The sequence below is a fragment of the Vigna unguiculata genome, chromosome 5 (assembly GCF_037176805.1).
Source record: "Vigna unguiculata cultivar grain cowpea cultivar isolate G323 ecotype 2 chromosome 5, ASM3717680v1, whole genome shotgun sequence".
Lineage (NCBI taxonomy): Eukaryota > Viridiplantae > Streptophyta > Magnoliopsida > Fabales > Fabaceae > Vigna > Vigna unguiculata.
This window is the reverse complement of record NC_140796.1, coordinates 23,347,069-23,419,157: the sequence shown is the minus strand read 5'-3', so window position 1 is coordinate 23,419,157 and position 72,089 is coordinate 23,347,069. Positions and strand designations below refer to the sequence as shown.

Here is a 72,089-nt window from a genome sequence, read left to right as displayed (position 1 = left end):
ACGAAAGACAGCGGACACTTATCACCATTTACCGACATAACTATATCGACAAAGGCTGGGGGACTGGTGTACTGCACCTAGTCGGCCTAGACGAAAGACAGCAAACACTTATCACCCTTTACCGACATAACTATATCGACAAAGGTTGGGGGACTGGTGTACCGCACCTAGTCGGCCTAAACCGAATAATAGCAAGCACCATGTACATGCTAAGGTACCCGGACTAAACCACTAAGAAGCAACAATGATAAAACAAGCCAAAAACAACAATAGTGGCCTAAGCCGTTAAAGGGTAACCGGCTTAGGCCGACAACTCTATAAAAACAACCAAGGACTTAGCAAGAAACAGAATGCTCCAATAAAAGTCACCGGTCCCTAATAATCGAACTAAGGGCCTGGGCTAAGGCCCAGGCCCACCTACGGCCCAAGTAAGGGCCCAACCCATGATGTGGCCAGACATAATTAATGATCTATAAATATGCATGGACCCCACAAATTAAAGGTACACATTCATTACTTCCCTAATCACCTGATTTGACTTTCTGAGAGATTTCGCTGACTTGAGCTTCAGAGTCCCTTTTGCAGGTAACCCCTCCCGGGTCCAAGCAGACATATGCCAACCAAGAAGAGGCCTATTGAGGAGATGGCGGACTATATGGGTAAGGTGATACTTGTGCGTAACTTATCTTATTTGTTCTCTGTAGGAACAAAAAGGATTGAGGTTTCATCTCTGGCCATAAGGTTCTTTTCACAACAATCCATCAAGAACGTGTGAGAAGAGAAAAGAAATGCAAAATGATAAATTGGAAAACGGTGGTTGAAGAGAACACAAATTACAAATTGAAGAATGCATACTCATAGGATCTCTTATGAATCAAGGTTAGTGCTCTATTATGTTCTATTGTGTGAGAATTTTAAATCTTAAAGATCCTTAATTATTTTACATGTGGTATTAAGTGTTGTAGGATCTATGATTCTCTAGTTATGTGATAATATTTCCCTAATTAGATAAACCCTAATTATGAATTTAGGAAATTTCTAAAATTATAACCCGTAATTAAAAGTTTTAAGGGGGTTTTATGTTTTCAGCTTCTTTAAAGATTGAATGTGAATGCCATAATTTTAATTGCATCCGTGAAATTGCATTGAGAAAATTGCATCTGCTGTGTGAAGATTGAATGAGAATCGAATTCCACTGCCATTGAATAATTGCATCATGTTGTGATTTAATCTTAATTGGTATTATATGTTTGTTATGAATTAAAAAACATCTTGTGTTGCGTGAATGTATAATCAAGGATGTATCTTTGAAAATTGAATGCTTCTGTAATTGGAGAGTTTATTTTTCTCTTTACGTGAATTGCCTGCACCTTGCGATTATTGGTGTCAATTCCAATTTGAATTGAATGGATTGCAATTTTCACTAATACGTAAGGTTTCAAATAAACAAAAGCACTTATGTATGTTTATAATGTAGTGCATTGGTGCATTAATGAAGTGTATTTAATTAAATGGATGCATAAGTTTGCTGATTTATTTTAATTGGCCTAATCAATTGACGAATTTGAATTTTATTAAATTACGTTTTTAAGGCATCCATTTTATTTGAATTAAAATTATGAAAATGTTATGTATGGTTAATAGCAATTAAAGGTATATATATTTATTTATTTGAAATCAATTATGTTAAATTTTGTTAGTCACCAAAGTGACCAAAATTTTAAGGTTTTATTTTTTTGGTTTCAAATTATTAATATTTTTATTTCAATTAACTATAATATGGATGCTAAATTATGAATAATTGATTTATGGGTTAATTGAAGTTCATTATTATAAGGCATTTCAGGATCACCCAAAGGTTGATTAATTGTTCTCATAATTAATGAACATGATTGTAAATAATTTTGTATGCGTCACTAGTTTTATTTATATACCCAAAGGTAGTAGGTGATTCTAGTTTATGCATATTTTAGTTATCAATAATGTTATAATATGATTAGCATCATTATGTTTATGTTTGTGTATTAGTTGATCTTCCAAAGGAGAACATTACTATGCATAAAATGATTGTTTATGTCTGAATTTGTATTTATGTTTAGTTTTATGACGCAAAGTGTTAATGTTAGGCATGTGTTAATTGCAGTCTCTGCTCAATTATCTTCACACTTGCACACTATGTCTGTCCCAGTTTTTAATGGATTGAATTTCCCTGATTGGAGTGAACAAGTCCAATTTCACTTAGGTGTATTGAATCTTGATCTAGCTTTTCAAGTTGAAAAATTGGCTGTTATCACAAAAGCTAGTAGCAATGAAGAGAAAGGCCATTACAAAGGTTGGGAAATGTCAAATAGACTTAGCTTAATGTTTATGAGAATGAGCATAACAAGCAATATTAAGTCATCTCTTCCCAAAACCGATATCGCAAAAGAATTTATGAAATTTGTGGAAGAGTCCTCTCAAATTGCTGATAAATCTCTCGCTGAGACACTGATGAGTACGTTGACCACCATGAAGTTTGACGGTTCGCGTACTATGCACGAGCATGTGATAGAGATGACAAATATCACAACAAGACTTAAGTCTCTAGGAATGGAAATGGATGAAGGTTTTCTTGTGTAGTTCATTCTAAACTCATTACCGTCTGAGTATGGTTCGTTCCAGATGAACTACAACACCATGAAAGACAAGTGAAATATGCATGAATTGTATACTAGTTCAGGAGGAGACTCGACTGAAGAACTTAGGAAATCACTCTATTTAGCATGTGAAGAATCAAGGAGCTGTTGGAAAGAAAGTTATTAAGAAACATGGAAAGGGTAAAGGACCACTAAAGATTGACAAGTCCTCAGCCAAAATCCAGAAGAAAAATGACAAATGTCATTTCTTCGGGAAATTTGGACATTTCTAGAGGGACTGCATAAAGCGTAGAGCTTGGTTCGAAAAGAAAGGTGGGCATAATGCTTACATATGTTTCAAATCAAACTTAACTGAAGTTCCCCATAATATATGGTGGATTGATTCTGGATGTACGACTCATGTTTCTAATGTGATGCAAGGATTTCTTTCAACCCGAACCATAAATCCAAGTGAGAAGTTCGTCTTCATGGGCAACAAAGAGAAATTTCCAATGGAAGTGATCGAGACTTATCGTCTAATCCTCGACACTGGATATCACTAGGAATTTAATTTCTTTGTCTAAGCTTGATGTTGTTGGATACTACTGATCTAAATGTGTGTGTGGATTGTATTAAAGGCAAACAAACAAAACACACAAAGAAAGGAGCCACGAGAAGCACTCAGATTCTTGAAATCATACACACTGATATATGTGGTTCGTTTGATGTAAATTATTTCAATAAAGAGAAGTACTTCATCACCTTTGTTGATGATTTTTCATGTTTTAGACATGTCTATCTACTGCATGAGAAATCACAATCAGTGAATGCCTTGGAAGTTTATATAAATGAAGTGGAAAGAAAATTAGACAAAAAGGTGAAAATCGTAAGGTTTGAAAGAGGTGGTGAGTATTATGAAAGATATGATGAAAGTGGACAACATCCTAGTTCATTCGCTAAGTTCCTTAAGAAACATGGTATTTGTGCTCAATACACAATGCCAGGCACACCACAACAAAATGGTGTACTAGAAAGGCGTAATCGAACCTTACTGGAAATGGTTAGGAGTATGTTAAGTAATTCATGTGTACATGTATCATTGTGGATGTATGCTTTAAACACTACCATGTATTTTTTGAACATGGTTTCTAGTAAAGTTGTTCAAAAGACTCCTTTTGAGTTGTGGACGAGTAGGAAACCCAGTTTAAGACACCTGCATGTTTAGGGTTGTCAAGCATAAGAAAGAATATACAATCCACAAGAAAAGAAATTGGATGAAGGAATAATTAGTGGATATTTCATTGGTTACCAGAAAATCAAAAGGGTATATGTTTTACTGTCCTACCTATAGTACAAGAATCGTTGAAACTGGAAACTCAGTTTATTGAGAATGGTGAAACTAGTGGGAGTGAAGCTTCACGAAATGTGGAGATTAAGGAAGTTGGAGTACAAGTTCCTGTACCTAGTACTTCTTTATCAAGAGTTTTTATTCCACATGTTGTAGAAGCTCAAAACAATTAAGAAGAACAACAAGAAATAATATTAAGAGTCTGGTATTTTGAATGACTTTATGTGTTTTATCTACAAGAGTCAGAAAATGACTTAAGTATTGATAATGATCCATATTCATTTTCAGAAGCCATTAATGGTGATAATTCTGATAAGTGGTTAGATTCCATGAAAGATGAGCTTAAATCAATGGCACATAATGATGCACGGGACCATGTGGAATTGCTAGAAGGATACAAGAGAGTTGGATCTAAATGGGACTTTAAGACTAAGCGTGACTTTCAAGGCAATATCGAACGTTACAAGTCCCGACTTGTTGCCAAAGCTTTTACATAGAAAGATGACATTGATTATAATGAAACATTTTCGCTTATTTCTAAGCACTACAAGAAAAACGCTTATTACCAACAGTTAGAATCTGTTGGTAATGGCCCTAATCCGTTAATAATGATGTTTTACCGACAGACTTTCGATGATAAAAAAATTGTTAGTAAACGCATCGTTGGTAATACTTTACCGGCGGATTATAAAAGTCTGCCGGTAATTACCAACAGACACATCCGTTGTTCAAGCCATCGATAATTACCAACAGAGCTGTCTACCGGTAATCACCGATGACCAGGTTTGTCAAAAAATATATTTGCCCAAGCATTGCCATTACCGATGGATCTATCCATCGGTAATTATCGACAGACAGATCTTTCGGTAAATATCGACGGACAAATCCGTTGGTAATGACATTGCTTGCACGAATGGATTTTCTAACGGATCTGGCTGTCAGTAATCCATCAGTAAGTGTATAAATTTTGTTTGGGTTTATTTGCTTATTTAACATTCCACAATATTTGCTTATTTAACATTCCAACATAGACAAATCAAGCATTCCAACATTCCAGCATTTCGTTATATCAAATATTGTATCATTATTAAACTCCATCACAATATATATCACATGACAGACTAAACTGTTTATAAAACATACAAAATAATATGTAGTATAGGAATGTTTGTCAAATATTACATAAGAATGATCAATAGCAAGTAAGAATAATAGTACACAAGTTTATTACGTACATGCTGAAGAAAGTTTTTCTTAAGGACATGAAGAGCTAATAATCTTCACAATCAGGGGAAGATTCTTCATTTAGATTATCGTCCTCTTCATTATTTTGTTTCTGAGAATGGGGTTAAGGGATATTAGAGTTTTGTTGAGTAGGGTTTGGTTGTTGTGGCTGTGGCTGCTGAAGATGAGCTTGAGCATCAAGAGGGAGATATTACAGGACTAGTGATTGAAAGGATCGAACCTCGAACCTCAATTGCTCATTTTCCTCCAAGTTGTGTGAAAGTTGCTGCCTAATATTATTAAGGTCCTCAATATTAGAAGAGGAAGAAGCTGGTAGTTGGTTCAAGATTTCATTTGAACCATATAATTTTGAACAAGTTGACCTACCCCATAAAATCTTCCTTTCTTTTTTCCTCCTACTTTCTCAATCCAACACGTAGTCCTGATATTCTTATCTTGTGTAGGATCAGCAAAGGACTACTCTTGTGTTCCATCAGCAGATGAGGAAACATCAGATCTAACTTGAGAAATCCTAGTCTGAAATTCTTCCTGTAAGTAAAAAATGAACAATTATTATTATGTGGTGGGATACATATATAAGTTTAAGAGTAAATAATATTGAACAGTAAAAGAGACTTACATTTATCTTCCTAGACCTCTCATCCACATACTCGCCAGTACCCTTCCAAATACGTGTTTGCTAAAAGACTTCACCAAGAAACACATGTCGTCCCAACTCACGTGCCTGCAACAAAATATGTTATAATGTTAGATTTGATATGATTTCAAACTTTAAAAATGTAGTTCAAACGTGACAAATACAAATAGTTAATGTGTACACCATACGAAAAACATGCTTGTGAGTGGTAATGGATCCACCTGTGTGTAGGGCCCCACCCGTTTTAGAAGCCCTATTATTTTTTGTTGCAATACATTTTCTCTAATAACTTGGAGAATTCCAATGTTCTAGCAGCATTGTCCACATATCATTAGGAATCCATTCTGGCCTTTCGCTAGCCATTCTAGCATCTCTAAATAGCTCAGATAGACGATGAGAAGCTCTGCTGTTGAAATTTCTCTTAATTTTAATTTCATGCTCAAGTGCTCACTGAACTCTCCTCTATAACAACACAATTTAAACACATAAACATTATAAGTATATTAAGAATGGAATAGTAGTTAACAACTTAATTTACCTATAAAATAAGTTAGAATGCATTACCTTGAAATGTTGCCAGAAAATATCCTTGTCTTTTTCAAGTATTGCTCCCCATGATGGTCAAGGATTAAGAAATTGTTTCTTGATTGTCTTTGTGATAGCCTGTGAAGCAACTTTAGATGGAATAAACCTAGAATGCATGGAAAATTGTTAGAAGATGAAAGAAGTTACATAATATAAACAATGAGAATAATTGAATTGAATTATTACCCTCGACTGACAGGTTCAATCATTGGGTGGTCCTGTAGTGGGGGGTCATGTTCTACATCTAAATAAGGATCAACTATAGGCTCTGGGGTAACTATATCACCAATGGCAGAAGATGGGCCACCAATCGAGGCTGGGGATGGTACAATATGAGGTGAAGGGGATGCTTCAATGTTTGTAGAAAGGGGTATGTAACCTTGTGTGTGGAGTTGAGAAAGATGAGGATGGTATATGTGAGGGTGGTACAAAATGGGGCTTGGGAGCAACAATAGGGGTATGCAACCCTATGGGTGGAGGTTGAGAAGATGAGGACGACATATGAATCGTTAGGATAGAAGTAGGGTTATGTAACCCTATGGGTGGAGTTAGGGAAGATAAGGATGGCATATGTAAGCTTGGGGTAGGGGTGATGGGTCTAAGTGGAATTTGAAGCACATAATTATTACGTCTCTTTCTTGGTTTTGCAATACCTTTCCCCATGTCAACTAGGGGTGGTCGAGGTGGATCTCCTGATGACATGGCGTATGAAGTTTACGATCTAAGTGTCAAACAAATTAAGATGGTGTATGATAATAAACAAATATACCAACAACTTATTAAGTATTCATTAGACATATTAAAAAAGTTGAAGTACAACAACAAAAAGTTCTAATGAAATGAAAAAATAACAAACATATTAAAAAGTTGAAGTACAAAAACAAAAAAGACAACTTTAATCCTCCTCCTCCTCCTCCTCTTCTTCTTCTTTTTCTCCTTGTAACCTTTCATCTATGGTTACAGAATGAAACCTTTCATCTTGGTTGTTGCAACTTGTTGTGATGGTGCATGTTGTTGCTCTTGAGAACCAAATGGAACATATGATGGCTAGAGTTAATACCCAAAATATGGTTGTTGCTCATAATCCAAAAAAGATGATCTAGGATATAAATCATTTAGTTAACATATAGTTAACCTACTTAAATCAGGTGCAGTAGTAGGTGTGACAATTTGTTGTTTATAACCATATGAATCATGTGGTTGTTATGGATAGTAATCATAGTTCATTTGAAAATACATTGTTGATTATTTTCATATGAAAAATTATTTTACATTTTTGAAAGAGGTTTTGTGAAAAGAAATAATAGTTAAAAGTTTGTTGAGTAGACTTCTAGGAAAGATAGGTGTGTCTCAATTGACAACTTAAGTACCTTCTCTTTCCTTAGCCAAAGTATTCTCCAACTAGTTTCAAGACTTCGCAACAAAATTCCTCAACCAAACTTTATGTTTAGAAACAAAATTAAAATAACTAAAGAAAATAAAATAAATGTTAAGAAATTTTTTTTCACATAAATAAATATTGGAATTAATTACAATGAAATAAAATTGATTGGAACAATTCATGCTTTTCCCTAATTTGAATGATCCATGGAATATATTGTATTTAATTCTTCAAATAATATCTCGGAATTAATAAAATTTATCGGAGCAATTAAGCTTTTTCCTAATTTGAATGATGCACGAGATATATTGCATTTAATTCTTGAAATTTAGTTGGCCTTTAATTTAGTTAAATTGACTTCTATTAATTAATTTGATTGATTCACAATGTTCATATGCTAGCTCCTTGAATTGCTCACCTTTAATTTAGCTAAATTGGTTTCGAGTAACTAATTTGATTGATTCACAATCTTCATGAGTTGGCTCCTTGAATTGTTGGTTGTCCACATCGCCAATGGGTGACACAAGATTGGGCCTTGAATTTTCATCGATTTGACCTATGTTAAATAATCTCGGATTACCTTTCTCCTAAAGATATTATACAATGTGGATGGATGTATATCTTAATGCTAAAATTACACAAAATGTAACAAATTTAGTAAAATTGAATTATCCTTTGTTTTTTTATTAAAAGACTCTAAATGTATGATTTATAAAGATAATAATTAATTTAGAAAATATCTAAGATAAAAAATAAAGAGTAGAATTACATCAATCCACATAATTTATCAATCCACATAATTTATGGGTTCGAATTAAAATTAAGTATTATTAAATTTATGTATTCATTCTTTTAAATATTTATTATTTATAAAAAATATTAACTTAGCGATAAACGATACATACAAGTATGTTCATGGAAAATAATTAATGTGTGTTAGAAGTGACATAAATAATATTCATGGAAAATAGTTGACTTATACTTTTTCTATTTGTTTTTGTCAACATTTAAAATGCACTCTTTTTTCAAAAAAAATTTACGAAAATGTAGATCACGTTTATACTGATTTGAGGTTGCAGAAAATTTAATGTCATTACATGATTACTGAAAAAATAATCATTAGAGAAAAATTGAAAATAACTCAGAGTAGACATAAAAATTGTATTTATATATATATATATATATATATATATATATATATATATATATATATATATATTAATTCAATGCATAATTGAAGGAAGTAAATTTAATTTTAAGTAATAATTTAGAAAAAAGATAATTAATAATATGTGTATTTAAATTTAAAAAAATATGTAGTTGGAGGTCTCTTCTTCCGGAGTTAAAGGAGAAGGAAACTTTTAGACAAGACAAAACAATTTTATATGGACATGATAGCATTATTTATCGAGACTAGTCAGTATTGTAACATCCCATTTAAATAATAATCTTAATTAAATGAAATGTCACACAAATTAATATAAGAAGTACAATATCCAAGGTACTAAAAATAAAATACTGAAGTACACCACGATGTCGACTAAACCAGATCGAAGTTGAATAGTACTTAAAATAAATGGCCAAAGAACATGGCAGTACATGGGCTACAGCTCTAAAGAAAACTCAGACAAGCAGGATCTGATCCAAGATGAACTAGGTACAGAATCTCCATTGCCCTGTTGACCACGAGGAGTTCTCGCATCTGCTCACATCAATAAATTGATGATCATTGCAAAAAGAGAAAACCACGAACACAGAACATACAATAAGCAGAAAGGGTAAGCTAGAGTAGAAAAATGATTTTATCATACAATTGCATACATTTTCATAGTCCAAGATACATACATCAACCAATCATGTTTTTAACTCAACCAATACACGAAGACTCAAGACACGACTTATCCAGATACATATAATTAGTCGAATTCACCGGATGCTTGCACTTGTGGTGGCCTCTACTGCTCTACCGAGCTAATTGTTAAAGGGTCCCATCCTACCACTCACAAGGTTAGCTTTAAAGTGTTCCAGACCTCTCACCACTTGAGTCAGTACGCTCACGTGAGACTAACTAACTCTTTAGAGTGTTAGGATGCAATCCTTACCTAGAATCCTTACTAAATTATATAATGAGGCACCACCACGAAACTCCCACTAACAGGGGTCATGGAATAACGTCATGACCAATGAGGCACCACCACGCAACCAAAGTGGAATTACGCCCTGACCAATGAGGCACCACCATGAGATCTCACCTAGAGTTCCATGGAATTACAGCCTGACCAATGAGGCACCACCAGTAACCAACGTGGAATTACGTCCTGACCAATGAGCCACCACCATGAGATCTCACCTAGAGATTCATGGAATTACGTCCTGACCAATGAAGACACTACTAATTAAATCACATAGGATCTCCCCCATGGAATCTCCTATATTCTCACACAAGCATTTGGAGGCACATATTAAAATCATACAACATATTTCTCTCTTGGAAAATAACTAATTCTTATAATTTTTATCCAATCCAACTTAACAATACATTAAGCAAACAATTTTAGGATTTTAGAAATCAAACTGTAGCTTGTGTAAAGCTCCAAATATTTTGTATTTATATTCAAATTAAATATGATTGAGTCAAGAACCAAATGAAATGAGAACCAACTTAATTGAATAACTATAAAGAAAGTTATGCATCACACAAGCAACAAAGGTCAATGCTATCAACAACCAAACTACAGTGATCTTGAGATAGAAATGACTCTCACTACAGAGATTTGATTCAAGATCTGACCAGTCAAAGTCAAGAACTATGTCTTAAGGATCAACTGTTATAATATCAGCTCGATCCACAGTTAACGATGTAGAAACCTTCATTTTACGAAAAGTGTGCAGTGTTGCCAACAACCAAACTATAGTGACCTTGCGATAAAAACTTCTCTCACTACAAAGCTCTGATTCAAGATCTGATTGGTCAAAGTCAAGAATTATGTGTTAAGGGTCAATTGTTAATATTTCAGCTCAATCCAATAGTTAACTAAGTAGGAATCTTCATTTTACGAAAAGTGTGTAGTTTACATAAAAAAGTAGTGCCATATCAATCAAACATACTTATTCTAGAACGAAAATAAGTACACTGCATTTCAAAGAAAAAGTAGTTTTAGCTTCCCTTACCTGGAGTGAGCTAACAAAAGACTTCGGCACCAAACAATGGAGTACAACAACTCTAGGTACAGATTCAAGAGGTGGGCAGAAAAATGGTTGAGCTAATGTGAAGAGAGCCAAAGTCCAAACCATAGCAGAAGGTGGTTGCAGCTCTAAGAGAGGGGGAAAAAGTTGTTTCTCTGAAAAATGAGTGGAATGAGATGTTTAGCGCAATTTAGGGTCTTGGACACCCTGTGGGCCAGCCTTTAGGCCCAACAGATGGGAATAGGCCCTAAAACATTAGAGTTGATAAATAAGTGGACCTTACATTCTGCCCTACAACAAAAATTATTGTCCTCAAAAATTCACTGATGGGATAGGAAGAAACTATGTTTCCCTCACGTCCTCCGACAACCACCACCCAAACATGACAGATTTGATGAATCCAACATCTATAGCCACTAGAAACTTTACCTCTATGCTAAGCGATATGTGTTCAACTGTTTAGATTAATTTAGTCACTACTCCTCCAACCTCCAACCTTAAAACTGGAATGCTCCTTCATACTTGACCAACCAACTTGTACTGATATACTGACTCGCCTTCCATCTACTCTCCATCCCTCTGGTAGGTTTCTAATAACATTTCAGTTAACCTCAGGTCTCAAACTAAGACATGTTAGTTCTCACTTCACATCACCTTGTTCTCTCCTTTGAGCATCACTCCTCTGACTTAATCGCCTTTGACTTCTAGCCTATTGCCCCACCATCAACACTCTTGATCACTTTTATGTGTAAGACTCGTGAAATTTAATTAATTAAATAAATAATTAATTAATAAATGTTGGTAGTAGAAGCCTTTATGGCATTAAATTCTAAATTGTATGACGTGGAAAAGTACTAGATCAAATGGTTGAGAATACTTAGTTGTGTGAGAGGACTTAGGTTTAACTCCTATGTATGCTAATTGTGTATTATTTATTTATTATTATTTTAATACATGTTAATCATGTTGTGGGATAATATAATAATTGAATTACATTAGTTAGCATAAAACATGAATTAGTTTGATGGTTATGCACTGATTTGGCATTGGCATGGTTGTGGGTTCAAGCCTTGGAGAACTCGAATTAAACTTTATTTTTGCTTAATTTAATTTTGGCTTGAATATGCAAAGTTGAAGGAAACCCTATTTGAATGGCAGCCTAGAGGTGGCTGAAAGCAGTCCATAATGCAACCATGAATGGCAATAAACACCCACATTAAACCATTTTCGTTTTTATGTCATTAACCCACATTAAGGCACCATTAAAAGGTAAAATTTAGGTTAAAGAAAGGTTTTGCAAGGATGCCATTGAGGTGAGAGAACAGAGAACGAAATTGAGTGTATATTGCGAGAATTGAGGAGAGAAAGACAAGGTAGGCCATTGGTGATCAAGGGAGAGCTTTCAAGCGTCAATGTTAAGCTAAGGAAAACCAGGTTAGGGGAGCTTGACTCCGATTTCCTTATTCGCATTAATAATTACGTGATAAGCATGATAATTGGAATGTATGATCTTTGTGTTATCTGTGATTTTATCTAATTTCTGGAAATTTTCCAAAAATCGCTTGGCTGGCTATACATAGCCACTAGGCGGCTCATGCCAAATTTGGGTGTCTCTGGGTTCCTACGAGGAACCGCCTAGCGGTGAAGCCTTGTACCACCAAGCGACGCAAAATCTGTAGCTCATTTATAGGTTCTCTTATGAAGGGTTTGACGGTGGTGATTGAACCGCCAGGCGACACGAGCCATATTGGCTCGATTTTAGTGTTTTCTGGGTTCTGAGTTGATTCTGATAGGAGGGAAGGTTAACTGTAGTTATTAAAGGATGGTTTTCATGTCAAATTGTTGGTATAGTCACGTAATCAAAGTCGTAATCGAATGGAACAATGAATAAATGCTTTAGGGTTGGAAATTGGAATTCTAGTATCCTAAAGAAAAATGGGTAGTGGAGCTGCACTAAAAAGAGTGAATAAATGCGGTTGGAATGGGCATCGTGTGCTATGGAACTGTGAAATTCATAGAAGCAAGGTTGTGTGCATAAGCCAGGGTTCGCATGACATGAAGGAAATTAGGGGTTCTTGGAAAATTTGCAGGAACCGCTTGGTGGCACCCTGGTTGCCGCCAGGCTTCATATCAGGATTTGCAGGGCGTGTGTGTGTGTGTGACGCACTGGTGAGATTTGGAAGCTGAAGTATAGGTCCTGTGAGTTGATAATGAGATATTTAATTTGTCTTAGGGGAACTAAGCATATAGGGAAGGATGGATGGGGTATTATGCATGACCACTAAACTATGATGGTGTTGGCTAGTTTTGGTTACTTTAATAAACAAAAGTCAAGTTAATAAATCCAGAGATTTGTTGTTAGGAAGATAAATTGAATTGATAGTGAGTAAGATTATGTGAATGAGTTCTAATTGGAATGGTAGAATACGCATTGTTAAAATATGATAGTCATACTAATGGAAGGTGCAAGGAAATTAAGGTAACATATAGAGTAAGTAATATAGCAAATGAGGTATGAAGCGTAACAGTGGGATGTTTGGATATAACAAGGTTGAACTAGAGCAACATCACTTATTAATAACCTTGGGTAAGTTACTTAAATGACAGTGGAGGAAGTGATGATAAGATTAAGTCACCTGGAAGCTGGTTTGACCCGGCTTGCGGGGGGAAGGTTCGCTACGAGTGTTTGGTACTTATAGAGAGCGGGCCATCAGTTTGGAAGAGTCAAAGCCAGTGCAACTCGAGATACTGGTATAGCACTTAGCAGTAGGGACTAGACCGCCAGGCGACTATGAGGGATTATTGGTCCAGAGGCGCTACGCATCTTGCGGTACGCATTCCCCTACCAAGCGGTTTAGAAGTAGTAGCGCCTGGTGGTACGTGTCCCCTGCCAGGCGATTTGTGTTGTAGTAGCTTTTGGTTGCGGGTTCTGTATGCGTGATCTACAAGGCTTCTAGGATATCTTAAAGGTCGGCTTGCTGGTGTTCCTTGGGTTGAGCTCGGAACGTATCCCTTGAGTTGAGCTCGGGATAGGGGTTAAGCACGTGGCATTCCTCGAGTTGAGTTCGGAATAACATCCCTCGAGTTGAGCTTGGGATGGCGGATGAACACGAGGAACCCTTGAGTTGAGCTCGGGTTGGCGAGTGTTACCGGTGTGAGTGTGCTAGTTGTGGCCAGTACAGATGGGTCTAGAGAGATTGCCCTCCTCAGTAGTTAACTGACGAGTTTGGTAGTCTTGGGACGTTGCGAACTATGTTCGTATTTGGAAACTTCACCTGGCATTACGGTGTATGATCTGTAGCAATGGTTTCCCGCATGTGTTCTATCGGTTGTGGTCAATAGGTATGGCAGCAAGTCATCTTGAAGTAATCACTAGAAGATGTAAAACATGAATAACATTGTTGTGGCCATGTGATATGGAATCAAATGAGAAAATTCATTTGGGGTGATTGTATGATATATATATATATATATATATATATATATATATATATATATATGAAAATAAGTGTGTTTTGTATATATATAAAAATATTTATTTGTTTATTATGTTAAGCTCACCCTATCTGCTTGTGTTTGGCGATGATCGTATACGCGGTACACGTGAGCAGATGATGTTGTTGCAGGTGGTTCTGGTGAGACTTAGCTACGGAGCGGGGAAAGCTTGGGAGTTTTACATATTTTTTGTTTTGTGATTTTGGAATAAATTGTAAACTCTTATGAGATGTTTTTAGACTATTTCCATTTTTTTTACAATTATGGATTTTGTTTTTATTATTGGAATTAATAAAAGTATTTAAATTTCTCGCGTTTTGGAAAATGAGGTATTATTAAATGAAGTTGTTATATTATTTCTTTATTTTATTATTTAATCCGTAATATCCTGACGGGATGTTACATTATGTATAACGACACCCATAACATCTTGCCTCCTTTACTGACTTCAACCAAAGGTAACCAAGTCCATAACCAAGTCATTCCATTTCCAAATTAAACCCTCGTCTGTTACAACCACCAGATTCATTTCGGCCTCTCATCTTCATTTATGATCTACTAACCTGTAACCATCCTTCCACAAAAGCCTTAGAATCATATCTTTCCTTGACTTGAAATTTCTGGTTTGATTTATACCTAGCAACTCTAAGGTACATCTCAAATTAAGATTTTCTGATTTGCCTTTTCTCAACCTTGTTGAGAGACTCACTAGTTATAGTCAGGTGACTAAATTAATCCTTACACCTTATCTTCCCAATTCAAACATTTATACTCATCTACCCCTTCTTACTCTTACCTTTGCAAACCAAGATTTCGAAGCTCCTACTCTTACTTTCTCATTTCTAGATTGGCACCTTAACTTGAAATCACAACTCAAACCATCTCTTACTTCACTTGCTTAACTTCCTCTAAGTAACCTCACAATTCCGCCCTTGAAAGATCATTGAACTCCCTTAACTGATTCTTATAAGAAAAACAACTTTGTTGTTTTTGAAAGGACTGGTTATCATATTAACCTCTAGATCGTGAGTGAGATAGTTCTTCGCATGCACTTCTTACTATTCATAAGTGTCACTTCTCACCATTCCACTATGCTACTCTGATCCACACACAAAGTCACTTATTTGTTTACTCAAGATGATGCTCCTTTCATGTCTGCCGTGACAAGGAAGTAACTATCGTTGAGAAACCTTCCTCCAAAACTTCTATGAAATCTGCAAAACCCTTTAAACTCTCCTCTTTATAGTCTTAGCATCCCATTTTCTCAACATCGTATCCACCCCTTGTAAAACCATGCGTCCTAAAAGTCACTCCAACCTTAGTCAATACTTTTCTTGAACATTCTGAAGGCCCTCTTCGCACTTGTGAAACTTGCTGCTAAACCTTGATGATACTGCTAACCTGTTTGAAATTCCTTACCTTCATCATGTTTCCACTCTTTAAACCATAGGTCTAAAAAGCCAATCCTCCCTTATCCAACATTCACCTGGAATAATTTATCCTACCACTACCTCTTCTCTAAGTTTCACGAAACTAGCAGTCATGCTGGTGATTATACTTAGTATAAGCCACTACTTCTCAAACATCTCCTCCACTTCCGCATTTACTTCAAACTCACAGTAGAAACCATCCAATTAGGATCTATTGACACAAGTTCTTTAGATACCAATGCAAAAGTGAACTCCACCACACCCACGTCAAAATTCTAGTACTTGCTTTAGACCACGTCTATAACTCTTCTACCACTGAGATCCTCTTCGTCTATTACTCACTTTCCTTTGTTAGATTACTTTGATTCACGTGAAACATTGCCCCCACTATTTAGCTTGACCCATACTTCATACACAACCATTGACTTATCTCTTTTTAATCCAAGAACACCACCTCATTGGTTGTCCAACTCATCAAAATGAGATTGAGAAAACAATCAATTCACCCTTGAGACTATGTCCCAATCTTGTAAAGGAAACAATTCAAATTGGGTTTGAATTTAAATACTCTGATCACCACGAAAGAATCACACACCCGAGCAGATCTTCACTTGGCCGCAATTATAGCAAAAACCACCATCTCAACCTCAGCTCCTCCTCGTAGATAACCATGACTCATTTACCACACTAGCGACATCAGGGAGTATACGACCCTAAGCGAGACCAAAACCCATAATCTAATCACCATCTTCGTAACATATATCTTTTGAATTAGATCATTGGTGCTAACCATTTTAGTACCAACCATCGCAAACCCTCTCGTAGCTACTCAAAACTTTTGTTTTCCTTTCCTCCTTCCATGTGTTGTGACATTACTGACTGTCCTTCCCCACAAGAACAAACTTAACTATGTGTTTCTTCTTCTGATACTTGATTTCATCCATCTCATATTCATGGTCAAACCTTTCTCTTTTGTGAGCCATTTTACTTAGAACATCCCTTCTACTCTTAACTTAGGTAACTACTATTGTTGAGAAGATCCAACTACTTGTTAATGATATTAATCTGGTATATAACCCCTAATCTACTTCCTCCTCCTATAACACCATCATACTTAACTATCTTCAAAGTTTTGCCTCCTATAAGCTTTCAACTACATATCTGCTTTTCCCATACACTTTATGGTCTCTACCCCTAACCTCAACCCTTCCACAATGTTCCACTTCAAACCTCAGACATTGTCATGATGTAAAGCCAAGTTGATTCCTCAAACCTTGCTACACAAGCACGCACCGATATCTCTTTTATACCAATCTCTGAACTCAACTCTTCATTTAAAACTTGTGGTATACGATCTTAGAACTTGATCTTGTAGCTCCCTCGGCCCCAAGCGTTGCTTCCTAACTTTCAACATTATTTCTCAGTCCTCTAAACCAAGACTCAACTTTTCATCATCTGTCGATATACAACCTTTTACACTTTCACATCTTTGAGACAAGAGATTGTCTCATAGGGCCTACCAATCCTTGTAAGGGTAAGTAAATCAAGTGGAGTTTGAACCTGCATTCCATCATCGCTACAGACACCAAACATAAAACACAGAGGCATAACAAGACAAACTAGAACATACAAGGCAACACTCCATCATCTACAGACAACCAAACCTTTTGTTTGTCACCCTTCCTTGTCCAAACCACTAGAATTAAGAAAGGAAAAACAACATTTGATCTAGTCATGAGTGTGCACCCTTGTCACTTTATCAAGATGTTTTTTGTTCTTCAAACTTTTGGTTTCATTGACAAACTCGACTAGACCTGACAACTTATGCCCGTGAGCCATGACAAACCCACAACCTCAGGTCATCCTAAGAACGAACTGCTCTGATACCATTAATGTAACACCCAATTTAAATAATAATCTTAATTACATGATATGTCACACAGATTAATATAAGAAGCAAAGTCGTGGAGTAATAACACTACTTCTTACAATATCCAAGGTAATAAAAAAAATACTCAGGCATACCACGATGCCATAGACTAAACTGGATCGAAGTTGAACAGTACTTAAAATAAATGGCCAAAGAACATGGCAGTACACGGGCTACAACCCTAAAGAAAACTCAGACAAGCAGGATCTGATCCAAGATGAACTAGGCAGCAGAATCTTCATTACCCTGTTGACCACGAGGAGTTCTCGCATCTGCTCACATCAATAAATTGATGATCATTGCAAAAAGAGAAAACCACGAACACAGAACATACAATAAGCAGAAAGGGTAAGCTAGAGTAGAAAAATGATTTTATCATACAATTGCATACATTTTCATAGTCCAAGATACATACATCAACCAATCATGTTTTTGACTTACAACCAATACACTAAGACTCAAGACATGTCTTATCCGGATACAAATAATTAGTCGGATTCACCGGATTCTTGAACTTATGGTGGCCTCTACTGCTCTACCTAGCTAATTGTCAAAGGGTCACATCCTACCACTCAAAAGGTTACCCTTAAAGTGTTCCAAGCCTCCTGCTACTCTCACAACTTGAGTCAGTACGCTCTACGTGAGACTAACTAACTCTTTAGAGTGTCTGGATGCAATCCTTAGCTTGATCCTTACTAAATTATATAATGAGGCACCAACATGAAACTCCCACTAACAGTGGTCATGGAATTACGTCCTGACCAATGAGGCACCACCATGAGATCTCACCTAGAGTTCCATAGAATTACGCCCTGACCAATGAAGCACCACCATGCAACCAACGTGGAATTAAGTCTTGACCAATTAGGCACCACCATGAGATCTCACCTAGAGATTCATGGAATTACGTCCTGACCAATGAAGACACTACTAATTAAATCAAATAGGATGATGAAAGATTGACCCCAACCAAGGATGGAGGCACATGCTTAAGAAGACTAAGCATGTTTAGAAAGGAAGTTCACTAATCATTCATCCCTTTCATTTTTTGTTTGTTATTTTTGATTCCCAAAGTTGACTTAGTTGAATCAACTTTAGTTGACTTGTTGACCTTTGACTAGGTTTGACTTGTTGACTATAGTTGACCTGACTTAAGCCAACATGCTAATCTATGTTTATTTGCTTTGTAGGTTAATTAGGAGTAAGAAAGCAATGCTAGGTGGCGCATGGTGATTGAGGAGCATAAATGATGTGGAGGAGAGAGTAAAGTAAAGGCATAAAGCATAAAGTAAAAGGCATCATACACTTATCTCTAGAGCTTGGTTTGGCTTTGCCCCCTCTATGAGTGGCGTGCTCCACTTCCATCGCCACTACTATCTTCTCTTCCATTTTATTTGTTCTTCTTCTTTCAATGCATTTTCATTTTTGGTTATATTCTTGCTATTTTCGTTTCTAAGCACCTTAAACTATCTCTTCTCCTATTGAACTCTTGGAAAGGAACCTTCACATCTAGGTAGCTTTCTATCTTAATGTCCAGTGGGGATTTCCTTGAGTTTTCCTTAAACAACACTTCACCATATTCATTACTCTAAAAGAAAACAAGATAATCCTTCATCATTTGGTATCTAGAGCCTAGGTTATCTTGAATATGGTGTTTTTCATGTGCTAACCTTGTCTTGTTGTAGCTATCTTGGTATAGTTCAAATCCACTTCCATGACACACTAAAACAATGCTGGCAGAAAACTTGACGATTTTAAAACATTAAACTACACCAGCTCAGCGGTCCAAAAATTACGTTTTTGGTGTCAAAAGAAAGATCTTTGAGTCTAGTTTCCAGAAGAAAAAAAAACAACGCATTTGGAGTTCTGTGGAGAAAGTTATGATAAAATTAGTGAGCAAAGGTCAGATCGGCCAAGAATACGTGAATCAACGTTTCAGGTTTTGTTGTGGCAGTTTGGCTGCGGTTTTTGCACCTCTTTAAGCTCCTTAATGTGGTTGGATAACATGTCTTTGGATTCTTAGTCTTTGAGCCTCAAATCCATGAGTTTAAGTGCATGATAGCTACATGTTTGTGTCTTTGTGTATGTCATGTTGAGTCTTTAAATGTGTCTAACTTTTGCTTGAGTCATATGTCATATGTTAACTTGAAGTTTTCTCATTCTTGTTTTTTCAAGTATTTGAATCTTGCTTTCACTTTATGTCTTGCTTGATGTATGCTCCATGAAATTGATTTTGGCCTAAAACTTGAGGAACTAAGTGTCCAAGCCACCTAAAACTCTTTCTCACCATTTTATGAAGCTAGTTGTGAAAAGATGAAAATTTTTACACCAAAATTTGTCAAAAAACCGAGAGCAAACTTGCTCATTGGTGAACTCAAAGTGTGTTTGTGACTAAGTGTTATGCTACTAGTTTTCATGCTTGAGAAATGGGTGATATTGACAAATTAGTTCCATTCTTTGACTTGGTTATGATCTTTCTTGGTGTATGCATGATTTAGGACTAGGGAATGCATGTTCAAGTATTTTCCATGTCATTCTTATAATGTGCTTTTCTTGTTTAATCTTGTTAAAAGTTTGTCTCAAACTTTTCTTCTTTAGAGTTTAGCATTTCTTGTTTTTGTGCTTTTCTTGCTTATCTTTAGGTACTTTTGGTTTTGTCATAGTATGTTTGTCTTCTTGAAATTCTTGATTGTTTGAACCGAGCCACTTGTATGCAAGAAAAGGATTTTTGAACAAAGTGTTTTCTTCACTCCTTGGGGGAGCTTTGAGTGTAGCCTTGCCTTGTTACTTTGGGAAAGTGATCTAAACACTTGGGTTACATTTTGGGTTGGAATTGGTCTTGGTTTTCATGTTGTCTAACCCCTAATTCATTTATTTTGTTTTGGCTTTGAGTGTTTTGTTGTAGGAATCATGGCAAGTTCATCAAATGCACCTACTCCAAACAAAAACAATACATTGATGAGATTGCTTCAGGATTTGGAGTTGTCTAGGAAGGAGTCCTTTGAACAATTGAGAAAAGACAAGGAGCAAAGTGACCTAAGAATCCAAGAGCACATTCAAAGGCTTGAAGCTAAAGAGCAAGAAAGAGAAGCTAGGAAAAGAGGGCATTCTAGGTGCAACCCATCACAAGAGAAGCAAACTCCAAAGATTCCTAAGTTCTATGGTGGAAGTGATCCCAAAATCTTCCTTGATTAGGAAGCTAAAGTTGAGCAAATTTTCAATGAAAATCATGTAAAGGATCAAGCACAAGTTGATCTAGTAGTTTTAGGATTTTTGGAGTATGCCAATACTTGGTAGCATAAAGTTTGTAAGAATTATGACCAAGGGCCACCCACGGCTTCTTGGATGGACATTAAAACTCTTATGCGCGCTAGATTTGTTCCTCCCTCCTATAGGAAGGAACTTCTTTTGAAGCTCCAAAGGCTTCAACAAGGTTCTATGAGTGTGAGTGAGTACTTTAAAGAATTAGAGTCTCAAATGCGTAGGTTTGAAATAAAAGAAACTAACAAAGAGAAAATAAAAAGATTTGTGAGTGGTCTTAGGAGAGACATCCAAGACCAAGTAGAGTTGTATGAGTACTCCACTCTAAAAGAAAACAAGATAATCCTTCATCATAGGATCTCCCCCATAGAATCTCCTATATTCTCACACAAGCATTTGCAGACACATTAAAATCATACAACATATTTCTCTCTTGGAAAATAACTAATTCTTATAATTTTTATCCAATCCAACTTAACAACACATTATGCAAACGATTTTGGGATTTTAGAAATAAAACTACAACTTGTGTAAAGCTCCAAAAAATTTTGTAATTATATTCAAATTAAATATGATTGAATCAAGAACCAAATGAAACAAGAACCAACTTAATTGAATAACTATAAAGAAAGTTATGCACCAAATAAGAAACAAAGGTCAATGCTATCAACAACCAAACTACAGTGATCTTGCAATAGAAACGACTCTCACTATAGAGCTCCGATTCAAGTTCTGACCTGTCAAAGTCAAGAACTATGTGTTAAGGATCAATTATTAAAATATCAGCTCAATCCAACGGTTAACGAAGTAGGAATCGTCATTTTATTAAAAGTGTGCAGTGATGTCAACAACCAAACTATAGTGACCTTGCGATAAAAATTGCTCTCACTACAGAGCTCTGATTCAAGACCCGACCTGTCAAAGTTAAGAATTATGTGTTAAGAATCAACTGTTAAAATTTTAGCTCAATCCAACGGTTAATGAAGTGGAGAAAAAAAAAGTAGCGCCACATCAATCAAACATACTCATTCTAGAACGAAAATAAGTACACTGTATTTCAAATAAAAAGGAGTTCTAGCTTCCCTTACCTAGAGTGAGCTAACAAAAGACTTCAACACCAAACAACGAAATACAGCAGCTCTAGGGGCAGATTCAAGAGGTGGGCGGAAAAATGGTTGAGCTAATGTGAAGAGAGCCAAAGTCCAAACCCTAGCAGAAGGTGGCTGCAGCTCTAAGAAAGGGGGAAGAAGTTGTTTTTCTGAAAAATGAGTGGAATGAGATGGTTAGTGCAGTTTAGGGTCTTGGACACACTATGGGCCAGCCCTTAGGCCCAACAGATGGGAATAGGCCCTAAAACATTAGGGCTGAAAAATAAGAGGACCTTACAAGTATAATTTAAAGTCATCCTTCTAAAATATAAACAAAATCAAAGAAAATTTTACAAATGTATGGTATTTTATTTTATATTATTTAGTTAATCTTTATAATATATATTATTGCATGTGAATAGGGATGACAAATAAATTTGCTCTCATGGGTGATACAATCCTATCCACGAAAGAGTATGATTGTTTCTGAATTTGAATCCTCAAGAGGCACGACACGAATAAATCAGAGAAGAACGCAGAATAAGACAGAGATGGAGGACGCCACAATCTAGCAAATTGATAAGTCAATTGAAGATTCGCCATAAAGATGTTAATCTTTGATAAGAACCGGAGGCCTAAGCCAAGAACAAAGAGAATCCTCTCTTTAATGAAATCAAATTCAATATATGACTAAAAGTGTCTACATTGTTTTGGTACCTTTATATATAGGCACATAAGTTTAAGCAAACCTGAACCCTACAAGAAGGCCCAAGCCCAAAACACAAAAACATAAACTAATGTATAAAGGAAAGCTCAAAGCCCAAAAACATAGAACATAACTAATTTCTAAAAGAAAACCCAAAGGTTCATCTTCAAGTTTTTCCTGTATGGAATCTTGGGATACTCCTCTATCATTCCCTCCTTCTTGAAGATAATTTGTCCTCAAATTCGTACCACTTGAATTTTAAGAGATAGTCTTCTATCATACCCTCCTTAAAGAGAATTTATCCTTAAATTCATCTCACTTGAAGATTCCTTATCATTCTCCCCTGTTTGGAGAGAATTCGACCCGAATTTTGAAAGGTCTTGCGCCCAAAAACAAATATAAATCAAAGACATAAATCTAAAATAAAATAAATAAAAAATGGAAATTCTACTAAAATGAGATTTGGATCCTGGAAAAAGCCAATCTCTTATTATCAAAGATTTTGGAGGTCTGCCTCCAGGGTCAAATACCCACCTGCACAAATCATCAAACAATTTTAAATTAGATAGAAAATGATCAAAGAAAAGAAAAGGAATATTGCTCAAACAAACAACCAAATTATAGGTATAATTTTGATCACCCATAGGTTTGTTAAGAATGAGTAAACAAGCTAATTCATGAGCATATATTTCTATGTTTGTGTTTTGTTTTATCATCATTTTGTCTTCACATTGTTGATCGCCTTGTTGCATGATGAACAAGTCGTCCTGAAGTATCCTTTCTTCTTTCCATTGTTGATGTCATTGCTCTTTGATGAATAATTCGTCCATAGGCAATAAAACACCAGAGGAAAGTTAGTACCTTTTTTCATTGGCAATTCATAAAGCCCTCTTATTTCTTTCTCTTTTTCTCTCTTTTCTTCCTTCTCTCTTTTTCTACTCTCTTCTTTCTTTCTTTTTTCTCGCTTTTCTTTCTCTTTTCTCTCTCCTTCTCTTTCCTCTCTCTTGCTCTTTTCTTTCTCTTCTTTTTCTCTCTTTTCTTTCTTGTCTCTTTCTCTCTTTTCTTTCTCGTCTTTTTCTCTCTTTTCCTTTGCTTCATTTTCTATAAGTCTTTCCTTCTCATGGGCTCTTTTTAGCTTTCGTTCTTGCCTTCTTTTCAATACATCTAATTTTTGCATTGTCCTTGCTTCCTCCTCTCTCAAGTATGAAATGTAGTTACTAAGGTTTTCATGAGTCATGGGACTTGCATCCCTATTAGGACATTGATGAGTTTCATGCCCATAGCCTTCACATTTGGAACATCTTAGTGTACTTGTCTTTGGCAATGATTTTCTATCAGGATTGTGCTTCCGTTTAATACTAGTAATCTTGTCACTCTCTTGGTGCGTTGAAGTCCTTGAACCAAATGATCTTTGTTAGGAGTAGGATAATTTAAACCATATGTTAAACCAGTTCCAGAAGGATACCTCTGTGGAAACATGTTTCATTACTCAATATTTGCTAATTCCTGTAAGAAAATGGTAGTATAATAACATATATTTAGGACCTCACCACTCAACTAAGTGTTTCACTCAATTTTCCACTTGTGTATCACAATTATAGGCTTTTTCTTGAATGTACTCTCTTGCCTTTTACCACTCAAATTCCCTTTAGGCCTTGGCAAAGAACTCCAGTAGCAAACAAAGTGAAAAGCGTTGCGAGATCTAAGTCTTGACTCAAGAGGTGAAAGAAAATACAAAACTCAAGACAAAACTTAAAAGATTTTTATAAACACAAGACAAGAAAATTAAAATTAGAAAATAATAGGACTACCAAAGATATTTAAATGAGACAACACAGAGACTCTAAGAGAAAGACTGGTTGCAAGTAGATATCAATAAACCACAAATAAATTGCACTCATATATAATTTTTTTATCCTTCTTTTTTATTTTTTTTTTTCAATATATATTTGTTTCCTTTGGACTTGATCCACAATATTTATTTTTGTTTTTTTTTTGCAGATCAACACAAAAACAAACTTAAACACTTGATCCTTCAAACCCTCATACTCATGTAAATCAAAGTAAGTGCATTTGCAAATCCCAAACACAATAACAAATAATTTCCACGAATCAAATATAGAAATACACAATTTAAACAGAGAACAGAAAAGAAAAAAAAACTACACCAAATAAAAAAAAATCAACCAAATTGGAAACAACCTTAGGGGTTTTACTCCTTACAAATGAAACAAACAAAATTTAAAACTGTTCCTGCAGAGAACAAATAAGATCAGTTAGGCACAAGTATCACCTTACCCATATCCGTTATCTCATCGGTTGGCTTCTCCCCTTCTTGCATATATCGGCTTGGACCCAGGAGGGGTTACCTGCAGAAGGGACTCCGAAGCTTAAGTCAGCCAAAGCTCTCAAAGTCAAATCAGGTGATTAATGGAGTAATGAATGTATACCTTTAATTCGTGGGGTCCATGTGTATTTATAGATTATTAATTATGTTTGCCCATTCCGTGGGCTGGGCCTTGGTTTGGGCCATAAGTGGGCCTAGGCCTTGGCCTAGGCCCTTAGTCTCGATTATTGGGGGCTCATTGGATGTCAGGGGGCTTTGATTTCACTGAGTGTCTTAAGGTTGTCGACATAAACTGACTACTCCCTTTGGCGGTTTGTGTTGCTTATATGTTGTCCTAGGCGGGTTATTCCTCTTAGCGTCTTATGTTACCGGTTCAGGCCGGTTAGGCTTAGGTCAGCCCAGGCCGGTTACTTAAAGGATTTTGCGTGTAGGTATGGTGATCGTTTATTATTATTATTTGGTAAATTGGCTCGGTATGGTACACCAGTCCCCCAGCCTTTGCCGATATAGGTATATCGGTCAAGGATGATATGTGTTGATATGCTAGTGGGACCAGTTAGGTGTGGTACACCAGTCCCCCAGCCTTTAAGTGTGATGAACAGTGTTAAAGCGAAAGGCAGGAAAAGGTTGGTAGCAGGTGAAGGGATGTCAGAGGTCAAATCAAAGAGGGGTTTTTGCGCCGTTGTTTCTGATACTCATGGCTTTTGAGATGGTTGTGTCGATTGGTATGGGTTGTGATTTTGGCGGGAAGAGGTTTCATCGTTTGGGATTCACACCTATAAATGTGGATTTTACGATGGGTGAATGCTTGTTGGTTCATTTGTGAGAATTTCACATTTAGAGATCTTGCGTGCGTTATACCTGTCCGACTAGTTCCTAGTTCTTGCCGTCAACTTTTCAGAAAAAAAAGGTATGTCTAGTAGTGATAGTGTGTCGTTGTCTTCGTCCAGTAGTGAGAGTATGGGGTTTGGGGGGAGTATAGGTAGACACGTTGAGGAGGAGAGTACTAGTTCTGCGGGTATGGTAGGCAGAATTCCGATGGAAACGGTGACTGCGGTGCGAGAAGACCCTTCAGAAGAATTAGCGGAGAGTAACTGGCCGGCCAAGGGTGGCTATGGGTAGGTGGCTGGTGACGTTTGTAATCAATCGTCTTTGTTTCGGTGGTCTCGTCTGATGAACTCTTGGTTAAATTGTACCCCTGTTATCGCGAAAGGTGTAAACAGGGATATCGTTTCCTTGGAGCGGGTGAACGCCATTGACCGTGTATGCCACAGGCAAGAGGGGGCGACCGAGAAGTTTTTTATATGTACATGTGCCATTTCTCGCAGCTGCATGTGAGGTTACCGTTGGACAACTTTACCATGGGGGTACTGCGTGCGCTGAACGTTGCACCTACACAACTGCGTCCAAACAGTTGGGCCTATATGCAAGCCTTCCGTGTTTTGTGCCAATCATTATATCTACAACCTTCTCCTCATGCATTTTTGTACTTCTATGACACTAGGCCCGCCATCCGACTACTTGGTTATCTTTGGTGAGCTGCCCTAGCATCAGCAGATTGGACGCGTTCTCTCAGTCCTTCAAGCATTTCAAAGACGGATACTTTAAAGTCATGGTGAAAGAGGAGGGCAGGTCCCATTTCCTTAATGTAGATGGGAGCACAAAGTTCCCGTTTAGTTGGACGGGAAGTCCTTCTCGATATAAGGACATGGGTACCGACGAGTTGTTGGCGGTTGATAAAGAGGTGGTGAAGGTCTTGAAGAAGTTTACCGATAAGTTGCCCACTAAGGGTCTAGTTAGAGTTTATAATTCGGTTCACCCGATAATTGATATAGAAGGTATCTATTTATTACTTAAACTGTATTAATGCTTCTAAACTGACTTAACCGGGTTTTGATGTGTTGTTGTAGGGCACATGGCTCAATCCGGAAAGAAGAACCTGGTGTTAGTTTTGAAATGGTTGAAAAGCCAAGAAGGGGGGGTTGAATTGGCTAGTTAAAATTTTAGGCTATCTTTGCAAGCTAAAAGCCACCTTTAATTGAATGAAATAGATCACCAAGTTACGATGCAAACAGTACTAAACTATACACTTTCAATCGATCAAAAACAGAGTTAACAGATTGATTTTACTAAACAGATTTTGTTCTGGTATAATCAATCGATTAAAATTGAAAAACAGTCGACTGAAATATTTGAAAAAATGCAGAACTGCGAATTTAAATTTTAAACCAGAAACAATGCTCAAAAATGATCAAGATCAGTTCCAAATGATTATACAAACATGCTCAATGCTTTAGATGCTATGAAAACATGCAAGAACATGACAAAGATGATTAAAGCACATGTTCTTGAAACTTTAAAATGAAAATGCAAGAGAGAAAGGTTAGAGAAGAGAGGACACCACGAATTTTTATACTGGTTCACTCAAACCTGAGCTACATCTAGTTTGTCAAGGCAACCTTAGCTTGACTTTGCACTATTTAAAAAGTTTTACAAAGTATCCACCCTTACACTTCCAAAATATGCAAAAACACCACAAAAGACTCTTGAATCACACAAGAATCACACCAGCACAGCAAGAACCCTCTTGCAGACCTGGAAAACCACCAGGCACACACACAAAGCTTGAGAAAGATCAAACCTTAGTGGTAGCACAACCTTGCCTACCACAAACCACTTTCTCCAAGCTTCAAACCAAGCCAAAAGCTTCAAGAATTGATCCAAGATCAATCTTCAACAGCTGCAACACCTATGATCACGAAGGAGAGAGTTTCCACAAGTTTCCAAAACCAAATCGTGCTCTAAAATGATCAACAGACCTCTCTTTTGAAAATCACAGCTTTTATAGTAAAAATGTTACGAAATTCAACAGGTTGATTTTCAAATCAATCGGTTGATTTCACTTGACTTAAGTGAAATCAGTCGATTAAAAACTAAATCAACTGATTGAATTTGTTGTAGTTTAAGACTACTGCACCCAACCTTTCAACCTGTTAAAAAGCCATTCAACAGATTAAAAGAGACATTTTAACCTGTTGAAAAACCATTCAACAGATTAAAAACACACTAAAGACCAAACTACATCTAATTAATGTTTTAAGGTCTACAACATGAATTACAAACAACAAATACACTTTCTTAATGATGTAACTACATGGAGAGCACACATTCCAACCTTGATCACCATGGATATCATCAAATCTCCTTTCCTTCATCAATGTAGGCTTCATTCCAATGGTTATGGCTTCAAGATAGTTCAAAAGAGCTTCATTCAATCTTCATCAAATCTTCAAGAAGCAAACCACCTTGGCTTCTCATGTCAACAATCTCCCCCTGATTTAATGAATCCAACCTCTATTCCATCTATCTTCTTCTATCTTCCATTGCAAAATGCTTCTTCCATTTGTTGGATACCAATTGATGAAGTAACACCTTAGCTTGAAGCTTATGAACCTGAAAAAACATTTTACAGCAGCAATACACACAAACTAGCAAGTATACAACTGTGATCATGTTCCCCCTATCAATAATATGGGTTTAAATTCAGATTTGATTATTGATTCCAATTTTTAATGCGATTAGTGTGATCAATTATCCATTTTCCAATTTTTCTCCCCCTTTGGATTCATCAAACAGAGCAAATGCATAAAGATAACAAGCATTGCATTTCATTTCATTAATACTGGAAGGGAATACAGCCAACAGAAACTAAAAACAGAAAATAGATGCTTAAAGCTGATACAATTAGCCGACTGAAATGAAAAACAACCAACTGAAACAGACAAAACTCAAACTGAAAAATCAAAAACACAAGGATGCAATGCATGATCCTAAACAACCACCACACTCAATCATCCTGAGGGTCATTTCTGGTCTGGAATGAGTGGAGCATATCATGGATATCATGGATTTGGCCATCCAATGCATTGAACCTCTCATTGCAATAGTTGTGATGTTCATGTTGAGACACATTTAGCTCATGCAGCTGGTTCAGCACCATCCTCTCAAAATGTGAGTACATAGGGCCTATATCCGCTGGAGGGTTGTAGGGAATCAAGTCCATAGTTCGAGCAGTTGGTTCTTCCTCTTGATTTGCACCACTTGGACTAGCTTCATGGTCATGTGCACCACCAACAACAGCTCCAGCAGTTGTCCATCCATTTCCCACCTTGATAAAGCCCATTTTGTGCAGATTTTGGTTGGAGGTATGGTTCAATAGTCCAGTTGACTCCTCTAGCTCATCCTCTACATCAATACTAAAGTATTCAATGAATTTATACACCAAAACCACATATGCAAGCCTAAAATCCGTGAGCCTCTTGGCCTTGAGCATGTGATCACGAAACACAAAGATCCAATCCACTTGAATGTTGTGTTGAATGCAGTACATGAGTATCAAATCTCCCTCATTCAATGTTGAATGGTTGCTACCACATGGAACAAGGATTTTTGTGACAATCATACCAAGTAGCCTTTGATCCATCTTGAGACCACCAACATGGAAATGTTTGGTTTCAGCAATAGGATTTCTCAAGCATTGGCCATAGTATTGCATCTTGTTGAATTCTGGAACAGCCCCAGTTTCACCTTTTCTCACTTGCACACCCCTTGGTTTGACTCCAACCACATCTTTCAAAGCTCTCTTGTTGATCTCCATTTGAACACCCTTGATGCTGGACAGTAGGACATCATTTTTGAACTCCAAGTTGGTGAAAAACACCTTCACCAAGTCTGGATATATTTTCCCTGAAAGTTCAAGGAAGGACTTCAACTTTTGATGCTTTAGTTGTTGAAATAGGCTCTCAAAGCCTTCAGCCCTTAGCCATGAGAACCTCAGCACCTTAGGAATGTTGATCTGCTTCTTGTTCATCTCAATGAGGAACACTTGAATGTTGTCCTCACGATCCTCAAACCATGTTTCAATTCTTCCATGGCTTTCATGATTTGGAGACCTTGGAGAAGGAGGAGTGGAGTGCTCATCATCAGATTGGGTAGCTCTTTGGGAATGACGAGGCATGATGAGTGTTGGTGTGGCTGTTTCTAAGAGATTTATGATGCAAATGCAGCAATACAAGTTCAATATTTATAATTCAACAAACTGATTTTCAGAAACAGTTGATTAAATGATGCAGATTTTTCTAATTAATTCGTTTTATGTTACCAAAATCAATTTAATGCAGTCCAAAACAGTATCTCATGCATTCATGGTGTTTTCAATGTGTTTTTATGAGAGAATCAATCAGTTCAGATCATGTGAGATGCATGCACATTGGAATTGTACACTAGAATGTTTTTTGGTCAAATAACTCAGTAAAAGTAACGCATGGCTGATGAAATGGGCAGTTAAGAGCAGATAGTACTTGACACAAAGATGCTTTCTTTGACTGGGTCAGCTTAACAATTCAATTCGTGAGTAAAAGCACAATTTAAGTAAAATCAACACGTTGAAAAACAGAATCAGTTGACTAAAACAGCATCAGAGCATCAGAGATTAAAAACAGAATCTGGTTAAGTGGAATCAGCTGACTGATTTTGAAAATCATGAAATTGAACTTCATTTTTCCAGATTCAGTTTTAATAAATCAACATACTGAATTATGAAAACAGCAAATTAAAAATCATACCAGATCAATTTTTCATCATCCAGTGGCAGTTTAAGTGAAATAAACATGTTGAAATACAGAAATAACAGGTTGACAGATCATGAATTTTGCAAACAGAGGCGGATTTAAGTGAAATCAACACGTTGAAATGCAAATCAACAGGTTGACTATGACAGTTTTTAACTCTTGCATACAGCAGCATATTTTTATGAAACCAATGCATGAGTACATAAGATTAACATGCTACAAACACATCAGACCACATTCTTGATGTCTAAAATGCCTAGTTCAGTTCTTAGCTTGTTAAACCTATCTATAGCTAATGGCTTTGTAAACAAATCCGCCAATTGATTTTCAGTTTTAACAAATTTGATTTCACAATCTCCCTTTTGAACATGATCACGAATGAAATGATGCCTAATCTCTATATGCTTGGTTTTAGAATGTTGTATCGGATTCTTGGTTAAGTTGATTGCACTAGTGTTATCATGATACAAAGGTACCTTGCTTAGCCTTACACCATAGTCCAAAAGTTTATGTTTCAACCATATGATTTGTGCACAGCCATGTCCAGCAGCAATATATTCAACTTCAGTTATGGAAAGTGCCACACAAGCTTGCTTTTTGCTATTCCATGAGATTAAACTTGATCCAAGCAAATGGCAAGTACCACTTGTGCTTTTCCTATACAATTTGCACCCTGCATAGTCTGAATCTGAAAATCCACTAAGAGATATGTTAGAATCACATGGATACCATAAACCAACATTAGTTGTTCCTTTGAGGTACTTTCGAATCCTTTTTGCAGCCTTAAAGTGTGATTCCTTAGGATTTGCTTGAAATCTAGCACATAAGCATACTCCAAACTGAATATCTGGTCTACTTGCTAGAAGATAGAGCAAAGACCCAATCAACCCTCTATATTTGGTTGAATCAACTGGTTGGACAGCCTCATCTGCATCCATAAGGCAATTTGTGGCAATTATAGTGGCAGCTTCCTTGCAATCCTCCATTTTGAACTTTTTCAACAAGTCAAAACAGTATTTTGATTGATTTAAGAATGTTCCATGCTTGAGTTGCTTGACTTGCAGCCCTAGAAAGTAGGCAAGCTCACCCATCATGGACATCTCAAATTCTCCCTACATTGCTACAACAAACTCTTCACACAATGTGTTATTATTTGAACCAAAGATGATATCATCAACATACACTTGAACAAGTATAACATCACTATCATGTTTTCTAATGAAGAGTGTTTTGTCCACTGCACCTCTAGCATAACCTTTTGATAAGATAAAATTGCTTAGCCTTTCATACCATTGCCTTGGTGCTTGTTTCAAACCATATAAGGCCTTTTTCAACTTGAAAACATGGTTAGGATAGAGATGATCCTCAAATCCAGGAGGTTGTGATACATACACTTCTTCATTTAGGAAACCATTTAAGAATGCACTTTTCACATCCATTTGATGCAATTTAAAGTTACAATGCAAGCATATGCTAAGAGTAATCTCACAGCTTCTAGCCTAGCTACAGGTGCATAAGTTTCATCAAAATCAATGCCTTCTTCTTGATTATAACCTTTAGCAACTAGTCTAGCTTTGTTTCTTACTATATTACCATCTTCATCCATTTTGTTTCTAAAAACCCATTTGGTTCCAATTATATTCATATCATTAGTTTTAGGCACTAGAAACCACACATCATTTCTTGTGAATTGATTGAGTTCATCTTGCATAGCTACAATCCAATTACTATCATTCAAAGCATCATTCACATTCTTAGGTTCAATTTGAGATACAAATGCAACATGTTCACAAAATACAATCCTACGTCTAGTAGATACTCCTTGTTTGATATCACCTATGATGTTGTCCTTTGATAAACCTCTAGACTGGATCCAATCCTTAGGCAATTTGTTGTCTGTAACTTTTTCAGTCGACTGTTTTTCCTTTTCAGCCAACTGATTTCCTGCAGCAGTGGACTTTTCTACAGCAGAAATCTGCTCCTGTAGTAGATCTTCTTCATCTGCATTCTTTGACACTTGATCTTGCAATTTTGGGTTAGTTTCATCAAATATAACATGCATAGACTCTTCAACAGTCATCAATCTCTTATTATAGACTCTATATGCATGACTTTGTGTAGCATAGCCTAGAAAAACACCTTCATCCGCTTTTGGATCAAATTTTCCAAGACTTTCTTTGCCATTATTTAAGATGAAGCACTTACATCCAAATACTTTTAGGTGACTTAAAACAGGCCTTCTCCCTTTGAAAAGCTCATAAAGGGTTTTCTTCAAAATTGGCCTAATCAACACTTTATTTAAGACATAGCAAGCAGTGTTGACTGTATCAGCTCAAAAGTACTTAGGTAGTGAGTTTTCATTCAATATAGTTCTAGCTAGCTCCTCAAGTGATCTATTTTTCCTCTCAATAACACCATTTTGTTGTGGTGTTCTTGGTGCAGAAAAATTATGGTTGATACCATGCTTTTCACAAAAGTGTTCAAACTTTTTATTTTGAAATTCCCCACCATGATCACTACGAATAGACACTATCTTGGAACTCTTTTCATTTTCAAGCATCTTGGGAAGTCTTTTGAAAGCATGAAAAGTGTCATTTTTGGCAGCTAAGAACAAATTCCATGTGTACCTAGAGAAATCATCAACAATGACTAATGCATAAACATTGCCACCAAGGCTCATGGTTCGAGATGGACCAAATAGATCCATGTGAAGCATCTCTAAAGGTCTTTCAGTTGAAACAACATTTTTAGATTTAAAAGAGACCTTAGTTTGTTTTCCTTTTTGACATGCTTCACACACTCTATCCTTCTCAAACTTGAGTTTTGGTAGTCCTTCAACCAGCTATTTTCTATTCAGCCGATTGAAATGCTGCATGTGTATGTGACAAAGTCTTCTATGCCATAACCAAGTATCATCCTCTTTTGTTAGCAAATAATGGATGCTAAATGATGCATGATGCAAGTCAAGTAGATATATATTATTGACTTTCTTGCCTATCAAAACAATACTACCATGTGCATCATATATCAAACAACTATTTGGTTCAAACATGACTTTAAAGCCTTTATCACATAGTTGACTTATACTTATCTAATTGTGTTTGAGTCCTTCCACCAGCAGCACATTCTTGATGTTGAAAGAGGATCCATTGCCTATGACTCCATTTCCAAGGATTCTTCCTTTGTTGTTGTCTCCATAGGTTACAAACCCTTCCTCCTTCAATTCCAACTTTGCAAATTTGGTTTTATCTCCTGTCATATGTCTCGAACAGCCACTATCAAGGTACCACAAATCTTTCTTATCACCTTTCATGACCGGCAAAACAGATTTGGATTATTTGGTACCCTTTGATAGGTTGGGTCTATCATGGTTATGCCTTTCTAGATCCTTTTGGGATCCATTTCATAATCCCTTTAGGAACATCATATTTTCTAGCATGACAGTTCTTAATAACATGACCTTTTTGCATACAATAGTTGCATGAAATGAATGGCATGTCACTTGGCATGCTTTTAGAAAAGAAACTAGAGAACTTCTTGGTTTTCTTTTGAAAAGAAGGATTGAAACCAAGTCCAGCTTTGCCAAATACACAATTTTGTGAACCAAGAACAGCCTCTAAGTTTGCTTCTCCTCTTGTGAACCTTGAACAGGTCTTTATAAGGTATTTCACTTTATTTTTCAAAACTGTGCAGTTTTCACAAGATATTTCAGCTGACTGATTTCTAAAACAATCGGTTGAATTACTATAAATCATTTCCAAATGTTCAAAATCAGTTTTTAAATCAGCTGTTTCTTTTTCCAGTTGACTAACTTTGTTTTCCAACCAATTGTTTAAGCCTTTCAACCGATTGTTTAATGCAGAAATCTTGTTTGCTTCATTATGCAACTCTTCAAAATCATGCAACAATTGATTATAGTCATTTAAGTCTAGAGAACTTACTTGGCTTGAGGAAGATGACTCATAACCAGCCATGAGACACAAGTTGGCTTTTTCACTCTCATCTTGTGAGGAGCTACTTGTTGTTGAATCATCATTGTCCTCCCATGCAATGTATGCACATTTCTCCTTTGACTTCTTCTCCTTTTTCCTATCAACACTCTTCTCCTTTTCTTTGTTAGCATTTGGACATTCAATTTTGATATGTCCTTGTTTTCCACAGTTATAACATGTAAAATTAGAAGAGTTTGATTCATTGTGTTTGGAAGTATACCTTTTGGGATTACCTTTGATACCTTTCCTTTTGAGATACTTACCAAACCTCTTGACAAGGAGATTCAAGTTCTCACTTTCACTTGATTCAGCCACCTCATCCTCGAGTTCCTCATTTTTCTTGGTGCTAGTCTTCAAGGCTACGTTCTTGACCTTTTTCTCACTTGACTCAAGCTCATTAAGCTTTTGCATCTCAATCTCATGCTCCCTAAGCTTAAAAAACAATGCAGTTGTAGTCAAAGTAGATAGATCTCTTGTTTCTAAGATAGTCGTGACCTTTGGTTGCCAAGATCTATCAAGACACTTTAGCACCTTGGTGTTTAACTCTTCCTTGTCAAATTCCTTACCCAAGCCTATGAGATGGTTGACTATGTGACTGAATCTCTTTTGCACATCTGCTATGGACTCTCCTTGTTTCATCTTGAATAGCTCATATTCTTGAATCAAGGCATGCTTTTTAGCTCTTTTAACATCATTGGTTTCTTCATGAGTCACTTCAAGAACCTCCCACATTTCCTTGGCACTCTTGCATTGTGAAACACGAAAAAACTCATCCATGTTGAGAGATGAAGTGAGGATATTCTTTGCATTGCAATCATATTGAGCTCTCCTTCTCTCTTCATCATTCCATTGAGTCCATGGCTTATTAACCTGCACATCATCAACAATATGCTTATGAGTATATGGTACATTTATGATTGCATCCCATATCCCTTGATCTATTGACTCAATAAAGATTTTCATCCTGATTTTCCAAAATTGGTAATTAATGCCACTAAACATAGGGGGTCTATGAATTGAGGCACCTTCACCAAAAGGTAACTTGTTTTCAGCCATTTCAAGTAGTTCAAAACAGATTTAGGACCTTACTTGATCAAATTTCAAATACCTTACTCTAGATGCCAATTGTTAGTTTTGAAATGGTTGAAAAGCCAAGAGAGGGGGGTTGAATTGGCTAGTTAAAATTTTAGGCTATCTTTGCAAGCTAAAAGCCACCTTTAATTGAATCAAATAGATCACCAAGTTAGGATGAAAACAGTACTGAACTATACACTTTCAATCGATCAAAAACAGAGTTAACAGATTGATTTTACTAAACAGATTCTGTTCTGGTATAATCAATCGATTGAAACTGAAAAACAGTCGACTCAAATACTGGGAAAAATGTAGAAATGCGAATTTAAATTTTAAACCACAAACAATGCTCAAGAATGATCAAGATCAGTTCCAAATGATTATACAAACATGCTCAATGCTTCGGATGCTATGAAAACATGCAAGAACATGAAAAAGATGATTAAAGCACATGTTCTTGAAACTTTAAAATGAAAATGCCAGAGAGAAAGGTTAGAGAAGAGAGGACACCACGAATTTTTATACTGGTTCACTCAAACCTGAGCTACATCTAGTTTGTCAAGGCAACCTTAGCTTGACTTTGCACTATTTCAAAATTTTTACAAAGTATCCACCCTTACACTTCTAAAATATGCAAAAACACCACAAAAGACTCTTGAATCACACAAGAATCACACCAGCACAGCAAGAACCCTCTTGCAGACCTGGAAAACCACCAGGCACACACACAAAGCTTGAGAAATATCAAACCTTAGTGGTAGCACAGCCTTGCCTACTACAAACCACTTTCTCCAAGCTCCAAACCAAGACAAAAGCTTCAAGAATTGATCCAAGATCAATCTTCAACACCTTCAACACCTATGATCACGAAGGAGAGAGTTTCCACAAGTTTCCATAACAAAATCGTGCTCTAAAATGATCAACAGACCTCTCTTTCGAAAATCACAGCTTTTATAGTCAAACTGTTACGAAATTCAACAGGTTGATTTTCAAATCAATCGGTTGATTTCACTTGACTTAAGTGAAATCAGTTGATTAAAAACTAAATCAACTGAATGAATTTGTTGCAGTTTAAGACTACTCCAGCCAACCTTTTAACCTGTTAAAAAGCCATTCAACAAATTAAAAACACACTAAAGACCAAACTACATCTAATTAATGCTTTAAGGTCTACAACATGAATTACAAACAACAAATACACTTTCTTAATGATGTAACTACATGGAGAGCACACATTCCAACCTTGATCACCATGGATATCATCAAATCTGCTTTCCTTCATCAATGTAGGCTTCATTCCAATGGTTATGGCTTCAAGATAGTTCAAAAGAGCTTCATTCAATCTCCATCAAATCTTCAAGAAGCAAACCACCTTGGCTTCTCATGTCAACACCCGGCACTTTTCCAAGCGTTGAGGAAGGAGATGGCTGCCAAGGCTAAAACAGCCAGGAACACTAATGTTCCCAACTTGCAGGAGTCGCTAGTTGAGGTGCACGTGCACGACGGTACTAAGAGAAAGGCTGAGTTTTTAGCTCGACTCGGCAAGGGTAAAGATGTAAAGAAGGTCAGGGTGGCATTGCTTGGGGCGGGGTCAGCCAATGGGACGAAAGGGCCAGAGTCCGATTTGATTGAGTTGCCAAAAATGTCTGTTAGGAAAGATATTGCTATTAATCTTCCAGAGACAATCATCAATTCTATCGACGGTATGGAGGCGAATCATCTCATAAGGACCATGGTTGAATTTGGAAGCAAGGCATTGATACTGAGTCGCCAGGTTGGGTCTTTGTACCGACGAGAAGTTAAGGAGGGAGGTAGGGAAAAGGTGGACGAATTGCAAGGAAAAGTTTATAAGTTTGAGGAGGAGAGGGTCGCTTGGAAGAAGGAAAGGGGGAGTTGGGAGGAGGAGAGGAAAAGGTTGGGAACCTGGAAAGTTCGTTGCTTTGATTCGGAGGGAAAACTTAATAAGAGGATAGCGGACCTGAAGGCTGACTATGACGACTTGAAGGAAAAATATGAGGGTGTTGAGGTTGAACTTGATGATTTGAAGGGTTGTATTATCCAAGAGCATATTAATGGGTTCCAGAAGGGGTTGCGACAGGCGGCCTTCTTTTATAAGGATGTTGATGCTGCTGACTCTAAGTTTGATGTAAATAAATATGTTGTTGATGGGCAGCTCGTTAACGAGGCTGAGAGTAGCCAGGAGAAGGAGGTGGAGAAGGAAGCGGCCGAGGAGGAGAAGGAAGCGGCAATTGCCGTGGAAGGTGGCGATGACAAGGCGGAATAGGACTTTTATTTTTTATTATTTGAAATCGTTATTGAGCTTATATCTGTAATAATTGGTACATCATGTGTGTGGCACTCCGTACATTTCTTTGCTTTTATTTTAATATGATTAATGCTTTAAGTATGCTATATTGTTTGTCGGATGTGAATAGTATTTAAGTTTGGCGAATTCAGTTATTTGTTAAGGGTGTTCGACCCAGGCCGCTTACTTGTGGTAAGGGTGGGGAACTTAAACGAATTAACCAACAAGTTAAGGGTGTTCGACCCAGGCCGCTTACTTGTGGTAAGGGTGGGGAACTTAAACGAATTAACCAACAAATTAAGGGTGTTCGACCCAGACCGCTTACTTGTGGTAAGGGTGGGGAACTTAAACGAATTAACCAACAAGTTAAGGATGTTCGACCCAGGCCGCTTACTTGTGGTAAGGGTGGGGAACTTAAACAAATTAACCAACAAGTTAAGGGTGTTCGACCCAGGCCGCTTACTTGTGGTAAGGGTGGGGAACTTAAACGAATTAACCAAGTTAAGGGTGTTCGACCTAGGCCGCTTACTTGTGGTAAGGGTGGGGAACTTAAACGAATTAACCAACAAATTAAGGGTGTTCAACCCAGGTCGCTTACTTGTGGTAAGGGTGGGGAACTTAAACGAATTAACCAACAAGTTAAGGGTGTTTGACCCAGGCCGCTTACTTGTGGTAAGGGTGGGGAACTTAAACGAATTAACCAACAAGTTAAGGGTGTTCGACCCAGGCCGCTTACTTGTTTTAAGGGTGGGGAACTTAAACGAATTAACCAACAAGTTAAGGGTGTTCGACCCAGGCCGCTTACTTGTGGTAAGGGTGGGGAACTTAAACGAATATGAGAAGTGAAGTAAAGAATGGTCATAAAGTTGGGAACCCTTTGTATTATTCATTGAATCTGGGGTGCCTCATTAAAACCTCCCCAACTAAAACCCTCCTTAGGGAAAAAAGACCAGGTGAGGAAAAAGAGTACACCCAGGGTTACAAGTGTTTGGTGCGATGTAATACATGTTTTTAACTAAAGTAGAACTTGAGATGGGACACATTCCATGTATTGGGTATTTCTTCCCCAGATAACTGCTCCAGCCGATATGCTCCTCCCCCAGCGTCTTCACGTATTCGGTATGGGTTGTCCCAATTGGCGGAGAACTTGACATCCTTCTTTCTTACACTGTTGGCTATTCTCCAAACTCTAAGTCTTCTTTTGCGAATGATCTTGGGCATAGGTTGGCGTTATATTTCCTGGCGGCTCTTTTGTTTGGCAGCTAAGTTGCGTATTTGAGCTTTTTCTCTTAGCTCGGGTAGGAGGTCAAGTTGGGTGGCCATGTTTTGATGATTCTGGGTTGGGTCGTATAGTTCTCGGCATAGGGATGGTTCACCAATTTCAACGGGTATCATGGCGTCTGCACCATATATTAGGCTGAACGGAGACTCATTCGTTGCTGATTGAGGGGTACACCTGTAGGCCCACAACACTTCTACTAGTTCTTCTGCCCATCGGCCTTTGGCGCTGTCCAACCACTTGTGTAGCTCCACTGGGATAACCTTGTTTGCCGCCTCGACCTGTTCATTGGTATGTGGGTGTTCAACAGAACTGGTTATGTGTTTGATGCCTAGACCGGTGTAGAATTTAGCGAGTTCTTTATATCTAAACTGTCATCCATTGTCTGTGATGATGGTATGTGGGACACCATATCGGCATATAATATCCTTCCAAACTGGTGCGAAGGATTCTGGTAGTCATGGTGCGTGCGCCGGAATGGTAGCCGCATACGCCTTCGTGTAATTCCTTATGATGTACTAGGCTTGTTCTGTAGTGACGCATTTGAGAAGTGGTTGGCCATATCCGCGTTTGTAAAGATCATCACCTATCATGGTATATTTGGCGGCCTTAGCCATCCAAGTTTTGTCAGCATCTAGTGAGGGGTTGCCGGTTTGGAGATATTGGATATAAGGGGTGGTCTAGTTGTGGGCTTGGGGATGAGTGAGGTTGTCAGCTGGGGTGTGGGTTAGGTTATAGCAAGTATTTGTGATGAAAGGTGCGGATAGTGTCTGTTGCAATAGGGATCGGTGGTGGCTTTTTAATTTGGTGCTGGCTAATTTGGATAGGATGTCGGCTCTGATGTTGTCGGTCCTAGGAATATGTTCGATGCGGACTTGGTCAAAAGCGGATTGAATGACTGCACGGACTAGATGGTAATATTGTAAAAGGGTGGGGTCCTTGATCTGGAATTCGTCATTTAGGTGGCCCACAGTAAGCTTGGAGTCGGTTTTGCACGTTAAAGATTTGACGCCAACTTCGCGGGCCAGGGAAAGTCCGGCGAGGATGGCTTCGTATTTGGCTTGGTTGTTGGATGTTTTGAAGGCGAAGTGGAGGGATTTCTCAATGAGGATATCGTTAAGGCCTTCTAAAACAATGTCAGCGCCAGCACCTTTCGGATTTGAAGAACCATCTACATGAAGTGTCGACTGGTCCTTTGTGGGTGTCTGTTGGAGGTCATTAACGAAGTCTAGGAGGCATTGGGCTTTTATGGGGCCATCGGGTTCATAATGAATGTTAAATTCGGACAACTCAACGGCCCAGGACGACATCCGTCCTGCCAGGTCTGGATTTTGCAATATCTTCTGGATTGGGTAATCGATTTTGACGGTGATGTTGTGGTTTGGAAGTATGGGCGCACGCGGCGACCTGTGTGTACCAAGGATAGGGCCAACTTTTCCACCATTTGGTATCTGGTTTCAGGATCTTGCAGCGTTTTGTTGACAAAGTAAACAGGATGTTGTGTGTCGCCTACATCTTGAACAAGTGCGGCGCTGACTGTGTGATCGGTGGCTGTGATGTAAACCAACAGGGGTTGATGAGTATCCGGCTTGTGGAGGATAGGTGGTGAGGTAAGGGTGGTTTTCATCTTTTGGAAAATTTGTTCGCAGTCGTTAGTCCACGTGAACCTGGCAGATTTTTTGAGGAGTTGTATTATGGGTTGGGTTTGTTCAGCTAGTTTGGGCAGGAAGCGGGAAATGGCTGTAAAATGGCCTATGAGGCGTTGGACTTCTTCGATGTTGGTGGGACTACGCATTTCGATAATCGCTTTGCATTTTTCAGGGTTGGCCTCTATGTCGCGCTGGGTTAGCATGAATCCGAGGAATTTGCCGCGGTCGACGTCGAATACACACTTGTCGGGGTTGAGGCGAAGGTTGTATTGGCGTAATGCGGAGAAGACTGCCGAGAGGTCCTACGTGTGTTGGTGATGGCTTAGAGATTTGATAACCATGTTATCGACGTATACTTCGACACATTGTCCCATCAAATGACTGAAAACTTTGTCCATCAATCGTTGGTAGGTTGCTCCGGCGTTTTTGAGGCCAAAAGGCATAACTCTGTAAAAATAATTAGCGTCGTCTGTGATGAAGGCGGTCTTGTTCATGTCGGATGCGGCCATGGGGATTTGATTGTAACCGGAATATGCATCCAGGAAACTGAGTACGTTATTTCCTGTCGCGCCGTCAACAAGTCGGTCAATGTTGGGTAAGGGGTAGGCATCTCGAGGACAGGCTTTGTTTAGATCTGTGTAATCGACACACATCTGCCACTTGCCGTTGGCTTTCTTCACCAAGACTACGTTAGAAAGCCAAGTGGTGTATTGAGCTTCTTCAATGAATCTTGCGCTTAATAACTTATCGGCCTCGGCCTTAGCCGCTAGGCGTCGTTCCTCACCGAGTTTGCATTTTTTCTGAGAGATATAGTGGCCTTCTTTGTAGATGGATAACTTGTGGGATGCTACTAGAGGGTCTACTCCGGGTAAGTCAGCAGTTGACCAACCGAAAAGGTCTGTGTTGCCGACTAGAACATGTGTGATGATGGCACGCTCGTCAGAGTTTAATCTGGTGCCTACGTTGATAGAGTGGCCATTTGGAAGTTCCAGGGGGGAGGTTTCTTCAACCGGTTTGAGACGAACATCTCGGCCCACTCTGGGGTCTAGATCTTCGCCCGATAGAGTGATCCCAGAGCCAGGTGGTCGCTCGATGTGGTTGGTTTGCTGGATTGGGAGTTGTGGGCGTAGGCTGGCCATGTAGCATTCGCGTGCCAGACGTTGGTCGCAATGGACGGTGAGAATTTCGCCAGAAGGGGAAGGGAATTTCATGGCCAGGTGAGGGGTAGAGACGACGGCACAGAGGGTGTTGAGCGAGGGACGGCCAAGGAGGACATTATAGGATGTGAGTGCGTCAACGATGAGAAAGCGAATGGGAATGGTTTTAGTTTGGGATCCGTCATGAAATACGGTGTGAAGGTCAATGTAGTCGCGGGTGGAAACTTGTTCTCCAAAAAAGCCATAGAGGGGTTCATCATACGGGACCATGGCAGTGTCTGGAAGCTGGAGTTTTTGATATGTTGCCCAGTAGAGGATGTCAACGGAGTTGCCCTGGTCGACAAGGACTTTCTTGACTGCGTAGTTTTCGATTTCGACAATGATGACCATGGGGCCGTCTTGTTGGTGATCGAGGTCGTGGAAGTCATCGTCCATGAAGGTGATGGGAGGCATGCGGCGTCTGTGATGGGAATGAGTAATATGGTTGATGATTGGATATGGCGGAGGTGTTTCTTTCTGGCAGAAGAGGTGGATCCTCCATTAGCGAAATCGCCAGAGATGGTGTTGATAGTGCCACGTAGGGGAGGGTCGGTAGGGGTAACATCGGTGCGAGCTGGTTGGGGGTCCTGGTTAGTGGATTGGGTAGGGCGTCTGTCGTAGCGAGAGTCGTAGGGAGGGCGTATGTGGTCAGATCGAGGAGGGTGACGGGTTCGAGAGGAATGATCATCTCTGCGGATGAAGCGGCGAAAGTGGCCAACACAAACCAGTTCTTCAATTTTATCCTGGAGTGTTTTGCAGTCCTTTGTAGTGTGGCCATGGTTGCGGTGGTAGCGGCAATATTTGGTCATATCAGCATTGGGGGGAGTGGTCGTCTTGTGCGGTGGTGGGATAAGGTCAACTTGTAAGGCCTCATCAAGGAGGCGGGATCTAGGGACATTAAGGGGAGCATATCTAGTAAAGCGGGGTTGGCGGGGCTCGCGTGATCTGGGACCAGGGCGGGGGTGTGGTGGGGTGGGGTTGGCGGTGGTGGCTGCATAGTCATTGCAGAATCTGGTGTGGAGGGTCTGCATTTCCTCCATTCGAACATAGTTGGCAGCACGCAACTTGAGCTCGTGCATAGAGGTAGGTGGGTGGAGGTAGACATTGTTGGCGAAGGGGTCGGGTTGGAGGGTAAAGGCCATACATTGGAGGATCATTTCCTGGTTGAGGTGTGGGGTGCGAAGGGCTGCCTTACTGAAACGATCGATGAATGCCCTGAGCGGCTCACCTTGTTCTTGTTTGGCGCCTCATCGGTTGGACGTAATTCCATGGATCCTCTTAAGGGGAGTCCCTGGTGGTGCCTCGACAAAAGGACGTAATTCCACGGGGGGTCGTGGTGGTGCCTCAGGGCTAGGGCATAATTCCACGAAGGCCACGTGGTGGTGCCTCCTGTAAGGGTATAATTCCGTGAAGGCCTTGTGGTGACGCCTCATTGCTAGGACCTAATTCCACTGCCACGTGGTGGTGCCTCAGTTAAGTATCCGGATAGTTTAATCTTAGGGTTTTATATGGATGGGTATTTCACATGGGATGACTGCTATGTATGATTGAATATGAATGGTGTGTTGTGTGCCTGTATGATGACTTTTCGCTAGCTTACCCTTTTGCTTACTTGTGTGTTATGTGTGGTCTCTTCCTTTGCAATGATCATCAACCTTGTTGATGTGAGCAGATGTGAGAACCCCTGGCAGTGGTGATGGTAATAGGAATGCTACAGCTTGATGGATTGGATGGGTGTTGGGCCCACTGTGGGGCCCATTACTGGAGGGTTATGTTATTTATGTTTTCTTGTCCGATCAAGACCTAGTAATTTTAATTATGTTCTTTTTAGTATTTTGTTCTGGTTGGGCCATGTGGGGCCCTTTCCTTGTAATCTGGGTATAATGGACATATTGTATACCTTCTTACCCAAAACCCTGTACTCTTTGAATATTCATGTATGTGATGTTTTATTGATTGAGGTTGTTCAGTCTGTGGGACGTTACAACAATTATAGTTTCATCTATATGCTACAATGTGAAATTTGTATTGTGAAACTTTACCATTAAATTTTTAATAATATATAAATATATAAATATATTCTACTAATAGAAAAAACAATGATCTTCCATACTTTCATTTAAAATATCATGATGTGGAATAAAACCAATGATGCATTTATTGAAATGGTAGAATCTTCAATCAAGTGAATACTAAACTTAGTTCACTAATCCCATTAAAATAAGAGAAATGATTATTTCACAATTCGTAATTAAATTTCCTCTTCATAACCCTTTATAATATTGTTTTATTCAATAATCTAATTTATATATAATTTAGTATCCTACTTTAATATGTTACTATTATTTAGGTTGTCATATTGAAAAGTTAGTGTCAAAACTAACTTTTTACAAACCTAACAATATTTTTAAAACTACATTTATTATGGGAAAAAAAACAATTAAATGATTTTGGTTTTAGTCCCTCTTTCAATGTTTGCTCTAATTAGGTTCCTATCCTTTTGAAATTAATGGAATAAGTCCTTAATGTTTAATAGTGTTAGTGTTTTTTCTTGTGTGGCAAATGGAATGCCATGTCACTACTCCATTTAAATGACACATGGAAAATAAAAAATAAAACATAATTTTTTTATGCAACACATATGAAATGTTTTGATCCAACTGTTATCTTCATTTCTTGAAACCCATCAACACTCTCCATTACCTTCATCCTTTCCATCACCATCTATTGTCACCCACATCTTCCTCCTACCTAAAAAAAAAAGCAAAACAAAACAAAACACTAAAACCCCACCATCGACAACCTTCATTTTTCTTCTCCTTCATATACACAAAACTCACATTCACTACCAAATCCCCATTGTTTGTGCCAAAGGGTTCCTCCTTCTCCCCAAAATTTATAATCTTGGAAACACACTCAACTTCCACAAACAGCTTGCGCAACCTCTCAATAGTTCATGAGCTTTAACTCGTCAACAATAACAATAAACTTCTGGCACGCACTCTCCATTATCTTCTCCCTATAGAGGGAGTCGTTGTGGTCCTTTACGAGGTTGAGGAAAGGGTCACCCTTGTCTGCAACGTTGGTGGACAAATTGACGACAACGTGGGAGTCGACAGTGAGGATTCCGACAATCCCAAATTGAAGACCATTCCAGATTTAACGTACTTTACAGCATTGTAGGCAGTGATCTTCTTAAGGTTATCTTAGGGGAAGGTGACGGAGGGCGAGGAAGGGAGGAGGAGGTTGGTGTCCATGGAAAGCTTCTTGATGGCAGTGAAGTGCGAGTAGGGAATGGCAATCTTAATGGGGTGAGGAAATGGGTGAAAAAACCTAAACTTGCCCAAATAGATGTTTAGACGTTGGTAGAAGCTTAAGTAAGAGAGATAAGGTTTAAGGATTAGAGATGTTTGAGATTGATTGGGTATATATGTAAGGAGAGAATCATCGGCAACTTTGATGGCCAAATCGATGACAGGGTGGAAGTCAAGAATGGGGATTCCGACAATCCCAAATCGATGATCATGTTGGATTCGACGTACTCGATAGCTTCGTAGGCGACGATCTTCTTAATGTTGTCTTGGGCGAAGATGGCGGAAGGGGAGGAAGGGAAGAGGAGGTCGGCATCCTTGGCAGCCTTTTCGATGGCGATAAAATGTGGGTAGGGAATGGCTATCTTGATGGGTGGAAGAAATAGGTGAAAAAAACCTAAACTTGCCACGACTAGAAGTTTTAACGTTAGTGGAAGAAAAAACAAGAGAGATGAGGTTGAAGTGTTAGAGATGATTGAGATTGATTGGGTATATATGTAGAGAGAGAAACATCGACAACGTTGGTAGCCAAATCAACAACAGGGTGGGAGTCGAGAGTGGGGATTCCGACAATCCCAAATCGATGACCATGTCGGATTCGACGTACTTGACGACCTTTTAGGCGACGATCTTCTTAAGGTTATCTTGGGGGAAGATGGTAGAAGGGGAAGAAAGGAGGAAGAGGTCGACATCCATAACAGCCTTCTCGACGGTGATGAAATACAAGTAGGGAATGGCCATCTTAATGGGTGGTAAATCGGTGAAAAAACCTAAACTTGCCACGTTTAAAGGTTTAAATGTTGGTAGAAGCATAAATTAGAGAGATAAGGTTAAAGGGTTAGATATGATTGAAATTGATTGAATATATATATATATATATATATATATATATATATATATATATATATATATATATATAGAGAGAGAGAGAGAGAGAGAGAGAGAGAGAGAGAGAGTGTGTGTGGATAATGGAAAGAAAAGTAAAAGAAAAGTAATTTGGTTCAAACACTACATTTTTGTAGTTTGAAGAGAAATCATAGATGGGGATTTGGGGGAGATGAAAGGTGTGAAGATGAATGGCAAAATCGAAGTTGGGGAAGAAGCCTGGCTTGAGAAAGAAGAAGAAAATGAAGTAGAAAATCAAATTAGGTTTTTAAATTAAATAATTTGCCACGTGTTCCAAACGAAATTTTGACGTGACACTTCATTTGCTACATAAAAAAAAAAAAAAACTATTGTCATTGGATATTAAAGACCGATTCCATAAATTTCAAAGAGATAGGAACATCTCTAAAGTAAACTTTGAAAGAGAGAATAAAACTAAAATCGCTTAATAGTTTGGGGACAAAAAACATAGTTAACCCAAAAATAAATTATCATTACCTGCTAGTCATATACCATCCTCTCAATCTAATATTTCAAATTAGTGTTGTTGGAGTCCTCAAAGTTAGCAAATATCACTAAATAAACAACTCTTAAGTGACATAATTTTATATAATTTATAATATTATTATTTAAATTATATAAATCAATCAATAATTTTATTGTTTAAATTAAATTTCTAGAATTTAATTATATAAAATTGTATATTATATAGTTATTAAAAATTTAAATTGTGTAATTAAGTTATATTTATATGATTTAAATGGAAAATAAGTTGTTTTATTATTGGTTACGAAGAGGAGCAAAAAGGATTCTTGAAGTTTTAGACCGAAACCAAAGTCACCGTTAGGAACTACCAACTCATATTACCAACTCATATTCTATGTCGTAATATTTTTTTATATAATATGATGGTTCATTAGAGAATATAGTACGGACGGAACATACAAGTTAATTAATGGAAATTAATGAAGGAATAATTTTGAATGGAAAGCGAAATAATGCAAAATGGATAGACTTTGTTGAAATAAAAACTAATTGTTTTAGTAGAAAAAGGAATCTTAATTGTCCCTCTTCAATGCTACCTAATAATAAAAACTATATAACTATTAATATGGAATGATTATTTTTTTTGGCCGAAAAAAAGAATTTTAGTTATTTTGGCGTTTTGGGAAGCCTTGTTCTTAATTTAATTATTATTACAGGTCTTTTTCATTTCAATTAGGGGTGGCAATGCGGGCCGGCCCGCCCCGCCCCGCCCCGCATATACATTGGTCCGCGGGCCTGCGGGTCGGCCCGCTTTTTTTTTTTTTTAATTTTTTTATTTATTTATTTATTTTATAATAAAACTTTCAATGTTTAAAAATTGGGAAACTTTAAGAAGTTCACAAAATTAAGTAAAGACTTTGGGGAATTAGATGATAAATTGATAATTCAACATTTTCATCATATTCATACTATGACATACACAATGGATTCTTTAAATTTTAGCATATTAAAAATTACACAATACTTGTCTTTTCCAATTATACAAGAATTTGAAATGTTAATGCAAGAGTCCATAAAAGAAGTAATTAATATATACAAGTACAAGTTTTTTTTTTTTAAATTTTATGCGGGCTTACGGGCCGGCCCGCGCGGGCCGCGGGCTAGCCCGTGCGGGCCGCGGGCCTATGCAGGCCGAGCCTGCGCGGGCTTGCGGGCTCAATATCCTGGCCCGTCCCGCATTTTTTCTGCGGGCCTGCGGGCCGGGCCCGCGGGCCAGGCCCTAATTGCCACCCCTAATTTCAATGCTTATTGTCCAAACAGTGGAATTTTTAGAAAGAAAATCCTGCACAAAAAAGCATGTATCAACAACGTCAAGCATGACGTAGATCGAGGGTGAGTAATTAAAAATTAAAAAATAATACAAAAATAAAAAGGTTGTTTGTTACTTAAGAAAACAATTAATAGAATAATGTAAGGGTATATAACTTGCCCAAGATATCACCACCACTAGGAATGACAAAAATGTTCATGTCTGATGGACATCCTTGGAGGAGAAGTGGAAGGGATCCATGGAGAATGCTTAAGATGCAGCAGAATTGGAGAAGTAGATGAGGTTTGCCCTCGAAAATGGAAGATTTATGAAGATGAAGAGTAGAATTGATGCTATGGTATGGAAGGTGGCTAGAGGAGATGAAGGAGAAGGATAGCCAAGTGTGCTCTCAAAGAAGAGTAGAAGGAGTGGAATGTTCTCAACAACTATGCTTCGCAAATTCAAGAGTAACCATTACATGTGCATAGGAAGCTATCATTTATACTAGATTAGTTTCCTTAATGCAATTCAAATTAAGCACCAATGTAATGGAGATGTAGCTTGAATAACAAGCTTGATTGGAGGTCGTGTGATGTAGGAGATTTCCACTTCACACAAGGAGTCTTACACTTTGACTTAAGTGATTTTTGAAATTAATTTTAAAGTCAAAGTGTGTATTAGCAAAATATGTTGAGGAGTGTAAAATAATGGCATGAGATGGATGACAAAATGGTTGAAAGGGAAACAAGACAAAAGATGGAATGGAAAAGGAAGAAGAGTTTAAAGATAGGATTACTCCCTTTGGAAATTGGGTCTTCATGGAAGGGAGTGTAGAAGGATGGAACACTACTTCCTTAATCATGATTTCCCTTTTTGCTTTTGAATTTCTCTTAAACTCTACCACCTTGGATTGTCATTCAAACTCTTGCTCTTGTCTTAGTTTCTCTCGTTCTTCATATTCTTTTCTCTCATTCTCTTCTTTGGCTTTTCTTATATACTCCTCTTTTGCCTTTTCTTCTTCATCTCTTTTCTTCTTCTCTTTTATCTTTATTTCTTCTTGCTCTCTTTTCTTTTCTAAAACTCGAAGCTTCTCATGTTATTCTTTTTCTCTTTTCTTTTCAAGCCTTTCATTCTCTCTCTTATGTTGTGCTCTCTCTCTTTGCTTACTCAAGAGCCAGTCAAGGTTGTTCTTAAAATCGTTTTCTTATCTAAACTTGGCAAGATTTTGGATGAATGCTTCACCTATGCCAATAAATTTTTCTATCCTAGATTGTTGCTATTGAGTTATCCTAAATGAAGGGGGAATAAACTATTTCCACATGCATTCTTTTAATTCAAAAAAGTGTTAATGCATGATTCTCTTCCCTTTTGCACTTTAGACTGTCTCTTTTGCCATCACTCAAATGCACGTCCTATAAACCTAGAAATAATGTACGGGTATCGGGACGAGTAGCAAGTGTATTTTTTTGTTGCGGGTCAGGTTACAAGTAGGCACTATCTATGCCCAACCTGACCCATTGTCATCCTTATTAACAACCTATCACATGTCCTCACAACCAACCATGCAGTCCTCAACATATTACCACCAAGTAATATCAATGGTATGGCATGCTCTCATAACCAACCACCCAACTTATTCTCGAACGCAACTTACCAAAGATGTCACTTAGCATTACTCTCATAGTGAGCCCTAACAAAGTACACAACTTTTCATTACTCATATCAAGAAGCTCGAGGAAGTGCACAACTTCTCATTACTCACATCAAGAGCCCCGACGAAGTGCACAACTTCTCATAACTCTTATCGAGAGTTTCAACGAAGTGCACCTCTAGTATAATCACATATAGATACCTTTCATTACATTCATATACAAAGTATACATTGTCTCATCATGATCATATACATCAATCAACAATCACATGATTATCCACATTCATGACCAATAAACATAGCCATATCAAGGCCTCATCATCACATGTATCACAACACATTGGCATCATACAATCATTATTATTATATTAAGCATACATCATTCATCATGCCCAAACATTCAATATAATACAAAAACAAGATTTAGCACAAGAAAATAATCAATACAATAAAATCGTGAAAACAACAATCATGCGTGACATATATGTCCAACTACAGACCTCCCCACTAAGATCATTTCATTCAAACTAAATAACATGTTATTGACCATCTATCAAACCTTTAGTTTAATCCAACAATTAACGAATTGAAAAATCAATTTTTACAAAATCTACACAAACTAGAAAAACACACTCGCCCATTGACACTACCATTCATCCAGCGAATAGCCCCAACTCGTCCAACAACCCAATTCGTCCAGCGACAACTTTTTCTTTAGAAAGAAATGCATGGTTTGTTGATTATAGTCGATATAGCATGAGAATCTAATGAATACATAACACTTTTAAATCAAATTAAAACACCAAGTTTGTTAGCTCCCTACAAAAAGTAGCCAATTCAAGTAGATTGGATTCATCCTAAAACATTGTGCAAGCATCAAATCGAAATCCATGAGGAAAACATTGACATGCTCAATGGGACAACCGTTTAAAATATCACACACAAAGGACTAGTTTTGAAAGAATAAGAGTTAAAGTGTGTAAAAAATTGAGGATTGGAAAAGTAACAATGTCTTAGAATACACAACACAACAACATCCACTAATTATGGGTTTGTGGTCCTCCTTTTACCAACATTAGTCAAACAAAAAGGGGCAAAAGGAGTAACTAGGCCAATGATTAGTCAAACTTTGAGTAATCTCATAACAATAAACGTTGAACAAATTGTAAGTACACGAGTAGAACATGTGTTGCATGGGATTAGTAATCTAATATGTAGGCCAATCAAGAATTCCTAATCCACGATACCAATACAACATGCTTGTTTCAACAAACAAGTTAGTTTGGAAAGATATGGCACAGAACTTGAAACTATAGGAATAGGATTATTAAATACCTCTTTGATATTATAAGACAACATATTGATGATAGTAATTATGAGATGGTCAATGTACTTCCGAGACAAATAACGGTTGTGTTGAACCACTTGGATCAAATCATAGTTGAGAGTTTGCAAAAGGGTAGTAGGCAAATGGCTCGAATAGAGAATGTTTCGGCAATCCCTTAAACCTCATGTGAACAATAATAACATCGATCGACAAGGGAATGTCAATTTTGTGATTCAAGACAACATAGGTAGTTTCAATTTGAATCAAAATATAATTAGAAATGTTTGGATGCTTGGAAGAGGTCAAAGAATAACTTTACTAGACTCACTGAATTACCTCTTAACTCAATAAGCAACTGGGTACCATCAGAGAGAAATTTCCACTAACATTCTTTAGGGGAGACTCAAATGAGACTCAAATGAATCTTCTGGGTCTAATAAATTGAAAAACCTTAGTGAAGACATTAATTATTATTTGAATAGATATAGACTAATTAAATCTCGATGTATACCCCACAGATCCTTGAACATAAGTTGGTCAGGATGGCATCTACAGGTTTGGAGTTTTTGATATGTAAAAAGGTTAGTTAATAATCCATTGAGAGATGACTATAATTATTAAATATGATAAAAAAAGATATAGAAGATCAGATAAGTTTAAAAAAGAAAGAGTGTCTTACATAAGCACTTTAAATATGAAAGTTCAAAAACTAATGACATACACAATTAGTTTAGCGGCTTTCAAAAAAAATCTCAGGTACTTTTGAATTTTTATACAATAAAAACATTGTTCTAATCCATTGCAATTTTCTTTTAAGTAATATACAAAATATTCTTTATTTGAAATTTTTATATAACTTCTTTACAAAATAATATACATAATTTATTACAATAATATTTAACTATTAAAATTAAATATAAATATTATTTCACGAAGAAATATCCCAAATTTTGGATAAACTTTAGAATTTGATTAATAAATTAAAAGTAAAAATATATTTTAAAATACTAAATTTCTTAAATAGAAATAAATTAAAATTTTCAAAAAAATATACTAAAACATAATTAATTTTAATCTACGTTTATATGATAAAAAACCGAAAGCGATTCTTCACGCATTATTTCCTTTTCTATCCGTTTTTATATTCACACTAATATCAATAACTTGAAAGTTTCTTCACACTGAAGACAAGAAAATTCCTCGATCATTGCTTCAAAATATGGCAATTATTACATCACGAAAATTACATTAGATAATTATTAACCGTACACTCGTGCATATCCATCTTTTCTTCGTTCACGGGAAACAACAGCTTCGACTTGAACAAGGGAGAGGTTTACAAATTTCAAGTACAGAGAAATGATAGCCCACATTGAAGAATGATTAAGCACAACATTCCATAAATCAACATTTTAAGAATATTGAGTACTACATCTAATTACATAAATCAACATTCAAAATAAATAAAAAATATAAAATCATACTCAACCAGCAAAAAATTGTAAAAATCACTTGGAAACCAAAATATTGTAGACAAACAAGCGTAGAAAACAGCACAGCACACAAACATGTAATAGATAACAGAAATACAACACATAATGAGAGTATATCAAAATGTTCCAAAATGTAATCAGTAGAAATTTAGCTGCTTCACTAATCTCCCAAAGTATCAAAAGAAAAGGAACCAGGGATTGATATTTAGAAAAGCAACACAATATATTTAGCTTCAAGGGAACGAGTCATATGGGAACAGAACAAATCCACACAGACCAGATAGAGAAGCAGTCTATATGTTAAAACTTGTAACACATTGTCAAAAGTATAAAAAAAAATCAATTTCAAATTTCAAATATCAAAACAAAATACACTGTCTGGAATATCTGACATCTAACAGCCTCAGAGATCTTGGTGGATATGAATCATCAAATGGGAGATTCCCATCAAGAGTAGCAAATATTTTCTAACATCACCGGCTATAATAAAATAAGAAAAACACATCCTAAAATAATTATAAGCAACTAAGCACACAATTTCCTATGAATTCATGTTCATAATCAATTAACACCATAAATCTAATAAAATACAAAAAAACAAACAGCGAAATCGATCAAATGTGATGTTGTCAGTAGTAGCTGGTTGTTAAATCACATATAAAATCAGTGGGAATCCGTCTGATTTTATCATCATTCAACATCACAAATTTAAAACAAACAATTTTCTACAAATTCATGTTCATAATCAATTACCACCATAAATTTAATAAAATACAAAAAATAAAAACAAAACAGCGAGGTCGATCAAATGTGATGTTGTCAGCAGTAGCTGGTTGTTAAATCACATACAAAATCAGTGGGAATCCGTCTGATTTTATCATCATTCAACATCACACATATAACACCCAAAAAATAAATCTAAAAAATCAATGAAAAATTTATAAAGAACAACATAAAACACATTGTTCAAATTTTCTAAATAGATATTTATCTATCTTGTCACCGAGAAGTCCTATCAAGGATTAAGGATACTCGGAGCTAAAGACAGACAACACATATATTAAAATATGTGCTAAACTAACGTTAATATAGCCTAACGATAGATTCATTGCCATACCAGATCGAGATGCAAAGAATTGCAATATTAGGCAAGAATCTCTAGTTGAAGAGAATTAAAATTAAAGAAATAATTGAATAACAAATAAGAGCTCAACCCTAATTTTGTTGGACTCAGAGTGTTGCTTTCTGTGCTCAAAGACGAAACCTTTAACAAAGATCCATCTCATACAAGAGGTGTCAGAATAATCAAGCACTCTTCATCTTCGTCCAACCAAACATTAACGAGAAGCACAACAAATCAAATTTGGGGAAGATCTGCATGAGAAGGATAAAGTATTACGAAATAGGGACTAGGGTGTTTCTGAAGAGAGGCTTCAGTAAGGGATTGTAGATTAATTGAAGGGATTGTCTTATTTATAGGCCTTTTGTTAGGGTTTCCATTTGTTTTCTTGTTGTGCTGGCGTATGGGCTTTTGCGGGCCGGGTCGAGAACATCACATGTTTGAACTTTTTTGTTATGTTTCTTGTCCACTATTCAGTTAAGATAAGATTTGAATAAATTTGTACATGGTTTTATTACTTTTAAAAGATAAAAATACATTCAAGATATTCAGAATATTAATTTTAAATCTTATAAAAAAAGTAACATTATTTCCTAAATCTAGTAAAAGCAAATTTTTATTTATTTATCAATGACTGAAAAATATGAATTTACAACTTATATTTTATTTTTCAGAAATGTCTGTCAACATATGTTACAATTTATATTTTATTTTTCACTGAATTATAAAAAATCACTGCATGAAAATATGTCATATGTATATCAGTTTTTTTTGCCATCTAAGTTTCATTTAATTCTTAAGATTGTATAGTTATAATTATAGCAATCAAAGTTATTGAAATGATTTTATGTTTTGATAAAATAGATCAATTAAACAATTAAATTTTACATGAATTATGGTAATATATTTGGTTTTATTACTTTAAAAAGATAAAAATACATTCAAGATATTCAGAATATTAATTTTAAATCTTATAAAAAAAGTAACATTATTTCCTAAATCTAGTAAAAGCAAATTTTTATTTATTTATCAATGACCGAAAAATATGAATTTACAACTTATATTTTATTTTTCAGAAATGTCTGTCAACATATGTTACAATTTATATTTTATTTTTCACTGAATTATAAAAAATCACTGCATGAAAATATGTCATATGTATATCAGTTTTTTTTGCCATCTAAGTTTCATTTAATTCTTAAGATTGTATAATTATAATTATAGCAATCAAAGTTATTGAAATGATTTTATGTTTTGATAAAATAGATCAATTAAACAATTAAATTTTACATGAATTATGGTAATATATCTGGTTTTATTACTTTTAAAAGATAAAAATACATTCAAGATATTCAGAATATTAATTTTAAATCTTATAAAAAAAGTAACAGTATTTCCTAAATCTAGTAAAAGCAAATTTTTATTTATTTATCAATGACTGAAAAATATGAATTTACAACTTATATTTTATTTTTCAGAAATGTCTGTCAACATATGTTACAATTTATATTTTATTTTTCACTGAATTATAAAAAATCACTGCATGAAAATATGTCATATGTATATCAGTTTTTTTTGCCATCTAAGTTTCATTTAATTCTTAAGATTGTATAATTATAATTATAGCAATCAAAGTTATTGAAATGATTTTATGTTTTGATAAAATAGATCAATTAAACAATTAAATTTTACATGAATTATGGTAATATATTTGTGTATTTAATAATAATGATAGGATTTCATTCAATATATAAATATAATTATTATTGTATAATCGAGTGATAATGTATGAAATATTTATGTTTTGTATCACAACTGTAATTGTTTCACTGACTAATATCTGGCACCGGCTTCTCTTAATTTGAAATAAATTTATTTTATGTTAATTATTTTTTTAATATTTTATTTTATTAGACAATGTGAAAAAATAAATTTATTAAATTATTAATAAATTATTTGTTAGCGTATTTTTTGTTATAAATTATTTAGGCTTAAATGGTCTTTTGGTCCTAGTTTAGGACGACTTTTTTCATTTTGGTCCTATTTTTGAAAATATTTTCAATTTGGTCCTACCTTTCGTAATTTGTTTTTAATCAACTCCTTTTCGTTAACTCCATCTAAATCGTTAATGGAACAGTGTCAGCGTGGTGATTTTGTGTGACGTGGATATTGTTCAATGACATGTCCATTTGCACTGTCATAGCCCAGATTTTAAATTGAATTTTAGGGTTTATGTTCATTGTGGTTTAGGGTTCCATTAAACGGTTCAGCTGAAAACGAATGTCTCGTGGGGCATCTTCATCTTCTTGCAATAGCTGGGTTCACCGGACTTGAAATTCCTGCCATGGTGGTTCTAGGGTTTCAGGGTCACCCCCAATTTGCGATTGCAGAGACATTGCAGTGGTGCGCATAGCTAGAACTACAAAGAATTTGGGTAAACAATTTTGGGGCTGTGCGAACTTTAAGGTTTGTTTCCCACTGTTCGGGTTTGGGTGTTTCTTTCACTTTCAGTCTTTCACTTTCATCTTCATGGTTTTTTTGTGTTGTAGAGATGTGGTGAAGATGTGTTGGGATGCAACTTTTTCAAGTGGTGTTACGAAGAGGGTGCTGATGAGCGAGATGCCATTATCGCTAGGCAAAGGCAGAAGATTGCTTATATTGAAAATGCATTGAGTGTTTAGAAGAAACAGATGCAACTGTCATTAGTTGTGATAGGTGTTCTTATTGTAATGATTGTAGTTGGTTTTATGGGTTGTAATTGTCGTTGGCTATCTTGAATAATTACTTGAATGAATGAATGGTATTCCTTTATCTTTAATTACATATTCTCAGCTGTTTAAAATTGTTTGTAATTGTTTTTTTAATTTGAATGAACTGAAGAACGAACAATTCTGAAAAGTGGAAATGAAGAAGGCAGATAAAATTCTGAAAAGTGTAAATGATAATGCATTACTAATTAAGGCTTTTAAGCCTTCCATCAAAATATCAGTGAACAAAATCTAGAAATTGTTAAAGTACATCCTGATTTCCAATTATCACATTCATAATACATAACAAAATATTCCCTTCCCCCAAAGTACAATCAGTAATCTCATGACGGACGTGGTGGCCTTCTTATTTGCATTTTTGGCCTCATCTTTATAATTCCATAAGTTGGTTGGTTGGGCTGTTGTACTGCAGTGTTGGGTGGTGGTCCTGGTGCTGGTGGGGTTGGGGCTGCTACTGTTGGGTGTGGTGCTGCAACTGGTGGGGTTGGTGCTGCAACTGGTGGGGTTGGTGCTGCAGTGGAATGGGTGTTGCAAGTGGAGTGGGTGTTGTAGGTGGTTGACTTGGTGGTGGTTGACTTTGTGTGGGTTGAGTTGGTTGTGGTGTTGTAGCTTTAGTGGGACGTTCTTCACAGCCATGGACAGGAAGTGTTGGACAATTGTTCCTCTTGTGCCCAAGTGCGCGACAAACTGAACATCTCTTTCTATGACCATCTGGCCTCATTTGGGTGTTATCTTTTCTAAGTTCCCATGCTTCCAGCCTTCTCTTCTTCTTTGGTCTCCCTGGCAGCCTTCTTTTAAGTGGTGGTAGAACATCAGGAAAGGCAGTTGTTTCCCAGAAAAGTTGACCATTGGCAAGAAGAACTATGGAGTTGTATATCTCTTCATATGTTGTACGTTTGAACCAATGTGGATTGTAATCTTCTGCCTTTAAGTTGAGGAAGTTCAGTGCAGCAATTGCATGGCAGCATGGGATCCCACTAATGAGCCATTTCCTGCAGCTGCATTCCTGGCTTTCTATGTTGACAGTGAACTTGTCTCCAATTAATGAGACATGTCTAACTTCAAACAACTTCTGACCTGACCAACTGTAGGAGGATCAAAGTGAAAAATTTTAAACCTAAACTAGGACCAAATTGAAAAGTACTTAACCTTAAACTAGGACCAAAGTGAAAAATTTTAAACCTAAACTAGGACCAAATTGAAAAGTACTTAACCCTAAACTAGGACCATAGTGAAAATTTTTAAACCTAAAGTAGGACCAAATTGAAAAGTACCTTAGTATCCAATACTTAGTTTGTTCAGACTCTTTTGACAATCTGGCGCGTATCTTACGGCATATATCTCCCTCGTACTTCTGCACCTTGGATCTATTCTTGGACCACCTTTTCATAATATACAAACGGATGTCTTCCTGCATTGAGATGATTGGTTTGGACCTTGCATCCATAATAACGTTGTTGAAGGCTTCACTCATGTTGTTTACCAACATGTCACATTTGGCTTGCATGGTAAACCTAGACCTGGACCAATATCTGCCAAAACAACTTTGTTAATCTTTTGTTAATCTGGAGAATCAGTGATATTGATAACTAACCTTGGTGGTATTGCTATTAGGTATTTGAAGGCCTCCTCGTTCACTTCTTTAATATTATGCATTTCTCTTTCACATGCTCTTGGGTGTGTGCTGGTTGCAGCCTTCCACATCAAGCTTTTTAGTTGCTTGCTTCCAAACTTTTTTCTGAAATTGCTGTACAGATGACGCATACAAAACCTTTGCTCAACGCCAAGCAATAGGTCTTGTATGGCAGGAAGCAAACCCTGTGTATATACTAGTCAGTTAGTTTTCATATTACAAAAATAGAAGTACAATGAACATAAAAAAATATGGAAACATATTACCTTTTGTTGGTCGGACATAAATGTGCAGAACCTACATACATCAGCACCTCCCAGGTCCTCAATCAACAACTCCAGAAACCAGCTCCATGTGTCTTTGTTTTCAAATTCAACTACTGCGTAGGCTATAGGAAGCATCTGGTCATTTGCGTCACGACCTACAGCAGTTAGTAGCTCACCCCCATATTGTCCTTTCAAAAAACAACCATCAAGGCCTATGATAGGTCGACAGCTTACAAAATTGTCCTTGCATGCCTTTAGACAAGTGTAAATTCGCATGAAAATCTTCTCATCATTAACATCTTCCACTTTAACTTTAACTGTGGATCCGAGATTTGATCTAATTATCTCATGAGCATAATCATAAATCCTTCTATACTGATATTTAAAAGATCCTTCAACCACCTTTGTTGCTAGTTGTTTTACCCTATGAGCCATTGAAACTGACACCTTTGTATTCCATTTCCTTGCAGCTTTATTACGTATATCAACCAGCTTCAAATTAGGATTTTCTATTAATGTGTTGTCTAAGGTTTTACTCAACCATTTTGAATTCATCAAATTTATACTAAATTCTTTGCTGCACTTATGACGGTTTTGAACTTTCCTAAGCTGCCATGTTTGACAAGAAACCAGAAATCCACAACAAAGGGACCAGTCACACTTCCCTTGAGCCCCTAAACATCTCACCCGCACTCTTTCCTTGTCATTTTTGTCAAACTTCAGGTTCCTACCAGCATGAACAACATACGTTCTTACACCATCAACAAAATGTTCCTTGTCCACAAAGGTAGTCCCCACCTCCCATCTGTAATCAGCCATAGACTTTGGTTTCTTAAATGTACCAAAATAACCACTCATCTCATCATGTTCTGCCTCACTAGCACTGCCTTCAATGCTACACAACTCTTCTAACTCCCAACTATTATCAGACAGTCCTCTATCTCTCTTAATTCCATCATGTTTTGATTCACTTGCACTGTCTTCACTATCATGGTTTTGTGAACTAGGACCAACTTCACCTGACCCCAAACCTTGACCATAATCAACATCTATTTCTACATCAACTACGCCTTCAGTACCTCCATTACCACAACCCCAGTCCTCTCCATCACTATCTCCTAAACAGTCTGCATTAGAATCAATCCACCTATCAACCTCAACCCTTTCATCATCACAATCCCTTTCATTATCCAGCCCTTTATCACTTTCAGGAATATTATCCAGCCCTTTATCAGCTTCTGGATTACCCACATTCTCAACTCCAACTTCTTCTTCACCTATACCCACATTCTCAACTCGCACTTCTTTTTCACCTATACCCACATTCTCAAATCCCACTTGTTCTTCCAAATGCCCAGTACCTTCACCCTAAACATCATCAGCTACAACCTCAGGAGAAGGAGAAGCACACCTCCTTAAACTGTCAACCACTTCACCTTCGTCTGATCCAATTTCAATCTCTTTATTCCTAGCATCTTCAAGTGGAGCAGACCTTACATCTTCAGGTGGAGTAAACCAGACTACAATCTCAGTTCCTAGTACCTCAAATTCACTAACAGCATGACTGTTTTCTCCACTCTCTATAGGTCTCCCAGCATCTCCTTCAGGTTCCACTATATTATCATCTACCTGGGCTTCATCAACTCCATGCACAACAAACATATGCACTTCACCATAATGCCTTGCGATATGAAGCATATTAAGTGCACCCCTGTCATCATTCAAAGGGTGCAACAACATCTATACACAATAACACAACCCCTTTATGCTATGATACCCCATTTCCTTAAGAGACCCCAATATTTCGAAATAACTCCAGCGGTCAGGATCGCATGACCAATGAGTAGTTTCTCCACCAACATACTTACACCACTCATTTTTAGCAAATTCACCACGGTGGTGGACCACAACCTCAAACCTTTCATCAGACATTGGAAACACAAAAAAAACACACAAAAAAACCTACAAATGGTAAACAATGTTTAAATGGGGGAACAAATACTACATCTATAACCGACAAACCGACAACGAACCATGAAACCCACCCCACCACAGATAGCGACAACACAAGCAATTAAAAATGGTGGGTCACCAACGAAAACAATAAACAATGCACCACCGAAAAAGCAACAACAATTTAAAGATTCCATGGAATGCATAAACAAAACCCTAATCATTAACACTAAACCCAATCAATTCTGACAAACAGTAATAACCTAAAGTAGGACATACCTTCACGATGAAATCGTTTTTCCCTCCGCAACGATTGACCAAAGATGAGCGATGAAATCCACAATGCCAGAATCCCTAATGCGACCCCCAAATCCACAATTTCAAAGAGCGAGGATGAAATCCCTAATTCGACCCCCAAATCCACAATTCCACATAAATAACCCTAAACCTAAACCCAATTTAATGAGATATTAACCCTAAAACGAATCCGCAATTTCAATTAAATGGTCAACACAGTGCAAATGGACACGTCACTGAACAATATCCACGTCACACAAAATCACCACGTTGGCACTGTTCTGTTAACGATTTTGACGGAGTTAATGAAATGGAGTTGATTGAAAAAAAATTACGAAAAGTAGGACCAAATTGAAAACATTTTCAAAAGTAGAACCAAAGTGAAAAAAGTCATCTTAAACTAGGATCAAAAGACCATTTAAGCCAATTATTTATTATTTATGTATTGTAACGTTCCATTTAATCAATAATCCGAATTAAAGGAAACGTCACACGGGATAATATAGTAGTGCGGTCTTAGAGCATAATCATAACTCCTTACAATACTCAAGGCACTCCACGATGCAACAACTATCCAAAATACAAAGTTTAACAGTACTCCAAATTAAAATTTAAAGACCAAACAAATACATGGGCCATCGCCCTATAATCAGACCCAAAGCAGTAGTGATGTGATCCCAATAAGGCTTATAGCTTGGGTCAACGCGTAGGCCCAAATCATGCTTCAGGCCCAATACATGGCCCACATGCAGCTTCAAGCCCAAGCCCATCAAGAGGCCCAATAACAAGGAGCATGTTCAAAAAGATCCAATTAGGCTTCATTCAAGATGGCCCAAACCCACATGGGATTCTCATACTCTTCACATGGGCCAAAGAAGATGTGAAGATTTGAAGAGGTGTCTCAAAGAGCAATAAAATAGCAATAATATTGGCCCATTGTTTAGGCTTTGCTTTCTAGAATAATAAGTCAAACAATGAGTAGTTCAATTGATAAAATTGGGCTTGACTAAGCCCAATAGAAGATTTGGCCATGAGCTATCAAAAGAGCCAAGGTGGACTAAGTGGAAGTCAATACTTCTTCCTACACCTCATGGATCCAAAGCATCCAAGGGTTAGGAATGCTTCCTCCTTTTCCAAAGCATCATCCAATGGCCAAGATCAAGCCTCATTCTCCAAGCTTAATCTAAGGGCCAAGATCAAGGCCCACTCCATCCAATGGCTCTCCTTTCTCATGTGTAAATGGCTTCATATAAAAGCCAAAATTTCACTCATTTGCAGACACTTTTGAAATTTTAAGCAATAGATGCAACTTGAGTTGAGAGCACTCCTCCCTCTATTGCCTTTGAGAGTCACCACTTTCTAGAGATTTCCTCTCTCTACCTCTATAGCCACCTTCCTTAGGCTAGCATAGATTAGGAAATCCTATCACCTATTTCACCTTCCATTGCTTGCAAGTGCCTTCCAACTTGCCTCCATTCCTGACTAACTGACTCCTTAGAGTGTCAGGATGCAACTTTACCTTGAATCCTTATCAAATTATATAGATGGGACACCAGCATGAACTCTCACTATCAGGGATCATGGAATTACGTCCCGACCACAGAAGCACGACCCTGAAATCTCACCTAGAGATTTCAAGGAATTACGTACCAACCACATACCAATCATGTTCAAACAACCAAGTAATATTTATCATGCATATACATCTCATGTCAACCTTTATAACCAACCCTTTTTATATTCCAGGTCAAACCATACCAACTCATCATCCTCCATCCATGAATAGGGAATTTTATCTCATATCATTACCATGCCACTTTCATAATCAACCATTTCATGTTTATTACATGCCAAGAATTTATCCAAGTTCATCATTCACAACTCATACACCCTCCCACTCATGCATATTCATTCACCTCATGTCATTATATAATCCAATTAAATACATGCCAAGCATCCAAGAATAGGGAAAATATCAAACAGGACGCACTATCGCCCAACTTTTCGCTCAGGATGAAGGGTCTCGCTCAGGCGAGCTCCCTTCGCCTAGGCGAGACCTCGACAATAGGAACAATGGCCTTCTACGCAGTCTCGCTTAGGCGAGACCCCCTTCGCCTTAGCGAGACATCCTCTCGCTCAAAATAAGGGTTTGGTCGCCTGAGCGACAACTCGCGTGGAAAGGCATGGGCGAGCCTCTGTTTCTCTCGCCTAGGCGAGGCAAGCTCACTTGGGCGAGATTATTAGTGCTCGCCACTATTCGCACCTGCATCAGCCATACACATATGCCAAACAAGAGTAACCAGACAGTCCATGCATCCACAACAGCACACAAACTCAAGAATCATGAAACCAAAAGTAGCACGAGCCACAATCACACCAGACAAAGAGGTTCTAGCTTCCCTTACCTGGATTGAGCTAGCACAAGACCTCGACACCAACTACGGAGCACAACGACTCTAGGAACGAACTAAAGAGCTGAAAGAAATAGTGGAACAGAGCTAAGAAATGGGGTTACCATGAAACCCTAACTGGAAATACGAAAAGTGATTAACAGGGACCAATATGAGCCAGAAGAACACTTACATGGAGTAGAAAAATGTATTCGAGCTAGATTGAAGATAACTAGGAGCCAAACCCTAACAGAGCTTCTGAAAGGGAAAAAGGAGCATATGAGGGACTGTTTGCAGAAGTGAGGGCTGAAAGGGAGACCCTGGCAGCTTTAGGGACCTTAGCACCCTATGGGCCAACCCTTAGGACCAACAGATTAAAAGTCAACCCTTAAAACATTAGGGCAGAAAAACTAGGCCTTACGTGTATCATATAATTTTAAATGATAAAAATTAATTGAATATTTTATTGATATTTGTTAATAAGTTATTAAATAAAAAAAAAAGAGAAAAAAACTGAAATTTGAAATGTATTTTAAAATAATAAAATTGTAGGTGGAATTAAATATTGTCGCAGAACGTAAAGTAATTTGAATAAAAAAAATATTATATTTATTTATTTGTTTCGGTAATATTCAGTGGACATTATAAAAAAAAGTTTTGAAGAGAGAGAGGAAGTTTTGAGAGAATATTACCCGTAAAGAAGATATTACTGTTGAGAATTATAAAAGTTGAGTGGGTTGGAAAATGAACAAAACAAAAAAACCTCTTCAGAGGAAACATTAAAGTAAACTAATTTTGGAATGGATTATTACTTGATAAATAACATTCTAATTATTATTAAAAGTTAATTAAAATAGTTAAGTTCAAATTTTGTAGATTGCATTAGTAAGTAGTACTTAAATATATGGATTTGACAGGAACCAGGCGAACCCCTCAGAGCGTTCATAGATCGCTTCAGTAAGGCAGCTCTTCGCACACCACACCTCAACCAGGAGATGATCCTCCAATGCATGGCCCTCACCCTACAACCCGACCCCTTCGCCAACAACGTCTACCTACACCCACCCGCCTCAATGCACGAACTCAAATTGCGTGCAGCCGATTATGTCCGCATGGAGGAAATGCAAACCCTCCACACCAAATTCTGCAATGACTATGTAGCCACCACCGCCAACCCTACCCCGCAACCTAACCCACGCCATGATGCCCGCCCACGCGAGCCCCGCCAACCTCGCTTCACCAGATATGCCCCTCTTATCGTAGCCCGCTCCCGCATCCTCGATGAGGCCCTGCAAGCTGACCTAATCCCCCCACCACGCAAGACAACCACACCTCCCAACGCTGATATGACCAAATATTGCCGCTACCACCGCAACCATGGCCACACTACAGAAGAATGCAAAGCACTGCAGGATAAAATAGAAGAACTGGTTCGTGTTGGCCACTTTTGCCGCTTCATCCGTAGAGATGACCATTCCTCTTCCTCTCGATCCCGTAACCCCCCTCGATCCGACCACAGACGCCCTCCACATGACTCCCGTCACGACAGACGCCCCAACCAAGAACCCGAACCGGCCCGCACCGACATCACCCCCACCGACCCTCCCCTACGTGGCACCATCAACACCATCTCTGGTGGCTTCGCTAGTGGAATATCCACCTCTTCTGTCAGAAAGAAACACCTCCGTCATATCCAATCCATCAACCATATCACCCATTCCCACCACAAGCGCCGCATGCCTCCCATCATCTTCACAAATGACGACTTTCATGGCCTCGACCACCAACAAGATGACCCCATGGTCATCACGGTTGAAATAAAAACCTACGCCATTAAGAAAGTCCTTATGGACCAAAACAGCTCTGTTGACATCCTCTACTGGGCCACCTACCAAAAACTCCAACTTCCGGACATCGCTATGGTCCCCTATGATGAACCAATATATGGCTTCTCTGGCGAACAAGTTTCCACCCGCGGCTACATCGACCTCCACACCATCTTTCGTGAGGGAACCCAAACCAAAACCATCCCAATCCGCTTCCTCATCGTCAACGCGCCAACATCCTACAACGTCCTCCTAGGTCGTCCTTCCCTCAACACCCTTGGCGTTGTCCTCTCCACCCCCCCCACTTGGCCATGAAGTTCCCTTCTCCCTCCGGTGACATCCTTACCATCCACTACGACCAACGCTTGGCACACGAATGCTACATGGCCAGCCTGCGCCCACAACTCCCTATTCAACAAACCAACCACATTGAGCGACCACCTGGCTCTAGCATCGCACTGTCAGGCGAAGACTTGGACCCTAGAGTAGGCCGGGATGTCCGTCTCGAACGGTTGAGGAGACCTCCCCTTTGGAGCTTCCCAATGGACGCTCTATCAACCTAGGCACTGGTTTGAACTGTGACGAGCGTGCCATCATCACACCCATTCTCCTCAACAAAATAGATCTTTTCGCCTGGTTAGCCGTTGACCTCCCTGGGATGGACCCTCTAGTGGCATCCCACAAATTATCCATCTATAAAGAAGCCCGCTGCATATCCCAGAAAAAACGCAAACTTGGCGAAGGACGTCGGTTAGCAGCTAAGGTCGAAGCCGACAAGTTACTAAACGCAGGCTTTATAGAAGAAGCTCAATACACCACTTGGCTTTCTAATGTTGTCTTGGTGAAGAAAGCCAATGGCAAATGGCGGATGTGTGTAGACTACACAGATCTAAACAAAGCTTGCCCTCGCGATGCCTACCCCTTACCCAACATCGATCGCCTCGTTGACGGCGCAGCAGGAAACAAGGTGCTCAGTTTTTTGGATGCATATTCCGGGTACAACCAAATTCCCATGGCCTCATCTGACATGTACAAAACCGCCTTCATCACGGACGATGCCAACTACTTCTATAAGGTCATGCCTTTGGGTCTCAAAAACGCTGGAGTAACTTACCAACGGCTGATGGACAAGGTTTTCAGTCATCTAATGGGACAATGTGTCGAAGTATACGTTGACGACATGGTTGTCAAGTCTCCAAGTCATCGCCAACATGCCGAGGACCTATCAGCAGTCTTCTCTGCACTACGCCAATACAACCTTCGCCTCAACCCAGACAAGTGTGTATTCGGCGTTGACCGGGGTAAATTCCTTGGTTTTATGTTGACCCAGCGCGGTATAGAAGCCAATCCCGAAAAATGCAAGGCCATCATCGAGATGCGCAACCCCACTACTATCAAGGAGGTCCAACGTCTTATAGGCCGTCTCACAACCATTTCCCGCTTCCTACCCAAACTAGCCGAACAAACCCAACCCATAGTCCAACTCTTAAAAAAATCCACTCGGTTCACGTGGACTGATGATTGTGAACAAATCTTCCAAAAACTGAAAACAACCCTAACCTCCCCACCTATCCTCCATAAGCCGGACACCCATAAACCCCTACTCGTATACATCACAGCCACCGACTACACTGTCAGTGCTACGCTTGTCCAAGAAATAGAAGGCACGCAGCACCCTGTCTATTTTGTGAGCAGAACGCTGCAAGACCCTGAGACCAGATATCAAATGGTAGAGAAGTTGGCCCTATCTTTGGTCCACGCAGCATGCCGCCTACGCCCATACTTCCAAAACCACAGCATAACCGTTAAAACCGACTACCCAATCCAAAAGATATTGCAAAAACCAGATCTAGCCGGACACATGTCTTCATGGGCCGTCGAACTGTTAGAATTCAACATCCGCTATGAACCCCATGGCCCCATTAAAGCCTAGTGTCTTTTAGACTTCGTCAACGACCTCCAGCACACACCCACAGAGGACCAGTGGACGCTTCATGTAGATGGTTCCTCAAATCCAAAAGGTGCCAGCGTTGGCATCATCTTAGAAGGCCCCAACGACATCCTCATTGAAAAATCCCTTCACTTTGCCTTCAAAACGTCAAATAACCAAGCCGAGTACGAAACAATCCTCGTTGGCCTTTCCCTGGCCCGCGAGATAGGTGTTAAGAAATTAACGTGCAAAATCGACTCCAAGCTCATTGTAGGCCATCTAAATGACGAGTTTCAGATCAAAGACCCCATCCTTCTACAGTATTACCATTTGGTCCGTGCAGTCATTCAATCCGCCTTCGAACAAGTCCGCATCGAACACATCCCAAGGACCGACAACATTAGAGCCAATATCCTCTCCAAATTGGCTAGCACCAAGTTGAAAAACCGTCACCAATCCTTATTACAGCAAACACTATCTACGCCCTCCATCACACACACTTGTCAAAATTTAACCCACGCCCCAGCTGACAACGTCACCCCCTCCCAAAGCCATAATTGGACCACCCCCTATATCTAGTACCTCAAAACCGGCAACCCCCCAAGATGCGGACAAAACTTGGTTGGCTAAGGCCACTAGGTACACCATGATAGGCGATGACCTCTACAAACGCGGATACAGCCAACCCCTTCTCAAGTGTGTCACGGCAAAACAAGCACAATATATTATTAAAGAGCTACACGAAGGCATTTGTGGCTATCATTCCAGCGCACGCACCATGGCTACCAGAATTCTTAGAGCCGGATATTTCTGGCCGACTATAGAAGCAGACTGCCAGGATTATGTCAGAAAGTGCAAACCATGCCAGAAACATGGCAACCTTATTCACCAAAAATAAGAACAACTACACCATATACTATCCCGTGGCCATTCGCTAAGTGGGGAATGGACATTCTCGACCCCTTTTGACCCAGCAAGGGGCAAGTGAAATTCCTAATTTTAGCCGTCGATTACTTCACCAAATGGATAGAAGCCAAGCCGCTAACTACCATCACGGCCAACAAGTTTAGCAATTTGTTTGGAAAGATATTATATGTAGATATGGTGTTCCACATACCATCATCACAGACAATGGCCGACAATTTATTGACAAAGAGCTAGCCAAGTTCCACACTAGCCTAGGCATCAAGCACATCACAAGTTCTGTAGAACATCCACAAACCAATGGACAAGCAGAGGCGACAAATAAAGTTATCCTCGTGGAGCTGCGCAAAAGATTAGATACCGCCAAAGACCGATGGCCCGAAGAGTTAGTAGAAGTGTCATGGGCTTACAGGTGCACCCCTCAATCATCAACAAACGAATCCCCATTCAGCCTAGTTTACGGTGCAGACGCCATGAGACCAGTTGAAATTGGCGAACCATCCCTGTGCCGAGAACTATACGACCCAACCCACAACCACCAAAACATGGCCATACATCTCGACCTTCTACCCGAACTCAGAGAAAAAGCACACATACGCAATTTAGCTGCCAAACAACGAGCTGCCAGAAAATATAATACAAACCTATGCCCACGATCATTCGCCATCAGGGACTTAGTATGGAGAATGGCCAGCAGTGCTAGAAAGAAGGATGGCAAGTTCTTCGCCAATTGGGACGGCCCATACCGCATACGCGAAGATGCAAGAGGAGGAGCTTATCGCTTGGAACACTTATCTGGGGAAGAGATTCCCAACACTTGGAATGTATCACACCTCAAATTCTATTTCAGTTAAATGTATGCTACGAAGAACACTTGTAACCCTGGGTGTACTCTTTTTCCTCACATGGTCTTTTTTCCCTAAAGAGGGTTTTGGCCAGGGAGGTTTTAACGAGACACCCATATTTAATAAATAAAATGAAGGGTTCTCAACTATACAACTTTCTTATGGTTTTACTCTCATATTCGTTTAAGTTTCCCACCCTTACCACAAGTAAGTGGCCTGGGTCGAACACCCTTAACTTGTGCTTAATTCGTTTAAGTTCCCCACCCTTACCACAAGTAAGCGGCTTGGGTCGAACACCCTTAACTTGTGCTTAATTCATTTAAGTTCCCCACCCTTACCACAAGTAAGCGGGCTGGGTCGAACACCCTTAACTTGTGCTTAATTCGTTTAAGTTCCCCACCCTTACCACAAGTAAGCGGGCTGGGTCGAACACCTTTAACTTGTGCTTAATTCGTTTAAGTTCCCTACCCTTACCACAAGTAAGCGGCCTGGGTCGAACACCCTTAACTTGTGCTTAATTCATTTAAGTTCCCCACCCTTACCACAAGTAAGCGGCCTAGGTCGAACACCTTTAACTTGTGCTTAATTCGTTTAAGTTCCCCACCCTTACCGCAAGTAAGCGGCCTGGGTCGAACACCTTTGACTTGTGCTTAATTCGTTTTAAGTTCTCCACCCTTACCACAAGTAAGCGGTCTGGGTCGAACACCCTTAACATACAATCGATTGTATCACACATACACCACATATCATCAAAACACGACATACATAATAACATACAGAGTCTTAATCACATTTAAACACAAGTGCAAGAATGTACCAATGTAGCGAAATGTACCAAATATTACAGACATAGGCTCAAATAATATTCTCGAATCAATTAAGACTAAAATCCTATTCTGCTGCGACAGGTGCCACCTCCTCGGAATCGCCCGCCTTCTTCTCCTCCTTTGTTGCCTTCTCCTCCACCTCCTCATTCGCACTGTCCTCGTCCTCCTAGACCAGCTTCCCGTCAACAACGTCCTTATTCACATCGAACTTTGGATCTGTTACGTCCACATCCTAATGGAAAAAAGCCGCTTGACGCAGTCCCTTCTTAAAACCATTGATATGTTCTTGTATAATACTATTCTTCAAGTCGTCAAGCTCTCCCACGACACCATCATACTTCTCTTTCAACTCTTCATAATCTTCCTCCCACTCCCCTATTTTCTTGTTCAATCTTTCCTCTGAGTCCAAACAAAGAACCCTCCACGTTATCAACCTTTTTCTCTCTACCTCCCAACTCTCCTTCGCCTTCTCCAACGCAACCTTCTCCTCCTCAAGCTTGTTAACCTTCCCCTGCAACTCCTCCACCCTTTCCCTACCCCCCTCCTTCACCTCCCTCTTATATAAAGACCCCACACGACGGCTCAATATTAAGGCCATGCTTCCAAACTCCACCATCGTCCTCATAATATGGTTCGCATCCATGCCGTCAATGGAATTTACAATGGTATCTGGGAGGGTGATTGCAATATCCTTCCTCACAGATATTTCCGGCAATTCGATTAAACCAGATTCTGGTCCCTTCTCCCCACTAGCCGACCCCATCCCGAGCAAGGCCGCCCTCACTCTCTTCACGTCTTTCCCCTTGCCATGTCGAGGCGGCAACTCAGCCTTCCTCTTCGTCCCGTCGTGTACGTGCACTTCCACCACAAACTCTTGTAGGTTAGGAACATCAGTCTTCCTAGCTGCCTTGGCCTTAGCGGCCATCTCCTTCCTCAATGATTGGAAAAGCGCCAAGTTTTTCTTTCTTGATTGCACCATGTGCCCTACAATAATACATTACAACTCGGATTAAAACAACTTAGAATCATTAACACAGTTTAAGTAATAAACAAATACCTTCAATATCTATTATCAGATGCACCAAATTATAAACTCTAACTAAGCCCTTAGTGGGCAATTTATCAACAAACTTCAACAAGATCTCCACCACCCCCTTATCACCCACCGATAACTCATCCATCCCCATGTCCTTATACCGAGAAGGGCTGCCTGTCCAACTAAATGGGAATTTTGTACTCCCATCTGCGTTCAAAAAATAAGCTTTGCCTTCTTCTTTAACAACAGCCTTGAAGTACCCGTCCTTGAAATGCTTGAAAGACTGGGAAAATGCATCCAGTCTGCTGATACTGGGACGACTTATAAAAGACAGCCAAGTAGTCGGCCGGCGGGGTCTGGTGTCGTAGAAGTACAAAAAAGCGTAAGGAGAGGGCTCCAAGTATAAAGATTGGCACAAGATGCGAAAAGCTTGCAAGTAGGCCTAGTTATTCGGATGCAGCTGCGTAGGTGCCACATTCAGTGCGCGCAATACGCCTATAGTAAAACCGTCTAACGGTAGCCGCACATGAAGTTGAGAAAAATGACACATATACATGTAGAAAAACTTCTCTGTAGCCCCCTCCTGCCCATGACATACTCGGTCGATAGCGCTAACTCGCTCCAGGGAAACGATGTCCCCACTTACACCCTTAGAGATGACAGGCGTGCAGTTTAACCAGAGGTTTAATAGGCGAGACCACCGGAACAAAGATGATTGGTTGCGGACGTCGGCAGCCGCCCACCCATAACCACCTTTAGCCGGCCAATTACTTTCTGCCAACTTCTCTTGGGGATCTTCTCGAACCTCCCTCACCATCTCCATTGGAATCCCACTTACAATGCCTCCAGAACTTGTACCCTCTTCGTCAAATTGCCTACCCCTACTTCTCTCTGACTCTGTACTCTCACTACTAGATGTAGACAACGATATACTATCGGTACTAGACATACCTATTTTTGTGTTTAAGGGAAGATGTCGGCTGAAATCGGGAACTAGTCGGATAGTATAATGCACACAAGACCTCTGAATTCAAAACTCACACAAATGAACCAAGTAACCCCTCACTCGTTTTGAAACCTATATTTATAGGCCAGAATCCCAAACGATGAAAACTCCTTCCCGCCAAAACAACAATCCATACCAATCGACACCATCATTGCGAGAGACATGACTCTTAAAAATGACAGTGCCAAAACTTCCTGATTTGACCCCTGTCATCCCTTCAACTACCTTCAGACGATTACCACTTTTTAGCCTTAACACTGTTCATCACACTTAAAGGTTGAGGGACTGGTGTATCACACCTAGCCGGTTCCGTTAGCATACCAACACATATCACCCTTGACCGACAACTCATACCGGACAAGGCTAGGAGACTGGTGTACCACACCTAGGCAAACTCGACCAAATAAGTAAACAATGCATATACCAA

General features: G+C 38.3%; 2 protein-coding genes and 4 non-coding genes across 6 annotated transcripts; 1 reads left to right on the top strand and 5 right to left on the bottom strand.

Annotated features, from left to right (window-relative positions):
• The first annotated feature begins 2,103 nt into the window (after positions 1 to 2,103).
• LOC146886252 (uncharacterized) lies at positions 2,104 to 2,619 on the top strand. Its single transcript, XM_085673362.1, has one exon. The coding sequence runs from the start codon at positions 2,104 to 2,106 to the stop codon at positions 2,617 to 2,619; it is 516 nt and encodes a 171-aa protein (XP_085529488.1).
• Positions 2,620 to 53,240: 50,621 nt separating this feature from the next.
• On the bottom strand, positions 53,241 to 53,323 carry LOC114186420 (small nucleolar RNA SNORD24). The gene has a single exon (XR_003605077.1). It is a non-coding gene; the product is annotated as a small nucleolar RNA SNORD24 (small nucleolar RNA).
• Positions 53,324 to 53,465: 142 nt separating this feature from the next.
• LOC114186370 (small nucleolar RNA R12) lies at positions 53,466 to 53,541 on the bottom strand. Its single transcript, XR_003605030.1, has one exon. It is a non-coding gene; the product is annotated as a small nucleolar RNA R12 (small nucleolar RNA).
• A 114-nt stretch (positions 53,542 to 53,655) lies between these two features.
• LOC114186371 (small nucleolar RNA R12) lies at positions 53,656 to 53,731 on the bottom strand. The gene has a single exon (XR_003605031.1). It is a non-coding gene; the product is annotated as a small nucleolar RNA R12 (small nucleolar RNA).
• A 337-nt stretch (positions 53,732 to 54,068) lies between these two features.
• On the bottom strand, positions 54,069 to 54,168 carry LOC114186374 (small nucleolar RNA snoR1). The gene has a single exon (XR_003605034.1). It is a non-coding gene; the product is annotated as a small nucleolar RNA snoR1 (small nucleolar RNA).
• A 3,012-nt stretch (positions 54,169 to 57,180) lies between these two features.
• On the bottom strand, positions 57,181 to 58,433 carry LOC146886251 (uncharacterized). Its single transcript, XM_085673361.1, has 3 exons — positions 58,324 to 58,433; positions 58,004 to 58,261; positions 57,181 to 57,814 (listed from the first exon to the last, which is right to left on the bottom strand). Exons 1-3 carry the CDS (start codon positions 58,431 to 58,433, stop codon positions 57,181 to 57,183), a joined length of 1,002 nt encoding a protein of 333 aa, XP_085529487.1.
• Between the last annotated feature and the right edge of the window lie 13,656 nt (positions 58,434 to 72,089).

Coding starts and splice junctions, on each gene's coding strand:
- LOC146886252 (XM_085673362.1), top strand. CDS start 2,104: ATGACGCAAAGTGTTAATGTTAGGCATGTGTTAATTGCAGTCTCTGCT.
- LOC146886251 (XM_085673361.1), bottom strand. CDS start 58,433: ATGTGGAAGGCTGCAACCAGCACACACCCAAGAGCATGTGAAAGAGAA. Junction 58,262..58,323: donor CTAATAGCAATACCACCAAG/GTTAGTTATCAA, acceptor TTGTTTTGGCAG/ATATTGGTCCAGGTCTAGGT. Junction 57,815..58,003: donor ACTAAGTATTGGATACTAAG/GTACTTTTCAAT, acceptor ATCCTCCTACAG/TTGGTCAGGTCAGAAGTTGT.